Here is a 72,089-nt window from a genome sequence, read left to right on the forward strand (position 1 = left end):
GGAGTTTGGAGGTTGGGAGCAGGTTTCGAACTGCAGACACAAAGAAATCTGTGAGACCTGTAAAGTTATATTTATTATTATAATGTATTTGGTAAGAACTGGTATTGTTATTGGCACCAGCCAACTGATCCCTAATACTTCTGATGTTGCAATAGCTAACACTAACAGCATTGGTACTAACAGTGGTGCATGCTTTTCCACAGCCGTGCCTCTGTCCCCAGGGCTGGATGGGGAGTTGGGCCTTTCTGCTCTGTGGGTAAAGGGCTGGTCTCCATGCAGTCTGTTTAGTTGGGTTCACCTCCCAAGTATGTATTGAGTATTCCTGGCCAGGTGCTCTCCTAGGTTCTGGAAAGGCGAAAATGAATAGGTCTTTTTTCCTCTTGGAGAGTTGTCAGATAATCAGTATCTTTCCAAAGATGAAGAGTGAGCTATGAAAGACTTCTTCAGAGGAGTTTTGCTTTGTTTTAGTTTTTTTTGTTTGTTTAGGTTTTCCAAAGGACTTGACTGGCTGAGAGCAGTTTTAATGTTAAGAGAAAGGTTGCAGGTGTAAGACACCATAATTGACTCTAGATGTTTCAATGATCCTACAAGCTCAAACTAGCATCCTATTTCTTACTCGATACATTTTTCTGCATATTTTAGCCCATATTCCATGTTTCCATGTGTCTCTCCTTTTAGTTTATTTTTTCCTTTGTTCTCTTTTTTGCCCACTTGATGACATATTTATAGATTATTTTAACCCCCTTTCTCCCTCTTAGTTTAGATAATTCCTTGGTAATTGTAGCCTTGTTGAAATTGGAACTGAAATAGGGAAATGAATGTTGTAATTCATTACTAATGATTTCATACTTTTCTTTGCATAAGAAAGATATTAATGGCATGAACTAAGCTGACTGGCTTTGCTCTCTGGAAGGAAGAGGTTTTATTTCTTGGTTACAAATCCAGCTTTGGGCAAAGGTTTCTGTTTTGCACAAAGCATATTTTAAGCCTGATTCTGTTGTGCAGGAGGTGATCCAAGGAAAGCTCAGTGTTTGAAGTAAATTGGTCAGTACCAGATCCTGATGGAGATTTATTCGTTCTTCTTCTATTGGTTTAGTGTGGTCTGGTCTGTACACTAGCAAAATGTCATTGTTCAAACTTGCATATGGACAAAGAATCTTTTTGTTCTGACAGTGAATGATGAGAAGTCATCAAGAACTGAACATATATTCCAGCAATTTAGCTTCCATTTCAGAAGTCAAAGATTTTTTTAAGTTTATTTGTTTTGAGGGGGAGAGGGGCAGAGAGAGAGAGAGAGAGAGAGAATTCCAAGCAGGCTCTGTTCAGTGTGGATCCCAATGAAGGGCTAAGACTCATGAAACAGGAAATCTTGACCTGAGCCAAAATGAAGAGTTGGATGCTTAACTGACAGAACCACCCAGAAGCCTCAGAAGTTAGATTTTTAAAGAGCCATCTAGGAGAATTTTAATATTGATGTAAGAATTTTCAGCACATTTAACATTCATGCCAATTACTTTCCTTTGCCAGAGTAAGATACCTTTTTTTTTTTTTTTTTTGGTCCAGAATAGCATAGCACTTTGTTTAGTATTTAGGCCGCTTAGGTGAGTTTGCCTCCTTGACTTCAGAAGTGTCCTTCTGCCTCTAGAGTTCATCCTGATATTATTCAGGTTATTTCAGTTTCTGGAAGGATGTGAAAGTGAAGGATGTGAAAAGAAAAAGTGCAATGTAAATTTGGGGCTTTTTTTGGTGTTTTAGGCCATAGAGATTGTGACCCTTGCATTTGCTTGTGACAATGCACCTACTAACTTAGAATTGGACAGATCTATTTCTTTAGGAAATGGAGGAAATCTATGGATAGCAAGAGTTTGGACCGAATCATTAAACATACATTTTTTGCAAAACTACTTTGCATCATAATTTTTAGAGCCCTAACACTTCACTATGTCAATCTCCTTGCTTATTGAGGATAATTACTATGAAAGGTATTAATCAGTTCCAGAAAGGGGAATATTTGGAAACCTAGTAGGTCTCTCAGGGTTTTATGCAGCAGTTATTTGTGCTTTAGAAGCCTCTCTCTCTCTCTCTCTCTCTCTCACACACACACACACACACACACAAAATCAAGCATGTTACAAAGCAACCCAATATGAAATTTACGCCTGGCAGTCCACATGAACAAGAAGTAATTGGCAGAGATTCACTTCCAAGGAAGTAGAATATGTGTTTATAGAGATGTTTGGCTTTATGGGACAAAATTTTCAGAGATGTTTGTTGAATGATTGAATATTAGGCATAATGGCTTGGTGGGTATTGAAACAACTATAAGGAGACATTTAATGTAAAACAAAAAGTAATGTAGCATTTAACAGGACCCAAACATCAACACAAGAGCAATCTATATTAAGAGCCTGAAGTTATATATTACAGTTTTCCGAAATGAGCTCTTGAGCTGTGCCCTAGCTATATTTTAAAATTAAAACAGAAATAGTGCATCTCTTCGTCATTATTTCATTACTTAAGCCAAGAGGACTTAGATGCCTTCCTTGAATATGGACTTCTTTCCAACACTCCAACAAACAAATTGAAGGAGATTATGGGTTCGGTGTGCATGTTGGTCAGCCAGCTGCATCCTCTACAGGTTCTTTTAAATATTTTGTTTTTCTCTGGAGATTTTATTTCTGACTCTCAATTTGTAATGTGGACATTGGCTAGGTATTCCAAAATTGAGAGTAGGTAGCTGAAATATTCCAAAACACGCAAACAAAAAAAGAACCCTGAGCTGTTTTGTTTGTTGGTTGGAAATGGGATTGTTTTGTTTTCCACCAAGCACTCCCCATTTTCCTCATCCCCTGAGTAGCCATAAAGGGTGACTTTCTTTTTATAAATTAGATGTGCGTCTTAAAACTTAATAAAATACCCATGCAAACTAGGCTTTTTCTTCCTGGTTTTATGTATGTACGATTTCTTTAATCTTTATTTTTTTGGTTTCACTTGCCTCTTAATCACATATAAAACCAGAATGCCAATCAATTTTTAATGGTGTCATTTTGACAAAAGGACATAACCTTACTTTTCAGGTAGCTATTTTTTTCTTTAAACTTTATCCATTTATTTTGAGAGAGACAAAGGCAGCATGAGTAGGGGAGGGGCAGAGAGAGAGAGAGAGAGAGAGAGAGAAGCCCAAGCAGGTTCCATGTTGTCAGCACAGAGCTCAAACTCACAAACCATGAGTTCATGACATGAGCTTAAACAAAGAGTCGAATGCTTAGCCTACTGAGCCATCCAGGCACCCCTCATGTAGCTATTCTTAAAAGCTAAGTCTTTGAGTAACACGTTCATGGAAGAAACATGGTTCTGTTAAAAAGGTACTTAGAGACTAGACAATAGATAAAAATTCTAGAATTGAAACTTCCCTTAGATGTCTGACAAGGTGGTAAACTTTTCTAGGTCTCTGTTTTCTCATTCCGACAAATGAGAATGTTTTGCTAGATGTTTTCCCATTTTAAATCCTATTCTACGGTCTGGGACTTATAATACCCAGATAGTGATTAAAATAATTAAAATTCCTATTCTTAACCAAAGTACTATCACTTTAATAACTAAGATGTTAGAAGTATACCTCTATGAAAGGAATATTATTAATTCAGCTAAACTGAGGCTTTCAAGAATTTCACATTAACAGTTCAAATTGAAAAAAACCATTCACTTCGAACTAAAAGAAAACATTGCTAAAAGGGCTGTGGTGAGTAGTATTTGGAATTTGTGGACATCTGGAATGAATCTTCTTCCACCGTTTCATTGCTCTTCTTCCCACCCCAGGAATCCCAAAGCCAGTATGCTCTTGAACTTTTTATTTCTGGGCTGTAAATATATAGGTAATGGAGTTAGAGTATTCACTCTGAAACCCCCATGATCACAAGATTTTTGAAGTATTGTCTATAACAACAGCAAGAACCCATCTTATTAAAAATATTTCAAAGAGCACTATAGAATTTTTAAAAGAGATATCTTAAATCAGAAATTATTGTTAAAGGAACTCTTAAAAGCTGTTAGTAAAATATTTGGTCTATATTTGCTAGAAGAAAATTTCTTACATTATAATATTTGGAAAAAAGAAAATCTTGTTTAGTTAACACTTATATTCAAAAAGTGTTAATTTGGAACCTTCCATGTTCTAGGCACTTTGGCAGTAGCTTGAGTTTCATCTAGTTTAATCCTAACAGTGATACTGTAAAAAAAAAAACCCAAAAAGTATTATTTTTTTTTTCATATTATGAAAGTGAGCATCAGTAAGTTTACTTGCCCAAGGATTTAAATTGAGTCCTTTGGCTCTAACTATTAAAAACAACCATAATCTGAATCCTCTTTTCTCAAGAAATTAAATTATTCAAGTTCTCACCATTATTAATGGTATGCTAAGTATTATCAAAGGGAAATTTTACACTAAAAAATACAAATGATTTATAAGTAATGTATCAAAACAGCCAGATGATCTCTTGCAATTATAGAAATTGTATGTAAATGGATTCGCTTAGAGCGCTCTCTTTATGGGTTTGGCCAAGCCATAGTAATTTGTTTACCTTCACTTTTAGCAAGAGATAGTGTAAAGATAAACATCAATCCATATCTCAGCAATTAATGGATTAACTAAATCCATATCAATTTGGATTTATCTTTAACCCATTATGGAAAATACTTCAATTATTATACAGTTGATCCTTGAACAATGTGTAGACTTCTTCAAGCAGTCAAAAATCTGCAGATAACTTTTGACTCCCCTCAAAATTAACTACTAACTTACATGACTGGAAGCCTTATTGATAACATAAATGGTTGATTAACACATAGTTTGTATATGATATGTATTATATATTCTTATAATCAAATAAGCTACAGAAAATGTCATTAATAATGAGAAAATATATTTACAGTATTGTACTGTATTTATTTTTTTAATGTTTATTTTTGATAGAGAGAGGGATAGTGCAGGTAGGGAAGAGCAGAGGGAGAAGGAGACACAGAATCTGAAGCAGCTCCAGGCTCTGAGCTGTTAACACAGAGACCAACACGGGGCTTGAACCCATGAACTGTGAGATCATGACTTGAGCTGAAGTCGGAGGCTTAACTGACTGAACCACCCAGGTGCCTATAGTACTGTACTGTATTTGTTGAAAAAAGTCTGTGGTTAAGTGGACCAGCGCAGTTCACAGCCTTGTTGTTCAAGGGTCAACCATAGTTATATTCTAAGAGATCAGTCCATCTTGGATGTTGAAGGTTGTATGATATTAAATCTGTATCTTGGAACATGGTAAAATTGTTATAGAAGGCATGTTTGTCCACTTTTCAAACTTCAAAATAAGGAAACGTTTTTCTGATTTATGTGAAAAGTTAATAAAGCTTTACAATTTTAAAATCTCTTTTAACACCCAAAGAACTCAAAATCAGTGCCGAAGTTCCTCCTTTAACATCCAAAAATGTCCAAGAGAGTTGGCCCTAGATTGATTTGCTTCTCTTTAAGTCTGTCTGATTGATTAATGAAACATTTTCAAAGGGAGAAATGTCTTGCTGTGTGGTTTTTCAGGCCCTGCCTGGAGGAAGTAGAACTTGGAGGGAGCGGTTTTTCAGGAAGAAGAAGGTTTTCACCAGCATTTTGTCTACTATTCAGCACCTTCTTGATCACTGGAACCAAAGTGCTGGAAAGGTCTAGGTACTCTGATGTGAACATGCAGGGTCATATGCTCACTGTTCAGTCAGAGCAGAATAGTCCTTTTCCCTATATTCTCACACAGAGGCATGGACCATCAGTGTGATGGGAAAAAACAAGTTACAACTTAAAAAACAAAACAGAAAGAGATACTTTAATTAAATGTGATTTAATAGAAAGAAATTCATATTCATTAGCATACCATAATTGTAGCTTATTTCCCTGCCAGCAAAAAACCTGATCTCAAGCAAAGTTTACCCATTCAGGAAGACTGAATGTACTCATCCTTCACTGACTGCAACCTGGATCGACATGAAGCATATTCACCAAAAGACTTCAGCTAAGAGGGTGATCTTTCCATCTTTTCAAATATCTGTCTGATACTTTGTGGAGTGACTTCGTAAAAGTTTGATCCTCTACACACACATTTCTGTATCCCAAAGGACTGTGGGAAATAAGAATGAACCAAGATATCTCTTACTTTCATGGAAACCTAGACAGGAAAGATTTGAAGGAATACCACTCTTTCTGGGTCTTTTCAGGGAATCAAAGAAAACAAAACAAAAACAGAAACACATACCTCTCAGTTCAGTCAGCCTCCTGTTTAAATCTCTGAGAATGCCCTCACCGATCTCTCCTATTCCCCAGGAAACACCTGCCTCTCCAGTTGGCTCTTTGTTGGTTAATAACAGTGTGTCAAGGGGAAATAGCATTTCCTCTGTGTTAGATGTTTCTTTGTTAGAGCTGTATCACATTCAGGCATTTTTCTTTCCATTTTTCTTTTTTTTTTTTTTATGGAGGAAAAATGCAGGATGATGAGAAAGCACTGATTGACATCACCAGATTACCTTTGAATTATAAAGCCATTCCAGTCGGATCACTAAGGCTTGAATATGCCTTAGGCTCAGACACTTAATTGGAGTTTTCTTTTGCAGTTCCATTTCCTCTTGAAGGGTTACAGAATTAGAGCTAATAGATATAGAAAGGGTATTCCAGAACATTACATTTAATTTGGTGAGATTGTCCATTTTGTAATATTCATGTCTTTTAGCTCCTTCACGTGCACTTCTGTTGATGTTTCAGTCGCTGGGTTTTTTTTTGGGGGGGGGGGGGGGGGCACATAATTCTTTTATCAGATTTACTTTCTTTCCCCTGCAATGTCTTTTCCATTTTGGAGTTGTAAGTGATTGTGCTCAATTTTGTTTTTAAACTACATAATCATTGGTTTTGGGGTAATAATGCTTACAAGTATACTTTTTTAATATAGTAAAACTTTGATAGTGTTTCCCAAAAACTTCTTGGGGACTGTAAGAATGAAGATTTGTACCCAGTAGGTTCCCTTTCATCACTTTGTTTCCAGTGACATTTGAAGCTCCCCGTTTATAGTTAGTAATCAGATTGCTGATGGCTTTGTCTTTCAACTACTCTCCCCCTACTATAGATTCTGTGGTCATCTTTACTCCATACCCAGGAATGAAGAATTTTTGTGATGCAGTAACTTGAAGTTCCACGGGGTTGAAAAACAAAGGGAGAATTAATGTATCTAGGTTAACGTAACATAATGGATAGTTTCTTATTTCTTTTAAGCTTATTTACTTTGAGAGAGAGAGAGAAAGAGAGAGAGAGAGAGAGGAAAAAAATCCCAAGCACGTTCCATGTTGTCAGCATAGAGCCTGACGTGGTGCTCAAACTCACAAATCATGAGATCATGACCTGTGACAAAATCAAGAGTTGGATGCTTAACCAACTGAGACATCCAGGTGCCCCTCTTTTTTTTTTTTTTTTTGAGGCAAAAATAACTAATTTTCCTCAAAAGCAAATTGGAGCAAAATAACAAAAGAGTCAAAATATAGATTTCATGAGTTAGTCTGGAAAACACAAAGACAGGCCAATAAAAATGAAGACCTGATCCATGTCTTCATGGAACTTATGGTATAAGGGGGAAACATAATTTTTGTATAATTACAAAAAATAATTATCTACAAACACAATTAGTGCTACCAAAGAAATCACAAATTAAGAATGATTTTTATATATTAAAATGACTGAGAAAATCAAAACAAGAAGAATGTTCTGTGACATGTAAAAATTATATAGTATTTCAAATTTCAGTGTCCATAACTATGGTTTACTCAATGCAGTCATGCTCATTTGCTGATGTGCCATCTATGACTCCTTTTGCACTACAGTGGCAGAGTTGAGAAGTTGTCACAAAGACCAAATAGTTCACAAAACCTAAGATATTTACTATCTGGCCTTTTACAGAGAAAGTTTATAGACCCCTGTTCTAAGGGAATGAGTTTAAAAGTTGTTTTGTTCCCTTGGTAGAGGAAAACCTTGGTTGCAGTACTTATAAAAATAGAGTCCTTAGAGGTTGCAGATCTTACTTCTATAAAAATTGCAAATACTACCAGAACTGAATAAATGGAAATAGAAGAAAGTTAAGTGAGTTTTTCAGGAAATCTGTTTTGATCAGGGAAGAAACAAAGGCTATATATTTGTGTTATTTTAATAAATTTCCACTTTTTCTCCTAAACCTTTTATCTACCTATCTGAATGTATAAATATATATACATTTACATATATGTATTATGGAGTCTAATTTTGACTTTTATTTCTCACTTACAAGGTTCAACCTATAATAAATGAAATTGGTTAGCAACTGTTAGATATTGCCAGTCTCTCTGAATAGTTTTATTTAAATATGATTATGCTTATGTCATATGTTGGTTTTAATTTAATGAAAGGAAACTATGAGAAGTTAGCAAAATGAAATAAATATGGATTTTGGACTCATGGGTCTAAATAACCTTCAGCAAGTTACTTATCCTCTTTTAGCTTTTATTTATTTTTTTTTCGACTCTAAAATCAGTATGTTATTACCTCATATTGTTCTTAGGATTAGATAACATCTAAAATGTGTGTGCAGTGCCTAGTACCCGGACATGCCCCCTTAAATGTGTTAGTTATTTTTATTATCATTATCATCACCTTTACACTAAGCTTCTTGAAGTCGGGAACATGTCTCATCTGTCTTTAAATTCCCATTGTCTATCATATAGCAGGGACTCAAATTTGTTTGGTAAATGAATAAGCTGTATTTATCTCTCATATTTCAAAACTTCTGTAAAACAAAATTTTTCTTTATTTCAAAATACTAGTATCTGAATTCTAAAGAACAAAAGCAGTATTTAGTTTTTGGAGACATTTGCAGAGAAATAACATATTAAACAGGTCATTAGAATGTAATAAGTGAGGCATGACGGTCAGGCTCAGTCAGTGGATCATGAGCCTCTTGACTGTAGGGTCATGAGTTCAAGTCCCATGTTTGTTGTTTACTTAAAAAGTAAATAAAATCTTAAAGAAAAAAAAAGAATGGGGGTATCTGGGTTGCTGATTCAGGTAAGCATCCCACTCAATTTTGGCTCAAGTTTGTAGGATCAAGACCCATTTGGCCTCCTCACTGACTGCTTGGGATTCTCTCTCCCTCTCTCTGCCCCTTCCCCACTCATGCATATGGGCACACGCTTTTTCTCAAAATAAATAAACTTAAAAAAGAAAAAGAATGTCATAACTGAATTAAAATCCACACTGGAGCCTTGTAAATGCAGAATTGATGCTGAAAAAAAATCAGTAGGATGCAGAGGAAATTGTGAGAAGTTAGCCAATGCATATTCTTATGCAAAGAAATAAAAATGAGGAGATCGAGATATAATAAATAAGAAAGTCAAACTTCAGCTAATGATAATATTTGAAGGAGAGACCAAAACAACTGGGACTGAGACAGTTATCAAAGATATACTGGAAGAAAAATGTTTTGAGCTGATGAAATACCCATTGAGCTTGCTTATTTCTATTTTCTAGTTCTTCCTGTGACCCTCAGATCTTACTACATTGTACAATCACATAAAATTTTCTGAGACTTGGTTATCCAAAAAGAGTACAGCTTTCATCCTTTTGGAATAGTTGAGATGCTTTCAAATTTTATTTGTGTAAAAGTCAATCTAACTTTAAATACAGGCAACTAAATCTTTTCTAGGTTGATTTATAAACATGAGTTAAATTTGAATTAAAATTGAACTAAACATTAGATAAAGCATTGGTTAAAGATGGGTAACAGTGGTAAAAGCATGTGTCCCATTTAGAAATCTAAAATGTTAACCATGAAAGTTGGTAATTAAGGTTGGTAACACATATGAGTTTAATAAAATATATGTTTAACAGCATTCTTCCTAGCTTGGGACAAGATAGGCTATAAAGGTGAATGACACAAAATTCTTGCCATCAAAGGAACTGATAACATGGTTGGAAAGAAAAATGTTTTCAGGAACAATAAAGAAAAGAACGAAGAAAGGATCATTAGAAATATAAAACACAATTTGAATTACCAAGAAGATTCAAAATTTCAGAGGAGACTATTGGCCATTTTATAGTATCTGTTAGGATTATGATTGATTTAAAAAAAATTCTTCAGGGGGCACCTGGGTGGTTCAGTCAGTTAAGTGTCCATTCAGCTCAGGTCATGATCTCACCACTTGTAAGTTTGAGCCCCACGTAGGGTTCTGTGCTGACAGCTCAGAGCCTAGAGCCTGCTTCCAATTCTGTGTCTCCCTCTCTCTCTGCCCCTCTCCTGCTCATGCTCTCTCAAAAACTAAATGTTCAAAAAATTTTTTAAAAATATTCTTCAGGTTCTGGAGACCAGAGATGAGTTTGATAAAAAGAGCTGATTTAAACCTTGTCACAGTGGGGGGTGCCTGGGTGGCTCAGTCGGTTTACCTACTTTGGCTTAGGTCATGATCTCACGCCTTGTGGGTTCTAGCCCTGCATCAGGTTTGTGCTGACAGCTATGTCAGAGCCTGGAGCCTCTCTTCGGATTCTGTCTCCCCTTCTCTCTCTGACCCTCCCCTACTCACACTGTTTCTCTCTCTCAGAAATAAATTGAAAAAAAAAAACATTTAAAAAATTTAAGCCTTTTCACAGTGGCACTGCTTTTTTTGGGATCATTATTATCTACCTTGGGATGGAGTCATTTGATCGGTTTCTCCTGATTCTACCTCTTCTGGGCTCTCCCTTCCTCTTCATCATCATCATAATAATTGTAATTTCTTAGATTATTTTAAAGTAGCAGCTAATATTTGCATATTTGTTATTCTCTGCTGGGCACCATCTCAATTGTATAATTTAATAATCCACATGCATTACTCAACAATCCTCATAACAGCCTGATGAAGTAGATACTATCTGTATTACAATTTTTCAGATACACAAACTGAAGCAAAGAGAATTCAAATAACTTGTTTAAGGTTACAAGTTAAAAATGGCAGGGCTTGGATTCGAACCCAGGGAGCCTATCTCTAGACTTTGTGATCTTGTTATGCTGCACTGTCTATGACCAAGACCTACAGTTGGTGTTAATGGTAACCTTCCTAAGACCCCGCCAAGATACAGATTATTATCTTTATTTTCACAGGTTAAAACTGAATACTAATTGAATCTCTTAAAGTCATAGCATTAGTAAGTGACAAAGCTGGGACACAAACCCAAATAAATCCAGTGCTTATTTTCATCACCTAGTATTATCGTTTGTTGGATTTTAGATAAGAGACTCTCTAAGCAAGAATTTCAACCTAAACAAAAAATTCATATAGTATGAATATATAATATAGGTAAGTTATTCTAGAGAGATAACTTTCTTTTAGGACATCTATTTTTAAACAGATTTTCAAAAGCTGATATTATTTTGATAGCAATACATTTAACACTTGATAACAAAGACTATTATTTATAAATGCAGGATTGAAGAAGGTACATGTTTCTTAGCTTGCTCCCAAAGAGGACTATTAAGAAGAAAAAAAATTCATCATAATATGTTATACCACTCTCAACTTCAGCTATAGTAATTCTAGAGCAAATGAACTGTTATACTTGTTATTATATTCTGTTATCTGATATTAGAAAACTCCCTTGTATAAGTGACATATACAAATAAAAGGAATTAGCATTTAAATATTGAATCAAGTCTAACAAAGTTTGTACAAAATTGTATGAGTGGTTACCATGAAGAATAGGGTGTTGCATCAAGAAGATAATTGGACCAGTGTTCTTGAATCTTGTGTAGGTGAAACTGACAAGAAACTTTCTTCATGTAGATTTGAAACCAATGACCTAGGAAGATGTCTGCCTTGAGTTTTTCCAGAGACAAAGAAGGATATAAGCTGTCATCATTTTCACTTGGAGGCTACTGGTGCCATGGACTACCGATTCGTATGACAGCTAGCTAACATTAAGTTATCTGTGGTGAACTGGATTAAACCAACTAGTCTGCCATACAGACATACAGAATGATCCCTTAGTTTCACATTGTGGTCATCATTTTTCTAACTGCCTGATCTGTTTAATTAATTTCCCTATTTGGTTTATTCACCTTGGCTATTTTGTGTGATTATGAATACATTTTTCAATCTCAACCCTCTTTTACGTATAAAGAAAGCAACATACTACTTTGCTTATTTTGTGTCTTTGTATAGTAATTTGAATTAGCACTTTTTTGAACTGTCAGGTAAAAGTGTTACAAAAGGCTTTTTTTTTTTTTTTTTTTTTTTTTGTTAAAGAAACCACAGTTTGCCTGTTCAAGTTTGAGCCAATTCAAGTTCTTTGGGTAAAAGCCAACTCAAAATAGATCTCCAGTTCCTGACATGAAAACAGCATATAAAGGCAAGAAATTTAAGACCACCTAGTGATTCCCATCTAGGGAAAAGTTTCTTTGGTTTTTGGGATCTTTTTCCATCTAGAAAAATAGATTTAAAATGCTAATAAAGCCCAGCCCAGTCTTCCTTTGAAAACAAAAAAGGAAATGGGGGCACGGTACTCATTTAATGATGGATATATGAAAATGACAGCATCCTAGGGAGCAAGAGAAATGATGTAAATCTTTTAAAATGAGGATATTAAAGACTTTTCCTTGACATGCTGAAGGCAATGTGTACAGGGAATAATTATAATACCTACAAGAAGCTAAAAGGCTAAATTGGTTTGTTGGAATAAGTATTATTGGGATAGATCTTTTTTTTTTCTGATGGGACTCAAATAAATGATTGATTAAATATTGATCTTTGAAAAAATATACATATTTACTAGATAATTCTTTTTTGGAAAGATTATATGCACCTTCCCTTCTTGGAAAATTTTGTTTTATTCTTTTGTTTCCTTCCTAGCTTCAAAACTATGCCATTGGTTTACACCTACTCTTCTGCCATCTCACGTATTCTCAATACACAGAGTACAGTGACGCCCCTCATTAAACACAACACACAGATATTTAGATTGGAGGTTTAGTTGTTCTTAGTGCCCTTTTTATAGCATTATGGATATTTCTAGTCTTTTGTGTGGGGTCTCTGAGATCTGTGCTTGTCTGAGCTTTTGGGCAATGTCATGATCTAAAAGAAGAGAAAATCAAGATGAGAAAAATTTTGAACTATTTAAAAGTAAATGCTTTTCATTTCCTTAACTCTATCTGAAAAATTTTCTACTTAAATCTTGCCCTTGATTTCACTCTACCTAAAAATTCCCTTAAGACCAACTTGTAGTTGTAAAGTTAAAAAAATAATAAACAACATGATAATGACATAATTACTCAAAAAAAAAAAAAAGCAGAGGTTATTGCATACAAAATATTTGGTGTAGTCTCTATGCAAAATTGTAGTCTTGCTTTGTCCTACATTATGTGCCACACTTTTCCTTGAGTTGATATATTCAATTTTAGGGGGTGCCTAACATCAACACATGAATGAATAACATTGAAAAACAAGCTTGAAATCACACTCCAAAATTAGATGAAGAGCTCATGTAAACCCATTTATGCTGGAGGAACCAGGGAATGAGAAGAAAGTACATACCAGTACTCACTACTATGGTTGTGAGCATTCACTATTTGTAATTGGAGTGGCCAGATCAGGAGAAGAATGACAACTGCTCTCCCATCCCTCCTTTTACAGCAGATTTTGTAGGTTTAAATTGCATTATATCAAAGCTTCCTTAAATGTTAATTCTAGCTAACTAACACTCATCTTGACCTAGGAGTGAGCACATTAGAGGGAAAATGAGGCAGGGTGTAAACAGAAGAGCATCATTATTCTTTTAATTTCCATAGGTGTAATAATTACACACTTTGGGGGGGGGGAATTGGAAGGAATATTATTATATTCCTTTGTGAGTGCTTCTCAATTTTCTTACCTCCTAGTAGGTAATTCACCTTTGGAAAATTCTGGATACCATCACTTTTTATCCTTTGCTTTCTTTTGAGATACAATTATTGGCAGTTGAGAATACTTGCACATCAGATTTCAAGTTGAAGAAAGTCATTTAAGTAAGCTTAACCAATGTACTCATTTTCACTAAATATTTTTAATTAGCTATTTCAATAAAAAGGCCCATGTTTAAAATATTATCAATGAATGGTCATACATTAGCCAGAAAGATTTCTTCCTGGCATGAGTCCAGGCTTGTCTTTATGAGTGAAAAGAGAACATTTGTATTCTACCTGCCAGGTGAGAATCTGAGTCATACCTCCCAAACTGGTGTTTTTAGAGGCAGAGAGCCAAAGAGAAATTTAAAATGTAGCAGCTCTTCTTTCTTAATATAATGCATAAAATATTGACAGAGTGTGTAATATGGATGGTTTTTAATTTCAAGTTCTGGTTATAAAGTTCTAATAAACGATCAAGAAGAACACTAGCTAATTTAGAACATAATTCTTGGAGGAGTATGTTATGCCCCAGGGCTTTGGCTTTGATGAGACCTTTGACAATATTTAGCATTTCTTTATTGAAACTCTTGAATAGCACAATCTCGGTAGCTTTGTGTTAGGATATTTCATTTCATAAAACCATTCCTTCTCTTATTAGTATTCCCAAGCTTTTCTAGTGGTTATAGGATGTGACTGGATTAATAAAAGGTTTTCTGGAAGACTGCTAAATTCATTAACAGATTTTTTTGTCATAAAAATCAGCATTTAAAATATTGTATTTTGAAATAATTGAACATTATGAGTGAGTTAAATAAAGTATGTATTTTTAAACTAACCTTTCGGTTATGGTTTTGAATTTCAAAACTTCACTTTTTTGAAGTAATAATGCATTTGTTGTTTAAATTATTTCCTATCCTTATGCATGCTATAATCAAACTTTAACTGTTACAAATATTGGCACTGCTATTCACCATTATTATGGGAGTCTCAGATTCCATAAACTATATAATCACCTAATTCTTCCTGTCTTCATTGTGGTACTACTAATCTGACTCTAATTGCAACGTGTGTTTTTTCCAGCACTACCAAGCAATTAACTAAATTCTGATACTGTCCATTTAGAGACAGCATCAGGTTCCACGGGTTAAGAGCTCAGCTCCCTCAGATGCTCCCACCGTCCACCTTCAGACACAGTTGCCACTTCCTGGTTGTCACCTGGGCTCCCGACTAACTGGCTATAGGTCAGAAGTTTCAACAACTCCCTCCTTGGGTTTCATTAGTTTGCTAGGGCGTCTCACAGAACTCAAACAAATATCTTAGTTATTAGATTATGATTACTGGTTTATAATAAAAGGATGCAACTCAGGAATAGCCAAGTGGAAGAGATGCATAGAAAAAGGTGTGGGGGAAAGGACAGAGCTTCCATGCTCTCCCAACACAGCACTCTTCAATACCTCTATAAGTTTACAGATGTGGAAGCTTTCCCCAAGTTGTATCTTTGGATTTTTATGGAGGCTTCATTACATAAGCATGATTGATTAAATCATTGGTCATTGGTGTTTGGACCTTTCTTCTGGCAGGGGGAGGTTAGGGAGGGCTGAAAGTTCCAACCCTGTAGTTACAAAGTTGGTTTCAAGGGCAGGTAGTCATCATCTTTTGGTGCTTCCTAAAGGTCACCTTACTAATACAACCAAAGACACATTTATCATTCTTCTCACTCTCCTCTAAAACTTCCCAAGAGTTTTAGAAGCTGTGTGCCAGGAACTGGACAAAGACAAAATATATATTTATCATAAATTACACTAACACAAGTACTTTGGCCCACACTTATTTACTCTTAATTTGAAACCTTATTTCAACTCAAACATCACAGTCCAGTAAGGAAACAAGTTTTGTTTTCTACTACCTACATCAATGACAGATCATTCTTTTAGGTTCTGTAATTCTTGCCCTAGTTAAATTATAGGCTCCCCTATTACCTATAGCTTTTGACCAAGAATTGGCCTGCTCTTCAAGTCTTCTATTACATGACCCCATTCTACTCATCCAAACTTAACTCTTGTAATTCTTCCACAGGAAACACAGATCTTCAATAAAGCAAGCCATTCACTGCCCTTAGAGTACCATACATACATCTGTACATACATACTTCTGTTCTAAATTTTCCCCAGCCTTCATTGTCCTTGCTTTCCCTTTACATATTCTTATCACCTTATTGAATACAATTAAAAAACCACTTTTTTTTTCTTTATGTATCTCCACATGAATGAATTCTGCTTCTAGCTCTCCCTCTCCTCACTTTGGATTTCAGTAGCATTCACTGTTGACCCAATAACATTCACCAGGCAAAACATAAAATTTTAAATGTATCTTTTCTTTTCTTGGAGTAGAATAAGCTTAAGGGCAAAAACTCTGTCTTCCCTGTCTTATTCATATTCTGTACCTAATATTTGCTCCAAAAAAGGCACTCATGATTTGCTAAAACAAACAAACAAACAAACAAAAACAGTAGAGGGAAGGAAAGGGGGGAAGGGTGAGAGGGAAGGGATAGAAAGAAAGAAAGAAAAAGAGAGTGATTGATCTCTTGTGTCATCGGCAGAAAAGTAAAATTTTAAAGATAAGCGCTATACCTTTGTGTGAAAAGAAACCATAAACATACAACACAGAATTGTAAAAGCTCAAATATTCATTCATTAAATAATTATCTACTAAGTTACTCCATGAGGGAATTTTCCCCTCTGTAATCATAGAAAGTACATCCCTGCTTTCAGCCTTACCACCTCAACATTTTGGAAAATAACATAGTTCCTTTTCACTAGTTTTTAGAAATCTGTGTTAGTTATGTTGTCCATATCTATATCTGAATAAGAAGGTTTTTCCCTTATCTAATATTCTCATCATTAAATAATTTTGATTTAGACCTCAAATTAGAATGTCTGAATCATCTTCTAAAGTATACATCACATAGCCAGGTATATTATGATTGTGGATGAGTCATAGTTACCATAAGCATATGGATAAGGAGAGCCTCAAAATATCCTTAATCTTTCTGTGATGATAAATACCTACTCTTCCAGTGCCAGACAACAGCAAACAGACCTACACTGAAGCATATTTACAAAGGATGTATATTCTTATCTTAGTGGGCTAGTTGTATGTTTTCATTCTATATATATTATATATATTTTTTCTTCCTCCACAGTCAATGCACAAGGAAAATGAAGCATAGATTCATTTTTTTGTTTAATGTCATCTGTTACCAAGGGGGTGATGGATTGCCTAGTCAATTCTACCTATATAAAATGGTCAGCGATCGGGTAGATTGCTCTGAAATCTTTTCTACCAAACCTGTATACCATATCATATCAGTTAGAATACACTCAACAGAATGTAATAGAAAACTCAAATACAAGTAAGTGGTTTAAACATCATGGTGGCCAGGTTGATTAGCTTAGCAGCTCAGTGATGGTTCTCTCCATTTTTCTGCATTGCTGTCCTAGCCTCTCCACATTGCTAAAGCTCTAAGCATCACATCCTATTCATCAATGTCAGAGAAAAATAAAGAACAATTTCTTCCACTGGCATTAAAATATATATTAAAAGTGAAGAATCTTTTCCTCCAAACATTTTCTATTAATTTGTTTCTTCTCCAATTAAAATCTGGGACCCATGTGGGCAGAGACATTTCTACTTTGTCCACTGCTGTTTCTCCAGGACCTAGTGTCCATGTAGTGGGTAAATATTTGTGGAATGAATGGTTGAATGTATCGAGGTCTTACTGGCCCTGGATTGTATGCCCTTGCCCCAAATCAATCATAGACAAGAAAGATGAAACTCTATAAATGACTATGACCTTTCTCAGTTTATCTGAGTTAAAGGCGGGAAGGATAGTCCCCCAGAACAAATTGTGGGCCTAACAGCATGAAAAGGGGCCATAAGGTTATTAGGTTGACACGGTCTGCTCTAAATATCATAGCTAGCAATTTGCGGCAGGGTTGTGTGTGTGTGTATGTGTGTGTAAGAGTCAGTATTTGCAGTATGTTTTCAGCAAAGTAGGTTAATGAAGAAAGAAGGAAATACGAGATAAAAAGTATAGAATATTTTTCCAGCTTGGGAAAGGAATGAAATACTGGATGCAGTAAGGCCACTGAGTTGTGCAGCTTGAGATTGTCCAACTATTCTGTATCTCTATGTACTATCTACTTAAAGCTTTATACATGCCTAATGTAGTGTTAGCTATTTAATTAAACTTCATAGTAGAACTTTGTTTTGTTTATCCTGTTTTTCAGATAGTATCAGAAATGTTCAATCATGTCATTAGGAGGTATTATTCAGTTACTTGGAGAAATAAACTTTCACATATTTTACTTTTGTTTATTTTCATCAAATTTTATCTTTCTAGATTTAGGCCTGGACATCCTGCTGAAACTGTTTAAATCCTGAATCTGCTACCCACTGTTTTTGCTACAAGTTATTATTAGAGACTTTAATTTTGGACATTGGACAATTAACTATCAATCTTAGGTTTAATGGTTGAAATGATCAAACTTTTAGTAAAGTGCATTATTATTGATCTTGTAGATTTTTAGTTCTTGTATACCTCCATCATAAAAGCTTTTACTAAAGACTTTTCTGCAAAATGGTAATCAGACACTTCAGCAATGTCCAGGTAAATTGATTCATCACAAACAAACTGATAAAAAAACAAACAGAATTTCTCCCTTTTAAACTGTAGATCTGTCTAGAGAGTTTTGTTTTCAAATAAGAAATGTTTTTGATAATCAGTCCTGGAATCCTGCTGTTTGCTAAATACACCTAGATAGAAATTTTAAAATCCATAGTCTCTTTGAATATCAAATCTTAATCTGTTTTTCTGTTATGCATTTATTTCATTCCCTATGATTTCTCAAAGTTTTCGAATTTGATTTAAAAGTCGTATTTGGTATTCTTTTAGAACTTTTGGAAATATTTCAAACACATTTTGAAGGGCTCATTCTTTTCTTTGGACACTAAGATCTCTTCACCAATACTTTGGTTCTGACAATCTGAGAATTAGTTTCCCTAATAACTAAGATAAAAGCCAATAGAAATAAAATAGTTCTCCTCTCATTGCCATGTATTAACAGGGTTCTATCACTCCAATCTGAGAATTTCTTCCTTGAACATTCAGAATAAAATAAATTATATCCTCTAGTGATTAGACACATGGGATTTAAGGTGTGTCCACCTAGATTTAAACCCCAGTTCTGGGGCACCTGGGTGGCTCAGTCAGTTAAGCCTCCGACTTCAGCTCAGGCCATGATCTCATGGTCCCTGGGTTCAAGCCCCTCATCGGGCTGACAGCTAGCTCAGAGCCTGAACCCTGTTTCACATTCTGTGTCTCCCTCTCTCTCTGACCCTCCCCTGCTCACACTGTCTCTATCTCTCTCTCAGAAATAAATTAAAATAATTTAAAAAATTAAAAAAAAAAAACGATCTGCCACTTATTAGCACTGATATCTTTCAGTCTATATAGTGAGGATAATAATTGTCTTGATTTCATAGTACTGTTACAAATGTTAAATGAGATAATACCCAAAAGTCGCTTAGCATTATACTAGACACAATGCAATTGCTTAAAGATTGTAGCTGAACTGTCATATTAAAGAAGATCTGGCATTGGAGAGATGAGGAATAAAGTTTGGGGGAGGTTTCCAACATATGACAGAAACGCAGCGGTGCTAGGAGATGGAGTATTCTGCCAGTAATCTAAGTGTTGCTTGCATGGGACATTGCACATTGCTACTTCTGTATATGGCACTCACTATTAGACTCTACTGCAGTAGTTTAACACTTATGATAAGCAATTTTGAGGGTGTGTAATCCCTAAGAAGCCAGTAAACTTATATGAGCTTTGACCTTTGTTTCCTGTAAGTGCTTGGTAAGTGTCAGAGTTTTTTTTCTGTTTTGATTTTCCTCTCCCCACCTCACTACCCTGAAGTTACCTCAGATGCCCTTTGGTGTGTTTGATATATCAGGCACTACCCTTTGAGATATTCATTTTTCTCCTATTTATTCCCTCCCTTTATAAACATGAACTGTGGATCCCAGCCTGTATCTAAATGGGCTCTTTCCTTGTTGAGAGCACAGTGAGATCCATTGATCATCAGGGTCTTCAAGTCATCTGTAGCTCAGTGTATTAAGGTGCATGCTGTATGTTTTGTTCCCCTGTAGGACCTTGTCCAACTTGGTACTCAGCAGCTTAATGAACCTTGGAGATAGACAGTGAAGTATTTGTTTAGTTTGAGATTGTGGGTTTGTCAGATATTTTAGGGGGAATGGTAAAAATAAACATGTCATTATAATTTATGTACGAAGATGTTTATTGCAACATTATTTGTAATGGTGAAAAATTGAAAACAGACTAAATGTTTATCAGCCAGAGAATGGTTAACAAATTATGGCACATCTATAAGATGGAATACTAGCTAGACATTAAAATAAATGAGGCAGATTTGTATGTAGTTGTATAAAAATTTTTCAGTCAGGTTCAGTGGATAAAAGCAAATTGAAGAATACTGTATATAATGTGGTCCTGTTTCTGTTTGTGTATGTGTGTGTGTGTAAAACCAAGAATGCCTAGAAGTGTAGTAATTAAACTGTTAATAGTGGCTACCCTTGAGCAGTGGGGGCTGGGGACATATAAGGAAAATTTTGCTTTAAACACTTCTATTATATTTGAATGATTCATGGTGAACATGAAATCCTATGATAATTTAAAAATAAAACTAATCAACTAAAAGCTGATTTGTTTTTACTTTGTCTGCATTATCAGTTGCTTATTGATTAAGAATTAAAGAGAAGATATTTTACATCTACCCCTTCTCCCATCTATAACTCTGGAATCTGATGATAAAGATGAATGTAATGGCCCTGGAATCATAGATTTAATTTGATACTAACTTACACTTTATGATACAAGATTAAAATAGTAACTAAATAATTTAATAACTGATGTTATCAATTTATATTAAAGAGAATTTTTAAAGGAAAATAAGGGGATAATATTCTCTCATACTATTTTTATATTTAAGGTTTAATATTTTTAATGATTATTTATTTTTTGAGAGAGAGAGAGAGAGAGAGAGAGAGAGAGGCAGAGCACAAGCTGAGGAAGGACAGAGAGCTGTCAGCACAGAGCCTGGCACGGGGCTCAAACTCATGAACCACAAGTTCATGACCTGAGCTAAAGTCAGATGCTCAACCAACTGAGCCATGCAGGTGCCCCTATTTAAGGGTTACAAGGATATTTGAAGAGAAATAGGTCAGAATCCAAATGTAAAAAACAAAAGACTCTGTGTACAAAAAGTAAATTGAATATTGGGATACAATAGGGAAAAACCCAGTACCTGACATATCACTATAGGGCTTACAAATTTTTCTGCTATTATTTTAATAAACTTGATGATGGATTGCATAAGGACAAGGACACATGATATTTAACTCTGTGTGTGTGTGTGTGTGTGTGTGTGTGTGAATAAGATAAAGGAAAGAGGAAGGAAAGGAAGACTCAAAGAAGGGGAAGTCAAAAGGGAGAGAGAGACTGAGAACTAGCAAAAGAGATATTGAGAGAATTGTCCTTACCTCTTAGAATTGACCCTATATTCTGCTGTAAGGCTAGAGAAGGTGAGCTCTGAGAAAAACATAAACCATGAAAAATGATAACAATAATTATCAAAAATTAAAAACCTGAGACTTCCAGTTTCTGGTCCAGCATGTGAAAAGTTTGGCAGTTGCCACTCTGTCTTAACAAGTAAAAAGCGAAACAACCTGAAAATCAACAATCCATCCTAGATTCATAACAGAAGTGCGGTCACAACCCAAACTGCTGGTCCCTAAAATTGGCATCCACAATAGGCAAATACGAAGAATTACAACTTACCAGAGCAGAAACTTATGAGCTGAGACCTCTTCGGAACCAGTACCAGGTGGAGAGACCTGAACTGCAGTTGATAAACTGTTCGAGGTTCCATGAGAACAACTCTGAATGCTAAAACTCCAAGGTGACACAGTCATGGTAGAAGGGAGAGGCCTGCACACTCCTGGGTTCCACCTCCCAGATGTATCTACCAGGTTCTTAGAGTGATTGTTGGAGGAGAATCCCCTTGTGCTTCTGGCAGGGAGGAGGGAAAGGAACCATTTTGAAATACGATGGAGAAGTACGCTCTTCTTAGTAAGGTCTGCCCCCAGGAGAAACTAGTTAACGAGAACCTAACCTGATGGAGTTTTATCAGAGCCTAATTAACCTGGGGAAAAGGGAAATACTCAACTTCATCTGACCCTCATTTCCATGTGAAGGAAAGGTAATACCCAACTAGAGCCCCCTCCAGCCTTCCATGTGGGAGAAAGGAAGTATCCAGGTCCACTCAACCTAGTCATCCTTTCCCATCTAAGGAGAATGAGAAGATGGGGTGAACTAAGAAGCACCTGTGAACTCCACAGCCCAGAAACACTGGCTCACTAAAAGACCAAGACCTAGTCATAAGAGTAGAAAACACTTCTTCCCTTCCACCTATACCGTACCACCACACTCCTAAAGAACTGTTTACATCAGTTCTTTTACCCAACATATCATGCCCAGCTATTGAGAAAAAATTACAAGATATACTAAAAGGCAACAAACAGACTTGGAAGAGAAAGAGCAAACATCAGAACGAGACTCAGGTACATCAAAGATGTTGGAATTATCAAACCATGAATTTAAAATATTTATAATTAATAAGTCAAAAGTTCTAATGGCTAAAGTAGACAATATTTAAGAACAGAAAGATAATATAAGCGGAGAGATGTAACATCTCTTTCATTTCTGATTTTGAGTACCTCTTTATTTCTTGTTAAGTCTAGCAAAAGGCTTGTCAATTTTAATTATCTTTTCAAAGAATCTACTCTTAGTTTTATTGATCTCTATTGTCTTTTTAATCTCTAATTTATGTCTGCTGTAATCTTTATTTTCTTTCTTGTACTAATTTTTGTGGACTTTGTTATTCTTTTTCAAGTCCTTGAGGTATAAAGTTATGTTGTTTGAGATCTTTCTCATTTCTTGAGGTGGGCACTTATTGCTATGAACTTCCCTCTTAAAGCTGCTTTTGATGCATTCCACAAATTTTGGTACACTATATTTCCACTTTGTCATTTAATGTTCATTGAAGAAAAGATAATGGAAAAGTGTTCTTAATTATACAGCCTTAAAGAATTGGATAGATAGAAGGAAGCTTTCAGGTCTTCAAATCCAAACTTCCATCCCTTAAAAAATGCTTCTACAATCTTTTGAATCATCACATCTCTATTTAAGCATTTCCTACAGCATGGAATTCATTTCTTCATTTTTATTTTTTACTTTTTTTTTATTCCTTTATTTTTAGATGCACTATTCCAGAACATGGACTTGTCTTAGAGAAAAAATAGTGTCTACTCCAATCCCTGACATCAACTAGCAGAATGAATTGTAGCAAGTTTACCATAGGATGAGGATGAGGTAGTTTAGCTCAGAGGGTATTAGAGTCCCATATATCTTTAAAGTGCTGTTTGAACTTCTATTCTGTGATTTTCATTTGGGGTAGAAATGTATTGTAACAGAATTAGTATGAGCTTTGAAATGAGGGAAGCTGGATATGAATATAAATAACATTTTCTAGGTGGGTGACCTCGGGCAGATAATCTGATCTCTTAGTCTGACTTCCTATATCCTTAAATTGGAGTTCACAAAACCCATTTTGGAGAGTTGTTCTGAGTTTTGATTGAAATAATGCTTTTAAAGTACTTAGCATCATACTGAGCATGGGATAGGTATTCAACAAATGTTAATTAACTCTTCCTTTCTCTCCATTTGAAACAGAAAATGTATGGATTAAAATGAAGCAAAAGTGAATACTTATTAGGGAAAGAATATTTTTTAATAGGGTTAATGACTGGTATTAATTGGGTAAAATTTGTTCAATGTTGTTTGGATTATTCTACTTGGATCCAGAAAGACTAGATTATGTTGGAAATTTATTTCTCCTTTCTAATTCACTATTATTTCAACACAGAACATTAAAAAATAACAGTGATACAAAAACATGTAACACTGTTGAAATAACTTTCTATGCCCAAGATGGAGCCATTCCTGCCTGTGGACGTCACATCAGCAAACTGAAACTTAGATAACTTTTATGTCTTCAGAAATGCTCCTCTTGATCAGAACTGCAGTAAGCAGACAGCCAGTCCCCAAACACTAAGCCAACTCTGGACCTTCTCGCCCCAAACAAGGTTGACCATATGGCTCTAGCCATTCAGATATTTTCTTTTCTTCTCTTTCTTCTTCCTTATTGTTTACCCTGTAAAAGCTTCTTGCCTTCCACCCCATTTTGCAGTTCTCTGAATGGAGACTGTTTTATGATTAAATAAAATTTATTTGTATTACCTACACTGTCTTCTTTAATCAGTTTTAACAGTAGTTACTAGTAAAGAGTTAGATACTTGTGGGGCTCCTGAGTGGTTCAGTCAGTTAAGCATCTGACTCTTGATTTCAGCTGAGATCATGATCTCACTGTTCATGAGTTTGAGCCCCACATGGTGCTCCATGCTGACAGTGTAGAGCCTGCTTGGGATTCTCTCTCTCTCCCTCCATCTCTACCCTTCCCCTGCTTGTGCTCTCTCTCTTCATCTCATGTTCTTTCTCTCAAAATAAATAAATAAATAAAAACTTAAAAGACAGTTAGATACTTGTAAACACTTTGCCATGGTCTATTGAAACTATTCTTCTCTATAAGTCTGTCTTTCAAAACAGTCTTTGAGGAAGGAATCCCAATTCATCTTTCTGCCCCCACCACACAGTATGGTGACAGGATATGTAAGGATCATTAATTATTTATTATTCTAAGCTAGTATGTATTCAATAGAAATTACACCTTCAAATACCTTAGAAGAAATAACTAATTACTCCATATTGGGCCAATTGACAGCCTATATAATTTATTATTTCAGACTAAAAATCTGACATCCAAAAAGACTACTAAGCTTGTCAAAGTTCAAAAAATGCCTTCCTAACAAAATGAAGTTTGGTGACTCAGCTACCAACTGGACCACTCAGGTTTTCCTCTTCCTTCAAGGTCCTTGTAATTCAATAGAGAACACTAAAACCAACACAAAGAAAATATAGGAATTCAAATGTAGGCCACACAGAGAACTAATATACCTCTACCTGTAGTATTAATAAAGAGACATGGGGTGCCCGGGTGGCTCAGTGGGTTAGGCTTCTGACTTTGGCTCAGGCTATGATCTCATGGTTCCTGATTTCAAGCCCCACACTGGGGTCTGTGCTGACAGTGAGAAGCATTGGGATTCTCTGTCTCCCTCTCTGCCTCTCCCCTGCTTGCACTCTGTCTCTCAAAAATAAATAAATGTTTTATGTGAGACAGGAAACTATCAACATCCTAGAGGAGAAAGCAGGAAACAACCTCCTTGACCNCATTACCCAGTCACAAAACAGAACTATAAAAAAAATAATAATAATAAAAAAATAAATAAATAAACGTTTTAAAAAATAAAGCAGCAAAACAAGCAAAACAAAAATGCTTGGGTAACGCAAGAGAGGAATGGAAGAAAGAAAAGTACTTGAGATTAGTTAAAATTTTGCCAAATAAGGTATAAAAAATAGAGTCAAGTAAAAGAATAAAGAACCAACACTTAACACATAAAAAGATGTAGAAAAAAGTGAGAGAAAAAGACTCCTCTTGCTTTCTATGAAGCAGAAAAGTATTACGGAGCAAAATGTCAAAGCTAGATTCGTACCCCAAGTAACTCACTGGCCATTCTCCTCCAGAGTTATGCAGCACTGTAGTGAGGATGGCATTCACCCAGAGATTCCAGACCTCTGAGATATGCTTTTGTACCCGTGTCACATTTGTACATTGCTTGTCAAAATTCTTCTAGAGGGTAGTGATGAATAAGAATGTGGAGCTAAATATAAACAACGATGTTATACTACTTATTACATTAAAAAGTCATTTCAGCTCAACATTCAAAAACAAAGGAAACCCAAAAAAATGAACATCTGTAAAATTAGGAAATTTGGCTGCCTTGAAGAAAAATGTCGAAAATTATCTTTCTGTGAAATTTCATGGCATGAGGCCTTGTGTCCTTTGTGGACACATCATAAAATTAATTCCTTCATAACCAATCTTTCAATCCTCACTGAGAAAAAAAGACATTTCTAATCACTGAAAAAAAGGAAATAAACGTGGGAAGTAGTAAGTTTGGGGGTAATTACCACTCTTTCATATTAAAAGATTTCAAGATTATCCAGATGTTTGTACAGTTCCCCAGAGAAAATTGAAGACCATTTCCTGCCAGGATGGAATGAATTATATAGTGTATATGTAACATTTATTCTGTCACCAAAAAAAAATCCCACAAGTTTAATCCATAACAATGAAACTTTGTTAATTCTTGGAAGATAGGAAAAGCCACCTGGGGCCTTTTATAGTTAATTTATTTCACACAGAAGACTCCATTCACAGTTTACCTGATTCTCTGTAATGCCCTCTCGTGCCCCTCAGGGCAACTTTATCTTGATGGGACTTCAGTTTACCTAATCCAACCAGTCTGCATGGACTGAGTGGAGGGTTAGATTCAGACGTGAACTGGAGCCTGACATTTCAACACTTTGATAAAATCAGGAGGAAAATATAATGCCATACAAGGCATGAAACTCAAATATCTCTACAAGAACCCCTATTCTTTAAAGTTTAGAAAATAGCTATTTTCGAGCTTGTCTTCATATTGGTTTTAAAACCCTGCTTCCAACAATGTATACTGAATAGATTTAAAAGGCAACACGTGACCTTTTTGTCTCTCTTCACCTCATTAAACTTTTAGTAAGGTGATAAAAGGAGGGAAAGATTGTCCCACATTTTGAGGCAGAGTCAGTTCTCCAAGAGCCCTGTACAGAGTAAAAATTGGAATTTGAAGAGAAGGGTGTCATTAAAGAAGCATGAGCTACATATTCCTATAGAAAGGGTGAAATTCTCCCAGATTTATCACTCTTGAGACACTTTTTTGCAGTTATACCAAACATTTCATAGCTTACTTATTATGGTTTTCAAAATCTATCCTCATAATTTATGTAGTCTGATTTATGTAATAGTGCAATAAAATAGTCAGAAAAGGTAATGTTAAAACAAAGATGGCATTAACATCTGCGTAAATATGTGGAGTCAGTCTCAAGGAAAGTGAACTGGCTTGCTTTTTTCAGCTAGCACATGGTCTGAGGCCTGGCAGAGGTGGGTTTACTCTCTTGACTATTCAGAGAAATCTTCTATACATAGCTGCATTTCCTGAAATTCTCTAAGTGATGCCTTTTACATCGTAGTATTTGACCCAATATATGTTGAAAGAGCTATGCGACTGAGAGACCTGGCCCATGTAAGGGGAGAGAACTTCCATGAGAGAGAGAGAGCGAGTGAGCACAGGTGGCTCAGGTGGGGTGAGGTGCTGGGTAAGAGTGCAAGTGGGAATAAGAGCCAAAAACCAATTAACCACTGCACCAGTTGTTAAGTTCTTATTGTGAGTGTGGACTGGGTTTGTTTGTCTGTTTCTGTTTTGCTGCTTAAATAGTTATAATATTTAGTGCATTTCGTGTCTGTAAGAGTGCTACGAAATAAATATATTACTACCTTCACATTAAAGATGGGGCAAACAGGTAACTGGGTGGCTCTGGGTCTCTTGGGCAATCTCTCCAATGTGAAAACCTAGGCTCTTCATCCTGAGTCCTAGGGTTTCCCTCAAAGAGATTTCCTTAAGCAGAGTGAAAGAAAGGAAATGGGAGATGAGAGAAAGAAAATTATAGACATGCCTATAAGCCCATTATATCCACTCTCCATTAGCATAATTTCTGCCCCCATACTATTAGCATGTTTCCTGCCTGTATTCCACTTTGAATTCTAATGGGGATGCAGAAAGTGTAAGAAAGATAAGAATAGAAGTGTGCCCAATTTGCAAATGGGAATTGGAGAGAAAAGGAAGAAAGCTGGAAACAACAGAAGCCTTTTCCCATCTTCGTGATGAAGTGGAAGGATTAAAAGAAAGATTTCTGATCTCTTGGCTGCCATTGGCTCTTTTGACGGCAATGAATGCTTAACCTCAGTTTCTGTAACCATTAAAACAAATAGAAACAATATCCTTCACCTCCACAAATAATATAAATAAGGCATGACATTAGACAAATTACATTAATGACATTTCATAAATACTATTTCATAATTACACAAAATAATTATGCTCAGTGGCTTCAGATATGTAAATATCCATATATGAAGTTGAAAAAAATGGCATAAGTGGTCTGTAGAGCCAACTGAAGTCACGAAAGTATGAAAAGTTTTAATCTATATTTGTGCTCTTCTATAAATTTTGGGAGGAGGGTTGCTCCTGTTGGACAACAAAAAAGTAAACTAAACCATTCAAGGGTTTGCCTGATGTTGATCCACTTCACAAAATGGTAGCTTCTAAATACAGTGCATTGAAGTTATACATTTCCAGAATGAATAAAATTATAGCATGGTTCCACCAGCATTTAACCCCATAAATCTTAATTTCTCATGGAGTTTGCTTTCAAAACCTTCCAATCCCTCTTATTCTACCTCTGGATGCTCCCAGTCCCTCCTCTGATTCAGGAGGAATCATATCATTGTGCAGTGGAGGCAAATTGGGACCAAAATTCAGGGGAAGATTAAAGATATATAAAAATATTATATCTTTGGGGCGCCTGGGTGGCTTAGTCGGTTAAGCGTCCAACTTTCGCTTAGGTCATGATCTCGCGGTTCGTGGGTTCAAGTCCCGCATCAAGCTCTGTGCTGACTGCCAGCTCAGAGCCTGGAGCCTGTTTCAGTCTGTGACTCCCTCTCTCTCTGACCCTCCCCTGTTCGCGCTCTCTCTCTCTCTCTCTCCTAGAAATAAATAAAACATTTAAAAATATATTATATCTTTAACTTTAAGTTACTAAAAACAAATACACTATAGGACATAAATCAATATTGTCCATACACTAGTTGATGTGTAAAACTACTTATTCACTGTGTGATGTCATATAATCCCTGAGATATGACTCATGTTACTCACTGGAAGTTGATTCCACGTGACTGAACACTTTACAGGATGGAAATTCATACATAGTTTCCTTGGTAGCCATTCTCACAGATTTAATCATGGTGACTCATTTTGGCACTGTGTGGCTATAATAAGTAATTCTATGAGAATCCTAATGTAATTCAGGAATAATTAAAGTTCACTAAGCAGAAAAACATTCTGGCAACATCAGAATGCAGAAGTTAGTTATCCATCATGGGTTTAAAAAAAAAAAAGATATAAAAATGCAGAGAAAGCATGTGTGGAAGGCCGTGGAATGAGGACAAAGGGAACAGGTTTGTCTTAAATCTCTTTTCAGTGATTTCCACACTGAGAATAATAGGGATAACAGCTACCATTTATTGGCTTCTTAAATGTCTAGATGTTTTCTATAATCATCTTACTGAATTTTGGGAGCAGCCATGAGACAAAAGCATTATAGTGTTCATTTTGCAAAGACAGAGAAATAGTGCTCAGAGAAGTTAATCACTTTGTCAATGATCCCAGTCAGTGAGAAGCAAAGTCGACATTCCAAACCAGGTTTTCTGAATCCAAAATCTTCCCCTGTCCCAAGGAGCTATACTTCCACTGATTACCATGACTTCTTTGTGTACATCTCATCCTCATCCAGAAAACTCTATGCTTCTTGGGGTGCCTGTGTGGCTCAGTTAGCTAAGCATCTGACTTTGGCTCAGGTCATGATCTCAGGGTTTGTGGGTTCAAGCCCTGCATCGGTGTCTGCACTGACAGCTCAGAGCCTGGAGCCTGTTTCAAATTCTGTGTCTCTTTCTCTCTCTGCCCCTCCCCTACTTGTGCTCTATCTCTCTCTGTCTCAAAAATAAATAAAAAAATAAATAAAATAAAAAAATAAAACTTTATGCTTCTAATACTTTTGGGACATTTCTTCATGAGCGTTGAACAGTTGGTGGGAAAACTCTGATTGCTCTGATTCGGAGATGGTTACGAGCATACTGACCATTTACACTGAAAATCAGATCTGTCTTGATCGACCAGATCAAGAGCCTGACTAGGGTATGATTTCAGAAGAACCAAAAGACCCTTCTGTCAAAAGAAATATGCTCATAGACTTGCCCACCAAAGCTGAACCATTATCCTACTTCATGTCTTCACTTCTTACTGAAAATGCAATTTTTAAATTTTCTTTTATTTATTTATTTTTTGCAGGGTTTCAGGGGTAGTGGAGAAGAGGAGAGGAATGTAGGCTGGCAGTTGAGGATTGGGGCTGTGGGGATTTGGGGAGGTGGGATCTGTTCTTTACATCTGATTTTAAGCCTCTAAATCATTAGAGGGTAGGAAGCATGTTTTAGTCTGTCTCTCCAGCATCTACCCAGTGCCTGACACATTGCTTTGGTCCCATTACTATTCACTAGGTTGATAAAGAGTGATATTCAAGTCTTTTTTTTTTTTTTTTTATCAGAAAACATTTGGGAAAAGGCAAAAAAAAAAAAAGAATCTGAAAATCCTGAACGCTTCGGTTAGGGCTAAGAATCAGCTAGTAGGATTTTCAGAATTGGGGGAGAATGAAAGAGATTTGAGTACAAGATAGTATTAGCATTAGTATAATACAGCAAAAGAATAATACAGAGCAAATACTTTGGAGTCAAGCAGAATCCTGATTTCCCTCCAATAAACATAAGGCCTTGAGCAAATTATTTAATTTAGATCTCGGTTTCTCATCTCTACAGTGGGAACTGATCATTTCATCCATCCATCCATCCATCCATCCATCCATCCATGCATGCAATTATTTAGAGAGTAGTTGTAGACAATGAATGAGATCATGCATGTAAAGCCCTTAATACCCTACCTAAGACATATAGAAAGCACTGACAAATAATAACTATTTTTAAAGTCTTAATCCTCATCTCATCTCTGTGATGTAGGTTATCTTACCTCCACTAAACAAATTAACTAATGCTCAGGGAGAATGGTTAACTTTCCCAAGGTCACATAACCAATGTATAACCATGTTTGTTTGGTTAAGTTTGTTTCCCCAGACTCTTCACTAACATACTACTATACTGAGTCCTTGAAAAAGGCAAACTTTAAAGACCTCACAATAGGGAAAGACCTGGTTTTGTAGTCTACTGTGCTCTGAGTTATCACACCTGTTTAGTCATATAGGTTTATTTATGGTAGAAGTTACTGGCAATAAATTTCCAATGTAGAAATAAACTTGATTTTGCATGTTCCTATCACATGGCTGTAAATTCTCCCTTATTTCCCTACTACACGCCAGGCAGAAAGAGGCTTAGACATTTGCAGGAAGCTGTGTCATTACTAGTCCCATGTTACGTGAATTTCTCTTCTTGCTCACCAAGGTATCGGCTGCTCCTTTGCTTTATTTGAGGCAGTTTGGTTTAATTTTTCATCATGACAGGTTTTTGTCTCCAATTCTTTATTTAGAGCATGGTTCTCAAAAGTTTTTCATTCTGTAATCCCTTTGAGGGTTTCCACAACCCTCGAACATACCTTGAACCACTTTGCTATCAAAATAAAAGTGTAGAAGAATAATTCAGCTGCTGAGAGGAGAAGCTGGTAACTGTCTCTACTTTGCCTGACACGACACTGTAGGAGGCAGGAAGGCACTGGGGAGAAGGTGGGCAGTGAGCGAAATGCAGGGTGGGCAGTATACCGGACTTTCTGGTTCCAGTAAAAGAGAAGAAAGAGGGTGAAGCAAAGGATAGTTTGTTGCAAATCTAAAACTGCCCTTGCTTAACACATGTTCGAGAGGTTGCAGCTCTGGTTCTGTGACTCCCTTGGAATATCCCTGGGGAAAGGACAGCCTCTTTGTGAAGTATTGATTTGAAAGCAGCTTTTTCTCTTTTTGTCCCCATTCGCTGCTCTCCTACCCAAACCCCTCTCTTTCCCTATTTTCCTTTCTCCTCTTCTAACTCCAGCCTCTTTCCCTCCTCCTTCTTAGTCACCTCTTCTTATTTGGAGAAATCCAGTGATTTGATCTATTTTCCTTGGGTTTTTCAGGGGCTCTCACTCATGACCCCTCTGACTCCTAGAGCTAACTTTGCTTTCTGACCCAGAAAGCCTCAGTTCCCAATTGGGCTTTTGTCTTTCCTACCAAATATAGATGAGTGATACTGGGTATTCTCTCTCTCTGCCTCTCTCTCTGTTTGTCTCCTTTTGGTGTGCAAAATTTAGCTCACATCAAATCTGAGCTGGCTTTCTTTTTCACTGGCTCTTTATTCATACCTGCTTTTCTTGAATTGGTCAAGTTGCAGCTGTTTTTCTCTCTAACTTCCCCTTCAGTTTCAGTGAAAATAAACTACTTCCTGACTTCAGCTCCTGGCCATAGAGTGATGTTATCCTGACTGAGTAGCTTGACTATAGAGTTTAAGGAAGTGAACTTTCAGCATTGTTTGCCTATTGAGTAACGTTTGTTTTTTCCTTTGGTACAAAGACCTTATTCGGCTTTTGAGGGCATCAAGCTTACGTTTTGTCCCCATGTAAAGATCATGTGTGGTCACTGAAGGTTCACTGCCACCAAGACTATACATGTTTGTGGCTGGCCCTCTGCCACTCGTTCATTCCAGCGTCCTCTGTGATGTCTGGTTCTCATCTGGTCCTTCCTAAGGCCATTTGTTTTGTGATAAATCACTGCGATTCCTGTCATCGCTTACTCTACGATTCTCTATTCTAGCTGCAGCTACAACCTCATGCTCCGTGACAAGTCAACATTACATCAGCTCTACTGTCTTTTTTGTGTCTTTACACAATTTGAAACTGTTCTTCCTGCTTATTTCAAAACTCCATGGACTTGCCACACCCGAGGCTTCTATCAATATATTTATACTGACTTCTTAAATATTCTCATTTTCTGAGGGTGCCTGGATGGCTCAGTCAGTTGAGTGTCTGACATCAGCTCAGGTCATGATCTTGTGGTTCATGAATTCAAGCCCCGCGTCAGGCTCTGTGCTTTCAGCTCACAGCCTGGAACCTGCTTCAGTCTCTGAGTCTCCCTCTCTCTCTGCCCCTCCCCCGCTCGCTCTCCCTGTCTCTCAAAAATAAGCATTAAAATTTTTTAAAAAAATATTCTCATTTTCTGTACTATCTTTTTCCTTTCTCCTTGTACAGCGAAAGCTTACTATGTCTCTCGGTTGTCCACAGGGTCAGTCTATCTTCCTTTTCCCTCTTGAGAACAAGACTCAAGTTATTTCCTCTTCTCAACACTTACCTTTGATCTTTCTGGGACAAAGGGAATGTGTAATGTGAGAAACTTCTTATTCCTTGCTCCACAGGTAATCTTTTTTCATTCTTCTTCCATTCTCTCTCATGTCTCCTTTTCTCCCTTCTTCCTTCAAAATTATTCTGTGTAGTATTTTCTGTCCTTAGATGTGCACATTAATCTTAAAATATAATCTAACATCCAAATGTAGTTCATCTTATGTCACATTCAATTTTAAAATCTAAATTTTTAGGGGGCGCCTGGGTGGCTTAGTCGGTTAAGCACCCGACTTTCGCTTGGGTCATGATCTCTTGGTTTGTGGGTTCGAGCCCCGCGTCGGGCTCTGTGCTGACTGCCAGCTCAGAGCCTGGAGCCTGTTTCAGTCTGTGACTCCCTCTCTCTCTGACCCTCCCCTGCTCACGCTGTCTCTCTCTCCTAGAAATAAATTTAAAAAAATAAAAAAAATAAAATCTAAATTTTTAGCAATATGTATCAAGTGTCTAAATACAAAACTCTAAATCAGCCTTAAAAAGTAAGAACACGTTTTATCATCTTACAAATTATTTCCACTCATTTTCCACTCACTGAGTTAGCCTTAAAAATGATCAATATGCCAAGATTCTAGCTGACTTGCTTGGCATAAACCATTATCTGGCTGGATAGATGATATTTTCTCTCCAATATCAAACCAATCCATTATCAAGTGTACCTGGATGTTCTTTATCAGGTTGGTTTAGACATAGGGTATACAAATCTCTCATTTCCCTCTTTATTCCTGGGGTGATGCAGATTCTTGTTTCTGCCCTTAGAATATCATACCTAATGTGACGCTTGCTCTGTCACCACAAAGGCTTTTCCTGCCAAGGGTAGTTTACAGGGACTTACTGATGTCCCCACAGCATTTGAAGTAATAGCAGTGGAGGTTGAATACGCTAATAAATATTTTTGGATCAAAACTGTTTGTGATTCCCCAGGATAGCTGGCTTTAAAATACACAAAAGAGTAAGCTCTGAATTACTGCTGGGTTTATCAACATCCCTAACAGATTTTTTTCTCTTTTGTTCTGAGTTCACTTTAACGTGGCCTTAATCACTTCTAAAGCAATAATCACCTTTGGAGAAGAAGCATAGAAAAGTGGAAAAGAGCTGAGGTCTGAAGTCAAATTGAAGTGACAATTCCTTATCTGTGTCTGCAGGAATGACTTCATCTCTCTGTCATCATTTTCTCATAGGTAAAATGGGGGTGGCGATTCTTAACTTTCCATCAGGGTTGTGGGATTGAAGATACCATGTGAAAACACCTAAAACTGTCTGGGAAATAAAAAGTGTGAATCAAATGTTATATGATTGTATTGACTTGTACTATTTGTTTTATTCATGAACTGATACCCACATCAACTTTATAAGTTTAGGCACAGGTTGATGGAGTACCAAAGCTCCAGAAAATGCTCAGAAATCACTTTCTGACATACTGACCAATTGTCTCCATTTCCTCCCCTCAGTGTGTTCTTTCTTTACCTTCAAGTTTGGTTCATTGTTGAAGTGTAAACACATTAAGAAAATTAATCCTTTGTCTTTTCAATGGATATTTTTGATGTGAGTAGAGATACCAGAAACATTTTCAATGGAATTTGATTAGGACTAAAGTAAAGAGAAAAAGAAGTTTAAAACACTGGTATTCCTGGGCCTGAGGGTTTAGAAAAAAGTATATGGAGGGGGATTAAAACAGCAGTGCCTTGAAGGATGTATGCCTAAAGGAATGCTCCGAGGTGCCTCCTTCTAAATCTAGCCACTGAATTAGGGTGGCAACCACAGGTGCCTATAAGAATCACCCTAAAGCTTTTAAAAATACCAATGTCTAGGCCCCACACCTTGGGGACTTGGATTTAATCATTTGGGAAAGGCATCGTGGTGTTTAAGAACTCCTCAAATAATTCAAATGCTTATTTGAATTGAAAACCACAGACTTAGAACAAATAGGGGCACCAGAAATATTTTTGTCTAGTCCTTCCAACCCTATCCACGGGTTTTTATTGAATGAACCACTTGAAACCCAACCTCTTAAAAAAGGATTTGTTTGTTATTGGTTTAATTATTTTTAAGGCCAGCTTAAAAAAAAAAAGTGAGGCCGTAATATTTATTGACTCAATCTCAACATTTTGTTAAAGAGAATACAGTTTTAATAACTAAAAGATTCTAAGATCAGTTCAGCAATCATCCATGCAAGGTAGAGAATTTTGCATTGTTATTATTCTTAGAGTTCTTGATAATGACTAAGGATAATATTATCCTTAAAGTTCTTTAATAAGCAAGCATCTTGTTCTCTCTTCATTTCCCAAATGAAGAAAATCATGATAGAATCTTTAAAACATTCCTAAAATAACTAATTCAATTAACTAACTGTAGTTTGTTGCTTTATAATGCATAATGCAACTTTATGTATCACAGTTATTGGCTATATATCATCATCATTTTTATCACTGGCAGAGGCATAAACAAGGGTTTAGAGATTCTGACTTGCCCAGTTATGTGAAGATTTAAATGCAGAGTGAGAACTTGACTCGGGTTTTGATGTTAAAATTAGCATCCATTCTACAAGTTTATTATTTTGAAGTTCATTCTGTATTTCTAGATGTTTAGCAGCACCTTGGTAAGTTTTTTTTGACTTCACTGATTTTCTTGTAATAGCTAGGGATTTCAAGGATTATATGGCATAGAAATCCCAAAGCTCTAGTGTTAGGCTCTCTCTCTCTCTCTGTCTCTCTCTCTCTGTGTCTTTCATTTTAGAATACCAGAAATCAGAGTGTGCTAACAAAAGGTTGACCTAAGTCTTGATTCAGCCTGGGATGGTCTTTGCTTATGCTTTTGTCTTGTATTAATTACTAATTGTGCCTCCTTTGCTCTCCAAAAGGTCTCAATTAGGATAATAAATTACATGGTCACCCTACTTAATAAGCATGTATCAAGCTTCCTCTCTTTGTTTTACAGAAATAAGTTATTTATTTGGTTGGATTTTCTTTCAACCTGTAGTCAATAGCTTTCATATTTCCTTGATACCCCCTGCCATATTTTACTTAGAGATTCACTGAAATTTGAATATGTAGTGCATATAGAATAATGGTGATGATAATGATAATAGTAACTTGCAGTACTAATCATTGATTTGTCTAAGCACCAAGTTACATGTTTTACCTCCATTATCTCATTTAATACTTATAAAACCTTATGAAGTAGGTTCTAGTGTTGTCTTCATTTAACAGATGAGCAAACTGAAGTTTAGAGATGCTGAGTAACTTGCTCTAGGCTCAGGGCTGGTTGACAAGCAGGACTTTAGTCCATATGTGACTTAAAAGTCTGAACTCTAAATTCATACACTAAAAATTCATGGCCCTCTTACTTATTCTACAAGAGCCATCTTATTTAGCTACAAAGCAAAAGTTCTTATCCCTGATTATTTGCTAGATGTAATAGGGCATAAAGCAGTGTAAGAAAAGTAAAGCGTTATATTCAACATGCTGTTGGAAACTTTAAATCTCCAAATATAGTTGCGTCTATAGCAGCAGGAATACCTGTAAAGAATGTAAATATTTTTGCTTAAAATCTCAATCTTTTTTCTAGTGTAGACTAAATATGCAGAAGATTGATGTCTTACTCTTCTTCCATATGTTTTAAAGTAGCCTAAACCATTTAAAGTCAGTAACTTTGTCAGCAATTTTATAACTTATAATGTGAGTTAATTGAAGCTGGACCTACCTTTGATTTTCACATGCACTTACTATAAGAAAGGGACCAAAGGACTGAGTCTAAACAAATGTTGCTCAGCATGGTTAGCCAAATATTTGTCACAAGGTTTAATCATTGTAAGTACAAAAATGTACAGCAAAGAGATGGAGTATTCATCAAACCATTTGCTATTGAGCAGAAATGCTAGGACATGGTAGAAGTTTGAACAATGAGAATGGGGAGAGGTGGAATTTCTGAAATTCTATCTCAGTAGTACTTCCACATGAAAAAAAATCAAAATAGTATGACCAAATCAATATTGAAAATCCAAGTAGAGTTATTTAGGGCTCAGGATGAAGGATCCTAGTTGGATATTAGAAATTTAGGAATTACTAAATGTGAACCTTTAGAGAGGCCAGAGTAGTAGTGAATAGAAAAGACAAATCTAAATAAATGTGTTTTTGACTATTTTGAAAAGTTTGAGGTAATATTTTGGGAGTAGGGAGTTGAGAAAACTTTCTGAATGTGTAGGACTAAACAACAACTACCAAGATGAAGGACATTTGCTTGAATATGGCCATATTGGAGAGTGATAAAGGGCCATCAATGTGTCATGGCCAAAAGAAGGCAGCTTTTGGGTCTGTGCAGGGGTTAGCTTCCTGGTGGCAGTGGAGCGGTTGGAGATCACAGATAGGCAGTCTCAACAGTAAAAATATTTGAGGCCAGCACTGAAGACTAAGTATGAAAGCCGGAAATGGCAGTGACAAGATCCCTATGGTGAATGTGAAACATTCCTGTTGTAGACATTGAAGATTCTGAAAGTGTTGGAAGACAATCTGAAGGTATAACTTGAACAGACCTAGATCAAAAGATTTTATAGAGGGTGCTGCAGTGAGAAAATGTGGAAGAAAGGTGAGTATGAAAGTGACTAAGATTAGGAACAAAGCGGATGTATAGCCTTTATGTAAGTTAGCACAAATCTAACTCTTCTTTTTACAGAGGTGAAATAGAAAGCAGATTTTCTTCTATTCAGCCAAACTAAACACTAATAAAATTGGCCAGCATGAATGCAGAAATAAATCATCCCAAACATGATTAATGTGCACACGTAATGGAGTTTCTGAAAACAGGTACAAAGTATATTTTTTCCACCATCACATAAACTCTATAACATTTCCATAATTTGAGGTTTCAAGAATAAGAAAAAAGAAACATAGCTCTAAATGTTGACTTCTTCTAAGAGCAGTCATTATAAACATATTTGGCAAGAAAAGAATTTTTGGAAAGTGTCTTTGAAAGTGAAAAAAAGGAATTTTTGAAATTTCTTTATTTTTAAAAAAATATAATTAATTAGAGTAGTTTAAGGTTCACAGCAAAATTAAAAGGAAGGTACACAAATTTCCCCATTGTATCTTTTGCCACCGTATGTGCATAGCCTCCTCCATTTTCCACATCCCCCCACCAGAGTGGTATATTTGTTACAATTGATAAACCTATACTGACATATAGATTCATAGATGACATTAAAGATTCATAGATTACACTAAAGTTCACTCTTAATGTATGTTCTATGGGTTTAGAAAAATGTATAATGACATGTATCCATCATTATAGTATTATACAGAATGGTTTCACTATTTTAAAAATCCTCTATATTCCATCTGTTCATTCCTCTCCCTCACTTCCAAACAATGATCTTTTCACTGTCTCCATAGTTTTCGGTTTTCCAGAATGGAAATATGATTGAAATTCTATGGTATGTAGCGTTTTTGGACTGGCTTTCTTCAATTGGTAATATGCATTTATGTATGTTTCCTTTTTGTCTTTTCATGAATTGATAGATATTTCTTTTTAGCACTAAATCATATTCCATTGTCGGGGGTGCCTGGGTGGCTCTGCTGGTTAAGCATCCAACTGTTAATTTTGGCTCAGGTCACGATCTCAGGATTGTGGGATCAAGCTCCATTTTGGGCTCTGTGCTGAGGATGGAGACTGCTTAAGAATCTCTCTCTCCCTCTCTCTTTGCTCACTCACTCTCTCTCACTCTCAAAAAAAAATTCAATTGTCTGGATGTACCACAGTTTATTTATCCATTCATTTGCTGAAGGACATCTTGGTTGCTCCTAAGTTTTGGCAATTATGAATGAAACTGCTATAAACATATATGTGCGGGGTTTTGGGTGGACATTAGTTTACAGCTTCTCTGAGTAAATACCAAAGATAATGACTGCTGGATCATATGATAAGAATATGTTTAGTTTATAAGAAATGGCCAAACTGTCTTCTAAAGTGGGCTGTACCCACCTATAAATGAGAGTTCCTATTGCTCCACATTCTCACTGGCATTTGCTGTCCATATTCTGGATTTTGGGTAATCTAATAGCTACCTCATTGTTGCTTTAATTTGCCTGCCCCTGATGATATATTATGTGGGGCATCTTTCCATATGCTAGCTGTATATCCTCTTTGATTGAGGTGTCCATTAACGTCTTTGGCCCATTTTTAAATTGTGTTGTTTACTTTCTTATTGTGAGTTTTAAAAGTTTTTTCTTTTTTTAAATATATTTTGGATAACAGCTCATTGATATCAAATGTGTCTTGCAAATATTTTCTCTTAAACTGTGAATTTTCTCATTCTTTTGACACGGCAAGAACAGAGGTTTTCAATTTTACTGAAATCTAGTTTATCAATTATTTCTGTCATGGATTGTTTCTTTGGTGTTTTACCTAGAAAGTCACTACCATATCCAAGGTCATCAAGATTTTCTCACATGTTATCTTCTAGAATTTTTATAACTTTGCAGTTTACATTAATGTGATCTATGTGAATTAATTTTTCTGAAGGGTGTACAGTCTGTGTTCAGATTCACTCTTTGGCTATGGATATCCAGCTGTTTCAATGTCATTTTTTGAAAAGACTAACTTTACTTCATTGTATTGTCTTTTCTCCAGTGCCAAAAATCAGGTGGCTACATTTATGTGGGTCTATTTCTGGGCTCTCTGTTCTGTTATTTTTCTTTACCATTAGAATTTAGTGAGTTTATACAAGTTTAAAATGTATCTTTATTAAGAAAAAAATGGGGCACATTGGTGCCTCAGTCAGTTAAGCGTCCGACTTCAACTTAGATCGTGATCTCACCACTCGTGGGTTCAAGCCTCGCATAGGGTTCTGTGCTGATAGCTTGGAGCCTAGAGCATGCTTCAGAGTCTGTGTCTCCCTCTCTCTCTGCCTCTCCCCCACTCGCACTCTATCTCTCTCAAAAATGAATAAATGTCAAAAAATAAAACAGAAAAACTACAGTGTTTTCTTCTGTATATAAGAGGCCAAGTTAGTTATTACAATGTAATAAAAATCCTATAGGTGTGAATAAGTAACTTTCCTGGAAGGCTGCTAAGGTATTAGACCACCAGTGACCAAAGGAGATCCACAGAAGATTATTTCAGATTGTGGTATTTTTCTCAACACTTATGCTCTTTATTCTCTCACTTCCATTCCCAGCTTTGTTTTTTTCCTGAGGTGGGAATGGTCCCCAGGACATTTACCTAAATATCCTTACACCCTACTCAAAGTATGGACTCTATGACTTCCTGTCTCTTCTTTCTGCCTTCAACAGAAATTTCCAGCTCATTTCTCTTTCCCTGGGGGCTTTATGTTCTTTCCTGTGGAGATGCTAATGAGTGAATAGCTTCAATGTATGTGCAGATAATATTGGTGCTCTGCCAGGTCCCCTTCAATCCTTTGTTCCTATTTTGGGGGTGTTCTTGGCTTTGGGCATTTTGGCTTTCAATAGTCAGTATCTGTTACATCAGGAACTTCTTTACCCACAAGAATCTAGGGATTTAATTCATCTGAAGTAGGATTTAAAGAACAGCCAAAGAGTGTGATTATTAAAGCCCAAATTTGTCATTTTTGGTCAGAGACAGTATTGAGGGAAGCCTGATTTTTAAGGCTTCTCTGTTGAATCAGGACAGAGCGTATTTGGCCTATGCTCTGTTCCTCTTTTGCACTCCCCCCCACCTCCTTACTGATATCCCTTGAAAATGTATACATTTCTTCCACCTGAATCCTTGTCAACATCTCCTTCTGGCATATCTGACCAAAGATGGTGTATTACCTGCTTTAGAATTGTTTATATTTTAATGACAATTGTTCAGTAAACAAACAATTGTTTACTGAAGACATGATGCTTTAGCTCAAAGGACTTACTTTCTAATGATGGAATACTGTGTCCATGTATGGCAGGGGTGTGTTTATGTGCCTATAAATAATGCCCTTAAACTGGGTAGGTTATTACCTAATTGTCTAGGCATAATGCAAAGTGTAGTTATAGGTATGGACTAAACTGCATCTTTAACTCCAGGTTCCTGTTTTTCTCATCTATAAAATGGGAAAAATCTCTTAATAACTTCTTCATGGGGTTGTCATAAAAGCCCAATAAGATAATGAAACTATGTAGAGCTTAGCCTGTGCCTAACATAGTAATCATTCATTAGCATTTGCTAGTTTCTTGTGAAGCAAATTGTATACAGGCTAAAATTAAAAACTTTAAATTATACTCAAATGTATTTAAATGATAGCTTACCACTTTATTAAAATGTGACTTTGAGTAAATACTTTACCTTCTCTAATTATCTCAGCTACCATTGTCTGTAGAATGAAAGTTCTCAAATCAGGGAAATTCAGTTTGAAATAGACCGATGAGTAGAATTATAAGTAGCAGATTTGTAATAAAATGTAAATTAATTTTGTTTAAAGACCCAGGTCTAGAAATTAATGATTCACAAAATACAGTAATTGTTAGTGATAAATCACAGTGTATATTTTGTGGTACCACTTGTAAAATCAAGGGCTACTAGTTAGATATTAGAAGCATTTAGGTTACCTTTTATTGGGCTTCTATCTTAGAACAATTGGTTAGCTTTATTAATAAGGACATTAATGAGAGTAAGTTTATTCATTTGATCTCAGTGTGGGCCAGTGAGCTTTGCTCTTTCATGGTCACAGACCTTCTCTTAATCCTTGCCAGTCATTATGTGAATTTGTAATGCTCACAATGAGAACACTAATGAAATTGGTCAGTATGAACACACCAGTACAAATCCCAAAAGGCCATTTATATGTATGTATATGTATATGTGTACACACATAATACAGCACACCGGATTAGGGACAAGGGATCCAAGAGAAGTAGGCAAAACTGTGGGTGTTAGTTTAGCTATGAAATTCACTGTAAACTCACTGTAATGTCATGACAATGACAGGAAGATACTCAAAGTGCATGTATAGCGCTAAATGAGAAAATTCACTTTCTGACAGGAAAGACACCATAATTTTTATTTTATCTCCTTGGGCCTCAGTTCTACATTTATAAAATAAGAGTAATAATACCTTTTCTTCATATATTAAATTCAATCATTTATTTAAAGAGAAATGAGGAAAAAAATCTTTTGGGTTCTTTAAAAGAAAGGCACAATATTCAGCTAAGTGGGTCTATTATTCTTATGACTTTGTTCAGAAAACCCTCAAATATACATTAATTGTAAGAATAAGGAAAATATATTTTGCTGAGATAGCACATCACAGAGATAATCAAAGTTGATTTGAAAGTTGCCATACATGGCTAAAAAAGAGCCATATAAGTCTTTGGTGTCTAAGTAGGTTGAGACCTAGAAAAACTCAAAGGACCATGCTAGTGGCAAAATTCACAATGCCATTATTCTGTGGTTTCAAACACACATGAAGTGTCATCTCGCAAGTGGCATTAATTAGGCCCTTCTTCTGTAAATTATTTTTTTCTTCTACCTACCTCCCTCTAATTAAATTAGTTTTTTATCTTGATCATTGTCCTCCTCTGTAAGTTCTTTCATATAGAACTTATGACTGGTTAAGTTCTGAAGCTTTATGAAACCAAAAAGATGTACTTGCTAGTAACTAGTAAATATTTAGAAATATTCCACTGTCAGATTTGCCTCATATATTTCCTCAATGTGCAATTTTATGTGCCAGAGGGTACGGATACTATAAGAAATTTTAAATTTTATTTTCCTAAATGTAACTGATAAGAACAAGATCATAAACGGTTAGAGAACAGGTTTATTGGTCATTTGAACTTTTAAATATTACGGACACAAGAAACTGGAAAAAAATCAAACACTGGTTTATATTGCTCTTGGTGGGGCTAAGAAGCCCAAAATGGAGCAGATATGTCAGATGACATAAAGGGATTGACAGTTTACATGCTACAGAATTCCTCTTGCACTTTTCTTCCTCATGTAAGTAAATGACACTTGTTAATGACTAAATTTTGTGGGAGAATATTCAACTAATCTGGCCTCCTGATAGCTGCCATTTTCAGATGGTTGGCTTTATGTTGGCCATGGACACAGCCCTGAGAGAGACCACTTTGATACATAAGTCTAGTGGCTTTCTCCACAAGTTGGCTCATGAAGCATTGCCAGTGGTCTAGAATTAGGAACAATGAGAAACTTTAGCAGGATACAGAAATTTTTTTTAAAAAGTGTGTCTTGTTTCCACTACCTTTTTTTCTAGATTAAAGTGGGTTTTTTCTTTTAGAATTTTAATTTAGAGGTAGAAACATACTTTCTTAGGTTAGCGGGTTTCACTGGACAGAGCAGCAACCACAATTGCCAAGTAGCTGGAAGAAATGGTTTCTCAAATAGAAGGGAATGTTATTAATTCCCAAGATAGAAGCGTGGTAAATTCGATGGAATTAGTTGTAAATTTGACTTGGTAATGAACTACTAAGGAAAAAAAATGCCAGAAATTTCCCCTAAATCAATAGCTAACATTGGATACTTGAAATGCCATGACATTTTAACAAACTATTTTAAGTAGATGGTGGAAATAGTCAAATATATCATAGAACTTGACAAGAGAACTACAACTATTGAGTTTTAAAATTATGGACTCAGAACATAAATTCAGGAAAAAGTCCTTACAAATGTTGGGAAATAAAGGCCTTTTGTGTTTGGTTTGGAGATCTTTGATATTACATAGGAAAATCCAAGAATCCTGGTGTATAGTCCATATTTTCCCAATCCCAATCTTATTTCTCATCTGAAGTACCTGGTAACCAGGAAAGAGCAATATCATTTCCAGTATGAGAAAGAAAACAGAAGTAAGTTTAGAGAGGAATAGGATAAGAGCCACTAGAAAAAGAAATAAGCATGAGAGGTATTTGTAACATGAAACAAACAGGACTCCAGGGAGAGGAGAATTACCAATTGCGAGAGGTGGTGAAAGTATCCACCAATGCCTATTTGGGGATATCTAGTACTTGAACTTAAATAATAAAGATCAAGGTAATTTTTTAGTGAAACTAAAATGTTAAACTATAAACTTACCTGTAAAATACACTTAGAAATGTAATTGAGGTTTTGTGGTATGAAACTGAAATAACAGACTATATTATAATTGGAAAGCTAAGACATGTATACATATATAGGTATATATGTCTTATTATATGTATATCATGTGATATATGTGTACATATATCTATCACCTCTCATATTTTTAATAAACATCCAATTCTCCCACCTTCCATCTATTTTTCTTTTTTAACTCATATTGCCAATGAAATATAACATATCATCTGGTATTGAGGGTCTCTTTGGTACTATAATACATACCTCCTTTGTAGAGGTAAGAGAGAAATGTAGCCTCTGTCCTTATGGTAGACAAATATACAATAGTAATTCTGCCTATGGATCATCTTATTGGTGATGACAGCTAAAAGTTCCTGCTTTTGTTTGCTTTTTTGAAATATGTATATCATTGTCATTCAATTACATATCTTGGCTATTGTAAATAATTCTGCAATGGACATAGGGGTTCTTATACCTTTTCAGATTAGTGTTTTAGTTTCTTCAAATAAATGCTCAGAAGTGGTATTGTTTGATGGTAAAGTAGTTCTATTTTTAACTTTTTGGGGAACCTTCATAATTTTCCGTATTGGCTGGACCAATATGGTTTACATTCCCACCAACAGTTTTCTTCACAACCTCATCGACACTTGCTATTTTTTGTCTTTTTGATAGCATCCAATCTGACCAGTATAGGTGATACCTCATTGTGGTTTTGATTTACATTTCCCTGATGACTAGTGATCTTGAATGTCTTTTCATGTGTCTGTTGATCATTTCTATGTGCTCTTTGGAAAAATGTATATTCAAGTCCTCTGTCAGTTTTTAAATTGGGGTGTTTGGGTTTTCTTTTACATTAAGTTATATGAATCCCTTATGCATTTTAGATATTTACCCCTTTTGAGAGTTCTGATTTGCAAATATTTTCTCTAGTTAAGTAGGTTGCTTTTCATTTTATTTGGTTTCTTTTGTTGTGCAAACATCTTTATGTTTGGCATAATACTATTTCTTTATTTTTGCTTTTGTTTTCCTTGCCTGAGGAGATTAGTTAAAAAAATATTGCTAAGACCAATGTCAAAGAGCTTATTCCCTATTTTAAGGAGTTTTATGTTTTCAGATGTTATATTCAAGCATTTTATCCATTTTGAATTTATTTCTGTATATTATAGAAGATAGCAGTCTAGTTTCATTCTTTTACATATAGCTGTCCAGTTTCTGCAACGCCATTTATTGAAGAGACTGTGTTTTCCTCATTGTATATTCTTGCCTCCTTTGTCATAAATCAATTGATCATATATGCATGGGTTTATTTCTGGGCTACCTGTTCTATGCCATCGATCTGTTGTCTATTTTTATGCCAGTAATGTATTGTTTTGATTACCATACCTTTGTAGTATAGTTTGAAATCAGGGAACATGATACTCCTAGCTTTGTTCTTTCTGGAGCTTGCTTTGGCTATTGTGGGTCTTTGAACATTGTCTTGTTCTTGATCTTAGAAAAAGGCTTTTAGTTTGTTGTCATTTAGTATAATGTAGGCTCTGGGTTTGTTATACATGGCTTTTGTTATGCTGTGGTACACTTCTATACCTACCTTGTTGAGAGTTTTTAGCATAAATGGATTTTGAATTTTGTCAAATGCTTTTTCTACATCTTGAAATAATCATATGCATTTTATCCTTTGTTTTGTTAATGTGGTAGGTCACATTGATTGATTTGTGGATGTTGAACTATTCTTGCATCCCTCAAATAAATCCCCCTTGATGAGGGTGTACAATCCTTCTATATTGCTGATTTTAATTTGCCAATATTTTGTGGAAGATTTTGGATCTGTGTCCATCAGGGATAATGGCCTACAATTTTGTGTGTGTGTGTTATCTTTGTACTTTGGTATCAAAGTGATGCTGGCCTCATAAAATGACTTTGGAAGTGTTCTGTCCTCTTCAAGTTTTTGGAATAATTTGAGAAAAAATAGGAACAAATACTTGAAATGATGGGTAAAATTCATCTGTGAAAGCACGTAGTCCTGGACTTTGTATTTTTGGGATTTTTAAATTACTGATTCAATGTCATTGTTTCTATTTAGTCTGTTCAGATTTTCTCTTTTATCATGATTCAGCATTGGAAAGTTGTGCATTTTTAGAAATCTATCCATTTTTTCCTATGTTTTCCAATTTGTTGTTATATAATTATTCATAATAGTCTCTTATGACATTTTGCATTTCTTTGGTGTCAATTCTAACTTCTCTCTCATATCCTATTTTACTTATTTGGGTACTCTTTTCTTTTTGAGTCTGGCTATAGGTTTATTGATTTTATTTATCTTTTCAAAGAATAAGCATTTAGTTTTATTGGTCTTTTCTCAATTTTTTAGTCTGTATTTTATTTATTTCTGTTTTGATCTTTATTATTTCCATCAATCTACCAACTTTAGGCTTTGTTTGTTCCTTTTGTAGTTCCTTTAGGTGTAAAGTTAGATTGTTGATTTAAGATATTTCTTGCTTCTTGATGTAGACCTGTATTGCTATAAACTTCCCTTATAGACCTGCTTTTGCTTCAGCCCATAGATTTTGGAACATTGGGTTTTCATTTTCATTTTTCTCCATATATTTTTTATTTTCTTTTTGATTTCTTTGATTAAATTTTGGTTGTTTAGTAATATGTTGTTTAATCCTCATGTGTTTGTGTTTTTCTCTAGTTTTTATCCTGTAATTGATTTCTAGTTTCATATCATTGTCATCAGAAAAGGTACATGATGTGATTTCAATCTCCTTAAATTTATTGGATTAGTTTTGTGGTCTAATACATGATCTATTTTGGAGAATATTTCATGTTCACTTGAAAAGAATGTGTATTCTACTGGTTTTGGATGGAATATTCTGTATGTATTCATTAAGTCCATTTGGTGTAATATGTCATTCAAAGTCACTGTTTCTTTATTAGTTTTCTGTCTGAATTATCTATCCAATAACGTAAGTCAGGTATTAAGTCCCCTACTGTTACTTTATTACTATCAGTTTCTTCCTTTATGTCTGATAATATTTGAATTACATGTTTAGGTGCTACCATTTTGTGTGCATAATATTGACAATTTTGTATCCTCTTGGTGGATTGATCCCTTTATCATTATGTAAATCCCTCAATTTTCTCTTTGTTTTAAAGTCTATTCTGTCTGATATAGATATTGCTACTCTAGCTTTTTTTTAACCTTCCATTTGCATTAAATATCTTTTCTATCCATTCACTTTTCATCTATATGTGTTTTTAGGTCTGAAGTGAGTCTTCCATAGGTAGTATACAGATGGGTCTTTTTTTTAATCCATTCAGTCACCCTATGTCTTTTGATGGGAGCTTTGAGGCCATTTGCATTTAAAATGATTGTTGGTAGATACATACTATTTACATTCTGTTGATTGTTTTCTGGTTGCTTTTGTAATTCTTCTCTATTCTTCTTATCCTGCTCTTTTTCTTGTGATTGATGAATTTCTTCAGTGTTATGCTCAGATTCCTTTCTGTTTATATTTTGTGTACCTATTATAGGTTTTTGGTTTGTGGTTATCATGAGGTTCAAATATAACATTCTATATATCTATATTGTTGATGGCCATTAAGTTTGAACATATTCTAAAAGCACTAAGTTTTTTCTAACCCTATTCCAAGTTTGATGTATATGATTTCATCTTTACATTTTTTATTTTGTGTATCCTAATTTCTGAGATATAATTGATTTTACTACTTTTGTCTTTTAACCTTCATACTAGTTCTACAAGTGATTAATCTATCTCTTTTACTACAGGTTTGCTTTTATCAGTGAAAGTTTTTCCTTTCACAATTTTCTTACTTTTAGTTATAATCTATTCTTTTTTGTTTAAAGAAGTCCCTTTAACATTTCTTGTATAACATTTCTTGTAAGGCTGGTTTAGTGATGATAAACTCCTTTAACTTTTGTTCATCTGGGAAACTTTATCTCTTCTTCAGTTCTTTTTTTTTTTTAAGTTTATTTATTTATTTTGAGAAAGAGTTAAAGAGAAAACAAGAGGTGGAAGAGTAGAAAGAGGGAAAGACAGAATCCCAAGTGGACTCTGTGCTGTCAGCGTAGAGCCTCCTGTGGGGCTCAAACTCACAAACCATGAGATAATAATCTGAGCTGAACTCAAGAGTTGGATGCTTAACCAGCTGAGTCACCCTGGTGCCCCTCTCTTTTAATTCTGAATGATAAGCTTGCCAGATAGAATAGTATCAGTTGTAGTTTGTTCGTTTTTTTTTTTGTTTGTTTGTTTGTTTGTTTCTTTCAGAACCTTGAATATATCATGCCACTCCCTCTGGCCTATAAAATTTCTGCTGGAAAATCAGTTGAGAGCCTTACAGAGTTTCCCTAGTATGTAATCAGTGCTTTAATTTGGTTCTTTTAAGGTTCTCTTTTTATCTTTATGTTTTGACATTTTAATTGCTATGTGTCTTAGTGTGGACCTCTTTGGGTTCATCTTGTTTGGGACTCTGTGCTTTTTGGACCTAGATGTCTGTTCTCTTCCCCAGTTCAGGGAAATTTTCAGCTGTTATTTTTTCAAATAAGTTTCCTGTCGCTTTCTCATTCTTCTTCTAGCACCCCTATAATGCAAATGTTCATATGTTCAATGTTGGCCTTGAGGTCCCTTAACCTATCCTCATTTTTTAATTCTTTTTTTCTTTTTGCTCTTCAGGTTGGGTACTTCCATTACTCTATCTTCCAGATCACTGATACTTTATTCTGCATCATCTGATCTGCTGTTGATTCCCACCAGTGTATGTTTTCATTTCAGTTATTATATTCTTCAGTTCTGATTGGTTCTTTTTTTATATATATCCTATCTCTTTGTTGAAGTTGTTATTGAGTTCATTCACTCTTCCCTAAAGTTCAGTGAGTATCTTTATGACTATCACTTTGAACTCTTTCAGTTACTTCTTTTTCTAAAATTTTGTTATATTCTTTCATATGGATCACATTTCCCTTTCTCCTCATTTTGTTTGACTTTCAATGTTTATTTCTATGAATTATGCAAGGAAGCTACCTCTTCCAGTCTTGAAGGAGGGGCCTTGTATAGGAAGTCCCCTGTGTAGACTATGTGTGCCTGGAGGCTTTGGTTAGCTGGCTGGAGTTGGAGTAATGGCGGGCCAGGTGGGTTCATCCTGATGAGATGAATGGATCTGGGGTGAGTATGGGCTTGGTGATACTGAGGTGCTCTCTAGCAGGGCTACCCAAGTGGGATGGATGGTGCTTGCACAGGGATGCTCCAGGGCATTTTGGTGGGATGGCTAGAGCTGGATTGGGCATGGCCTGGTGTGTCCCAGGGGTGCTTTACACCTGGGACACCTTGGCAAAAAAGCTAAAGCTGTAATGGATGGAGACTGTGTGTGTCCTTGTGTGTGCCATGCCAAGAGAGTCATGGAGGGACAGCTAGAGTTGAGACAGTCACAGGTGGGGGGTTCATAGGGGAGCTGGCTGGAGCTGGTATGGGCTAGAGCCCCAGGGCTTGCTGATGAAGCAAACTGGCTAGACTGCCTAGTCTTTGCTCCTGTTTGCACTATCAAGGTAGAGGAGAAACGTAAACAATGGCATTCTGTAACACCTATGACCCTGTAGAAAGTTTTGCCAGGTTCCTCACTGTTAGGTGGATGCTCTAGAGTTGGTAAATGAGTTTTGTTCACTTATGGTCTCATTTCCCTTTAAACTGCTAGGTTATTTTGTTTGTTTGTTTGTTTTGCTATGTTCCAGGTCATGTGAATTAGTATGTGGACCACACAGTGCTATCCCTTCCCACTACAGTTTGTAGAGTCAGGGGTGGGCTTCCTATTGTTACTGAGTCTCCATCTCTCCTACTGCTCTCTGTGTGGTCATTCTATCCTTTGTTGTGCAAAAGCTATTCAATGGACTCTAAGTTCTTCTTCAGGAGGATTTACCCTATACGTAGATTTTGCATGTCTACAAAATGACAGGTGAGTTCATGGTCATTCTATGCTACCATTTTGGACCTGCCCTCAATACCCAAATTTCTTGAGCTAAGAAATGATCTCCCCGTGCTCTGAGTCAATGGTGGGCTAGGATTTTAAGGTTTTTTTTCAGAACCTTTACCAAATCTGCCATACCTTGTGATCATATAGTTTCCAGGGTACTAAGCATGGAGTATACACTTTAAATATATTAGTTCATTTAATCTTTAAAGTACACCTGAGATAGATTTGATAATTATCCTCATTTTGCAGGTAATAAAACTAAGGCACAGAGAGACTAAATACCTTAAAGTTGTTGAGAAAGTAAACAGCAGAGCTAGGTTTTGAATTCAGGCATTCTGACTCCAGACACTGTGCCCTTAACTACTTTAAGGAATAAAGCATATGAGGGGCAGGATGATCCTGGGAATTTTCTTCTCTCAACAATCTTTAAATAGTTTTCTAGAATAGAAGTGGGCTTCTAAAGTGACTTTGTGAAGTCCTAAGGACATCCCATGGATAAGTGTTGAGGTAGGATATTAGCCTAAGGAGTTAATTTGTTCCTGAGTCACTGGAATATACAAGAAGTGATTTAAGGTATGAGTGCATGACCATGGAGAACCTTGAGCAGAATTCTTTTCCCAAGTGTGCATAGCTTCTCTGAGTACAGACATCCATGGTTAAAAATTGGGATGAGATAATTTGAGGATAGTGGTACAATCTTACCTCATGGAAACTATATTCATCTTGTCATGTGTTTAATGTATAACTAACTTCTAGAAAGTTATATAAGGTATTGTATGGGACATATGAAAATACACTAACATTTTGAGGGACTAATTGAATATGTGTGAATGTGTATAAATATAAATAGTTACTGTATTATGATTTATTAAAAAGAAAAATACTTAGAGAAGTAGGATAATACCTAACTTTTACAAGTGAATTTCTAATTCCTAATCTTATTTACAGACAAGAAAGCTAAACCTTATAGAGATTAAGTAACTTTCTCAAGGTCACAAATACGATAAAGACATAACTGGATTTGAAATCAAGTTTGTCTGATACCAAAGCCCTTCATCTTTACATATCACTCAGTGTGTGTGTGTGTGTGTGTGTGTGTGTGTGTGTGTGTGTGTTTTTGAGAGGTGGAAAGAGTATGTTGAATGCTGAGTAGAATAGAATAAAATGGTTTCCTTTTGTAGTTATAGTAAGGGCTGAATGGTACCACTTCTACACAAACATTTTAAAGGTCTTTTAGTTAAGAAATGTTATTGAGAATATGTGTTATTGAGATTATGTGAAAGATTCTGCTACAAACATTACAGGATATAAAGAGCAAATGATCAGCTCTATCTACCTTGTACCACTTGAGATTGGAAATGTCCAACTCTATATCACCTATTGATTTCTTGTTCAAAGTTTCCTTTCTGCTTTTTCTTTGAATATCAGCTTATTTAATTACATCAAGGCTATTTTCTTCCTCCAAGTCCAAGTGATAGTAGGCCTACACCAAAGAGCTCTCAATGGGAATTAAATGTTAGAGGAAAAGGTAAGAAACCTTAAAAAAAAAAAAACTAGCAAAAAGACATGGTTACTGATGATATGGGAATGACATGAGTGATGCAAGCTTTAAGGGCAAAAAATAAAACCTCTTATTTCTCAGACTTGTGTCTGGGTGACTATGAAGATGCTGAATCATTCTTGAGGAGACAGATGTTAATATTATATACAATGCAAGAAGAAAATACTGTTATTAGGACTAATGGTCAAAATTACAGTTCTGGCCAAACTGCCTTCAGAAAGAAAGAAGAGATTATCAGGTCTTCAGTAACATCATTGCTATAAAATATTTTTCTAAGGAAGGCAGAACTTCTGTTGATATTCATTTTGATATAGCTATGAGATTTAGGGCTCATCCTGTTGCCCTAGAGTATAACCCGGCTAGCTACAGGTGAACATAAGTTTGGAATCCAAAATTTCTCCTTTATTACTTGAGGCATCCACCAGAAGAGTCACAAAGTTACATATTACTGAATGCCTTTCTTGGAAAAGGAAGTGCCAACTTTTCCTACTACTCTCCACATATATACCACAACCTTATTTAGTTCAAGCATGCTTAATCAGAGAATAAGTAAATTGGGAATACAGTACGCCCCCCACCCCTTTTCTGCAGTTTCCCTTCAGTTTCATTTGCCTGTAGTCAATGGTGTTTCAGAAGCAGATGATCCTCCTTCTGACATATTATCAGTAGCCTAACACTACATCACTACGCCTGCATCATTCACCTCACTACATCTCATCACATAGTCATTTTATCATCTCACATCATCACAAAAAGGTGATGCATTACAATAAGATATTTTGACAGAGAGACCACGTTCACTTACCTTTTATTACGGCATATTATTATAATTGTTGCATTTTATTATTGTTAATTTTCTAGTGTGCCTAATTTATAAATTAAACTTTATCATAGGTATGCATTTATAGGAAAAACATAATATATATAGGGCTTGGTACTATCCTCCATGTCAGAGGTTCACTGGGGGTCTTAGAACATATTCCCCAGGGATAAGGGAGGACTACTATCATAAGTCATAATCAGTATGATAGGGCAGTGATGAGTAAACATTGAGAGTTCAATAAATTTCAATAGCCAGTCAATAAAAATAAGAGGGACAGTAATTAAGATGGATCTCCACTTGGAAGAAGTAATCTGAGAGGGAGGGAAAGGTGATAAAGAGTTATGCTGCCCCCAGGAGTCAGCAAAGCCCTCATGTTCCTTTGGAATTCCTCATGAAACTTAGACTTCCATTTGTAAGAAATGCCGTGACATTAAGAAAACGCACACCTCAGGTATGGCAAATTGCGGTGATTGCCCAGATTAAGGGTGAAAGATTCAGAGTGGCTTAAAGAGAAAGAAGTTGTGGCAAATTTCCAGGGAAGCCTTAAAATTCTTGAGAATGTAGCATAATGAAGAAATGAAGAATGAATGTATGAAGAAATGAAGACTAATTATCAGAAGATTTGTGTCTTTTTCAGAGAGGTTTAGGCTCCACATCTAACTTCAGTTTCCTTCTCTGTAACAGGAGCAGTGTAGACTAGGGTAGTGCCAATGTTCTTGCCTGATTTCAGGTCCCATGACTCTGAGCTCAGGTCACTTCAGAATCTGCACAGAATTGACACATATCCTTGATCCCCAGTGAAATGCTAGGTTACTTGCTTGACCACAGCATCTCCCTGCCTGCTCTAAAACCATTTTGTAAGGAGCATAGTATTGTCTGGCAGCATCATTTCTTGTTAAAGATGTTCTTTCAGGGTGACTTTATATTTTGATATAATTTCAAGTTTATGAAAAGGATCTCCAATGATACTTTTCCCAGATTCACCAATTATTTGCATTTTGCTTCATTTGCGTAATTATTCTCTGCATGTGTATGTTTGTATGTATCATTTTTTACTTGTAGACAGAGAACCATTTGAGAGTATATTTTAAATATTGTCACCCTTGATCCTTAGTTTATTGCATATTTCCTAAAAACACAGGCATTTTCCAACATAGCCATAGTCCAATTAACAAAACCAGAACATTTAGCATGGTATATATTATAATCTAATATTTACTTTTAATTAATTGTGTCAATAATGTCCTTTATAGATATTTTCCCTTCTCCAGGATCCAATCCATAACTGCTTATTGCATTTAGTTGTAATGTCTTTTTAAACATGGAATGGCTACTCAGCCTTCCTTTACCTTTCTCAATCTTAAAATTGTTGAAGAGTACAGGTAACTTGCATTCTAGAATGTCTCTCAACTTCAGGTTGTGTAATGTTTCCTTATAAGTATATAGAGATTAGCATTTTAGGGGATAGTTGTAACACAGAAGTTGTATTGCATCCTTCTCAGTGTATCATTACAATTAGCACATAATATTGGCTTATCCCAATATTGATAATGCTCACTGATCATTTGACTAAGCTCTAGTTTTCTTTACTCTAGTGTTATGTTTTTCCCTTTATAACGAATAAAATTTTAACTCATAAGATTCTAATCACATATGCTTTAGCCTGTCAGATATTTCTACTTCATTGTTTCACTTTTTTGCGTGCTAATATGGATATGATTTCCTGCTGTCAAGTTTACTTATTCTTTTCATTCTTTCCAATCTGTGATAAGCTGATATATGGGTTTTTCATCTCAGATATCATATGTTTCATTTCCAGCAACTTCGTTTGGCTTTTATTTTATAATAGTTTATATTTATATGCTAAAGGTACCCATCTATTTATGTAATGTACCTTTTCCAATATATTTTTAAAAAGTTATTTTAAAGTCCCTGTCTTATCATTTTAACCTCTTGGTCATCCCTAAGTTTGCTTGTATTTCCTTTACATTTTTTTCTCCATGTGTTTTATAATTTTTGATGTGTGCAGACATTGTGTATACCAAAATAACAACAACAGTAGCAATAACAACAACCCAAACCAAACAAACAAGCAAACAAGACACAGTAGAGACTGAAGTAAACAATGTTTCTACTCAGGAAAGGGAATGCCCATTTTTCTGTCAGAAGTCCATCTAAACCATAGTTGAGCTGAGAATGGAATTTACTATTGTTTTAATTAGATTTAGTACACCATTAGATTAGTGATTCAAGGGTGAGTCAGTACTTACCTTTGGCAGAGCAAGAACTCTGTACCAATAATCTCCAGCTTTCTAAACCAATTGGAATCTCATTCTGCTTTATAAACTGGCTCCCAGCTTTTTATATGGTTAAGGAGTTCCCTTTGTTATCATGTTTTGCCTCTTGACTTTCTATGTTTCAAGAGATCTCTTTCCACTCTCCTGTCTTGCCCTTATCCTTTGGAGTACTGAGAAGTGTAGTCAGTGAATGCTTAGCATACCTGTAAGGGATTTAACATGGTATGTCTGACAGATAGGGCAGAAGAGCTGAAAGAGACTCTCAGGTTCTGGGCACCTGCTCCTGAGTGTTGTCTCTCTTAACTCTCCTGCTCTTCCTTCTGCTGTGGAAAGCCTCTGAGAAGTATGTAATGAGGGCTTGCACCGCTTTGGAAGGTCTCTCTCAGTTCTCCTTTCCCACTCTCAGCATTTAGCAAGTGCCTATGTTTTAGGTGTTCTGTCTCAGCTCTCTTATTCTGCTCATAATTTTTTGCATAAGCATTTAGTGAGGCCTATGGGAAAGATCTGATGAGTAGGTATAGATTCTCTTTGTGTATAGCACCCCTCAGAATTCTGAACATCATACCAACTGCCATTTAGTCTTTAAACTTTTTAGTCTGTTTCTCCTGAAACCCATTAATGATCGTTTCTTCCTATCCCCACTTTCCTACAAAAGATAAGAGAAGTTGTAGGCCATTTTTTTAGAAATAAGGAGCTTGTCACTTTCTAGATTTTAGTTAATTTTGGCTTATTTCATCCTCAGCTTTCTGATGAGTTTACTAAAAAGATTTATGACTTTGTAGGTTATTTAGGTGGTTTTTAATATTAGGGTGAAAGTAGAAGCAGAAATGAAGATTTGGTGTTCTTTTAGCACATTTCCATCATTATGTGATCACTTTCTGATAAAATAAGATGTTCCAGGATCATCTTATACATTCCCTGCTCCAGCTCTGTAATTAGCCTTTTCTCATGGATCCCTGGCTCTTTTTAGTGGAGATGTCACTATTAATTAGAAGCCAGATATAAGTATTAAATGTACTCATTGCTACATAGTGTCATTGCTTCTAGGTCCTCTTAAGTAGACAAAGCTGAAACACCTATCTATCTATCTATCTATCTATCTATCTATCTATCTATCTATCTGTCATCACCATTTATCTATCATATATTAAAAACTAAGTTCATACTGGTGCCTCTGATTCCAATCTAACAACATTGTATACATTGTAATCTTCCCTTTTTAATATTTGTAACTTTCTTCAACAACAATGTTAAACTTGAGCTTCATTATCCTTAACACATTTACTCATTTGCTCAAGATTAGAATACATAGAATTTAGTTTAAGAATTACTAACCCAAACCACTGGGGAAAAGCAAAACAAATCACGTAACTGAAATTCAATATTTATTTACCATTTTAAGCTGAAATTTACGTAAAGAAGCATTAACTACATAACTCAGTGAGTTTTGATAAATGTATGTCTAGTCTAATCCACACTCTTTTAAAGATTCTGAACAGTTCCATCATTCTAGAAAAGATCCCCTTTCTAATCAATTCTCTCTCTCAAGCAACTGCAGTTCTAATTTTTTTCATTACATATTAGTTTTACCTGTGCTACATATTTACAGAATGGAATAATACAGTATACATTCTTTTGTGTTTGGCTTGTGAGAATCATATATGCTGTGTGTATGAATAGTTCATATTTTTGAGAAGTATATTATATTTATATATTTAATAATTTGTTTATCCTTGTTCATGTTAATGTACATTTGGGATTTTTCAGCTTTTGCTATTATGAATGAAGATGCTATGAACACTCTTGCACAAGTCTTTGTGTGAATATATATTTTCATTTCTCTTGGATATACAAAAATAAAATTGCTGTGGCATGGTAGATATATGTATAACTTTATAAGAAATTGCTAAACCTTTTGCCCAAATGTTGTATCTCAAGTTTTTTTTTTTTCCACTTCATTGTAACATCTTTCGTTTGAAACTAGTATGGGGCTTTATAGCCTCCCCCACTTTACGGTTTTCCCCAGCCTGAGTGCCCTCCATAGAAAGAGTTCTAGTGTTGGATTGGTTTAAGGACTTACAGGGAGCTCTGACCTACCTGGAGAAGGCTAGTTAAGCTTCTAGCTGCGCTTCAATGAAATGGCAATAAACCTACATTCTCATTCGAAGAGTTTCTGGTCTTCCCCAAATTCCCCTCCCTCTCCTCAATCACGAAGCTATTAAATTCTTAACCTCTAGGGAAGGTATCATACTTCAGCTGCAGCTGGAGTTACAGGGCACTCTGATACTTTGTCATTTGGGAGTATACTTTATCCTCTACAAGCCATGAGATGTTGCAATGTTGAGGAGTGGGTTGGTGGGCATTCTGTTGGTTGACTTGACCCCTCTGCTCTTTTAGTCATCTTGTGGCAGAATAATTGGAGGCTACTTCATGGCTGAACCAGGCCTGAGTCTTTGTGATGTCTGGACTTCATGAGCTCTGTCTTTAGCTAAGAATTGTCAGAAACAAACTAAGGTGTTTGAAACTCTGCAGTGTTCTGAAATACAGTAAAGCATTTATGCTCCCAAAGTAGCACTCACATAACACTAGGAGGGTGCATTCTCTCCCCTCCCCTGTCTCTAGACACTGTTGTTGCATTTTCTTTATCCACACCAGTTAATCCTATTACCTTATCATTTTCTTTGAATGCAGTATGTGCTACAGTTTTCTTATCAGATTCAGACACTTCTCCCTAACAAACTCTTTTCCTTCAGATTTATTCCTATTCTTCTTTTTCTGGTTTATTGGTGTCATAGAGCATTATCATGTATTATTGTTTGACTGTGTCTCCTTAAATTCAGGAGACACTAAACCTAGTAATTACAGTGTTAGCCTAGTGAAGGACTTTTGTGATTAAAATGTTTTATCACCAGTGGTTGTTGTGCATGATTTTTTTTTAATGTGTCTGCTGTCATGAACACTTATACTGTAAACAGCTGTGATACTCAGTTAAAAAGAGCAATAAAAATACATTTCCTGGTGAGTCAGTTCATTTTAGGTAACAAACCAGGCCCTGGTTATCGTGTATGTAGCAGAGATGGCAGATTCAGAGAATACATGTCAGAAGAAAACTGTTGATGATGAGGGCAGTCAGGCACTTTTCTTTTGGGCAATGGGGAGTGTGCCAGGAGCCCTGGTTCTCTTCAAAGAGAGAAACTGTTTCCATTACCAATTTAGAGTCTATCTTTTACTTCCTGAAATATGACATTATTCTCTGGGAAATCTGGAGTCCTACATTAGTTCTTGCAGCCCCATCCAGCTGGAAATAATATTCAAATATTTTCTTTCCATATTCCAATGGATCATTTGCTCTTCCTTTGGGACATGTATGTACTAGTTTGGAGACCCCTGGGTTAAAGAGTGAGTTAGATATGTATCCCTCATATCTGACCACATTAGAGAAAACTCCACATAAAAACTTAGTTTTGAATGATGAGTAGAAACTGGAGAGTATGCATCAGAAGAGAGTGAATGGCATGAATACTGCCTTGGAAGCACAGGATATGTGGGAGGAATAACAAAATGTCCATTATTTTAGAGCATCGAAGGAGATTTGTGAGGAAATTAGAGCCAAAATATTAAAGGCGTTGTACGCCTTACCTAGAGTAAGAATTTAAACTTAAACNTAGAAAGATGGGTCTGAGAAAGATGTGATGCAGTCTATCTTGACTTGAACATGTTTAAAATTATATTCCATCATTTTATTAGGGAATCAGATTACAACCATCCTAAGGAGGCTCACTGGATAGAGGACCAAACTCAGAGCATGATTATGAAGGTACATGCCAACTTGGAGGGGGGTGGTCAGGACAAAGTGGACAGTAATCTAGAAAGAAAAGACACAGTAAAATTTGCTGCTAAAATGGTATCAGTCTTACAGGATAGAATCAGCATTATCAATGTAGATTCCTTACTAATGTGGACAAATGGTAAGAAATTCACAGAGGATTTTGATTAAGAGTATAAAGTACTAGGGGCAGAACAATAATTATCAAAAGGGAATCCTTGCTCTGTAATTTCCTTAGTTTGGCTGATGGCTATTTTAGGGGTGATTATCAAGCAATGAAACAAAAAAGTAGCCCTATAAGGGATGGAGGCACCATAATGAGAGGTAGGAATAGAAGTGCAGAAATCAGGAACCCTGAAGTCATCTTCCAGTTATGCTTACCCACTAGCCAGACAGTCCCTGGGCCCCATTTTTTAAGCTCTAGATTCCAGTGAGGACTTAGAGTTTAGAGGTGAAGACAAAAATAATTAGGAAGTAAGATCTATGAGTATAGGTTAAAATAACTGTTTATTAAACAAGAGAGGCCTGGGTTACTTAATAGTACCTTGAATTTTTTTTAAAGAATGGTTTAGTTATAATTGACGATAATCAACCATTATCCATTTACACAGCAGGGGTCAAAACAAGAGGAAATGGGCCCCAACTGCAATGTGTGGGATTTAGATTAAACATAAGACAAAGTTGGCTGAGTGGGATGAATTACTATGGAAGGATATGGAATTTCCTATGTGGGAGATCTTTATAAATAGTTTCTCAAGTGTCAAGACTAATTTAAAAATTAAATCCTGTCTGAATAGTGGGGCTGGGATTGGTGAATTGAAAGGTATAAGAAAACAACATAAACACTGAAGAGACCTTCTAATCTTAAAATGTAATGATTATCTTGTAAGTAATACAAGATATGAAGTAGTATATTAGAAAATCAGTGAGCACTAATACATGTGTTGTGATTTATTCTTAATACTTTATTATCTTTCTTCCTCCATTTATCTGGGCAGCAGTTTGGGCCTTTGCCAAGCAAGTTATAATTATCTATTGTTGAGACTTAAATCTCCTGATATGCAAAATGCACCAGAAAGACCAGATAGAGAGGTTGGGAAAGTTTTGCTTTAAGGAATAGCAATAACAACAGGTTTCACTGTTCCTAGAGCTTATCAATTTATCAGTTTTTATTCTAAAGTAAGTTTTATTCTATAAGTAACTTTTAGTTGCTCAAAAACTGAATAAGGCCCTACAGGAATATATAAGGGAAATAGGGCATGCCTTCAACTGTGTGTGTGTGTGTGTGTGTGCATGTGTGTGTGTGTGTGTGGGTGTGGGTGAGAGAGAGAGAGAGAGAGATACTAATACGGGGTGGTTAGATAAACACATATGAAAAATGAAAAATTCATGCACAGTATCAGGTAGAATTATTGAATTATGTGACAAGGTCTATTTGATTTGTGTTTTAAGACTGGGACAGTGGGGCTTATAGGCTGTAAATAATTAAAAAAGAGTGGGGTTATAAGAAAGACATTTCTGGTAACAATGTGAGCAAAGGGATGGAAGTGAGAGTGTATGGACTTGAGTCATACATTTGATATACTGAAGAATCTTGCATAATTATCGCCTTCCAGATAAATTCATAATTGTTCATATGTCACACAGAGCTTTATGATTTGCTATTACTGACATCTGTGACCTTAACTCATTCTATCTTTTTGTTCACCCTAACTCCCATTTCTTTGTCACCACCTTGAGTCTATCTGAACTTCAAATTCAAGTTCTACTGCCTTATGACTCTGTGATCTTGAGTCTTGGTTGCTTCATGTATAAAATGGGGATAATAATAAGACTTATTTCAAGGTGCCTGGGTGGCTCAGTTGGTTGAGCTTCCTACTTTTGATTTCAGCTCAGGTCATGATACCAGGGTTGTGGGATTGAGCCTTGCACCAGGCTCATGCTGAGTGTAGACCCTGCTTACATATCTCTGTCTCTGTCTCTCTCTGTCTTTCTCTCTCTCTCTCAAATAGAAAAAAGGACCTACCTCAAAAGGTTGTTGTGTGGATTAAATAAATGAATAGATGCAAAGTGCTTAGAATAGCACCTGGCATGTTATAAGCATCAATAAAATATTATCTATTATTGTTGTTGTTACTAACCCTGTAAGTCATGAAATCTAGGTGTTAGCTCATCCTAGAAGCTTGTCCTTTCCTGAGCAGCCTACATCAGCATCATCCACGTGCTTGCCATTCCCTGTTCTCACCTTGTTCACAGCACAGTGCTTTGTGCTCTAACCCTAGGTTGGGATGTCTACATCTTCCTGGACTGTGGGCTCTGGAGGCCACCATATCTTGTTTATTTTTGTGTCCCAGAGTCTAGGAACAGTCATTCAATATGCATTGAATAATTAGATGAATGAATAAATAAATAATTGATAGAAAGATAAAAATCTATGAATTCACACATTATACACTTCCCTCCACCTCCACTGTATTAACTGAATTGATCTTGTTTAGTTATTAATACTAAAAAGTAATATTAGTATTATAAAACACAAACAAAACAGTGGAATATGTAATGAGGGTGTATGGCAAAGTGTAATCATTTGGTATAATTGGTCTTACTCAAGAAAACTTTACAAAATGGGTTTGTATTCATATTGCAAAACTTAAAGCCTACCACTGTTATGTAATCTTAACAACTATATTGTACTTTGAAGATTTGTCCATAGTAATCAATGCTTGAGATATTTCTATAACCCAATTAGTTATAAAATGTACTTTCTATTTTTAAGTTTTTCATTGTAAATTTTTAGACTGTAGACATGGAGAGATCCAAGGGTAGGAATCAGGAGATGTGGCAATGAACTTCTCTAGGCTTTTGATACTCTCTTTGAGGGTTTGGACTAAACAGTCTCTGAAATATCTTTCCTTTAAATATCTTTCCTGTAGATGGTCTGAATTTAGTAAGTCTATGATGTGGCTGGGGTTATAATCTAGGTTTCTTGAATGTAGACTGCTGTTCTTTCCATTAAAATCATGTAGTTTTATTAGTCACAGGATTAGTCTTTTTAATTATTTTATTTGCACAGAAGCTCTAAAAGACAGCATTATGGCAATAGAGAATTATTAATGGTTTAATAAAAAAATAAAATGGTAAAACTGGATTTTTTAATCTTAAAATAACAAGTAAAACTCTATAAACTATTGATTAATACTAACTAATAGTACTTGTTACTTATCAGCAGGACAATTCAAAGGACCCTAGTGTGCAAAGTAATCACTTTTAAAGGCAATTTATTTTATTGTTATATATCCATCCTAATTTAGAGATAAAAGATAAAGAAGATATCTGTTTCAGCTACAGAATCCATAGGCCTGCCTTATTTGCTTTCAACTCAGGGCCAATTTCTCAATTGTTTGAGAAAGAGGAATTTTAAGGCTATAATTATATTATTGAAATAGCTAGAACACCACACACAGTATTGAAATGGTTCTTAAAAATCAAGTGGCGTAGGTGTATGATAGATCAGATCAATTACCAAAAAGTCAACAGGCAGGGATGAAATTAGCCATGGCACATTCAGGCTGCTACATACTCTCATCTATTAATTGGATTGTTTAGTGACTGAACTGACCCACCTTTTCACATTCAGAGTTAATTAACATAGCCAGCCTGACTATACTATGTTCTGGTTAACTGAGACATAGATATGGTTCCTGCTTTTTTGGTTCAGAGGGATAGCAAAAATAAGATGATGAAGACACTAGTCTGGTTAGATTATCAAATCTGTAATATTCATTTCAGTATTACCATCAGTACTCTAAGGAACCATTTTTCTATGCTCTTTCTTTCTGCATTTTAAGGTTAGCATTATTTATTTTAGAAGTCTATAAAACATACTTTACCCCTTTTCTTACAATAGCATTTTGCTTTCTGTTACTGAGGCAGTATAGAGCACTGCTCATATTCTGGGAGTATAACATAGGCCAAAAGCTTTGGAGTTAAATGCATCTAGATTGATGTTCCTTTTCTATACTATGGAAGATACAATCTCTACTTTCTAAACTTGTGGGGAATTAAAGGTTCACAATAAACATGAAGGCCATAGGACATGGTGAGTGATACATAGCAAATAATTAATTAATATTATCTCTTGTTTCTGAGTGGTGACACCAGAAATCAATAATCAATTTTTCTCCATCATCATCTGATGGAAAGTTTTGACTTAACATCTGCCAGGATCCACTGTTGCCTGTACTGGAAAATGATATCCCTAGATGAGAGACAGCCTGGGAAATGGGGATATACAGTATTGTTTGCAATAAACTTATTTTTCTTCTTTAATTATCTAATTATCAGGTGCTATCAACAAGAAAAAACAGCCAAAATGTTAGCGAGTGAAATAAAACACTGGTCCTCCATTATATATGTCTCATTACTTGAAATGTAGCTTATTTAAAAACTGATGTATACATTGAGTTAAATCATGTTGTTTTTAAAACATGTTTATTTATTTATTTTGAGAGAGAGAGCAGGGCAAAGGCAGAGAGAGAGAGAGAGAGAAAAGGAAAGAGAGAGAGAGAGAGAGAGAGAGAGAATCCCCATCAGGCTTTGAGCTGTGAGTGCAGAGCCTGACTCGGGGCTCAATATCACAAAACATCAGATCATGACCTGAGCCAAAATTGAGTTGGTCTTTCAATCACTCAACTGACTGAGCCACCTAGGCACCCCAAATTAAATCATGATCCAATCTTTGACAGACTCCCTCATTGTGCAATAGAGAGTGGTAAGTAGGAGGTAAAAACTACTTGAAATACCTCACCCAGCTTTGGCTGCTACAACTGAGAAGGAATAAAGACATCGTGTGTAGAAGGTTCAGAGAGAAGGTATAAAAGTGCCAAGGGGCTGAAGAGTGAAGCCTAGGAGGAAATGCTAAGGGGGTTAGGATTATAAACAAGATTGGGGGATAATGATACTAACATTATAAAAAGAGTTGACACTCAGCAATGCAGCATGTCCAGAGGCCAGGCCAGACTAAGATGAGGTGGGAAATGAACATCCTCTCTTCCCTTTGGGTCTTTGATTCTGCTCCTCACATGGGAGGGAGTCCCCTTCCCACACATCCATTTGCCCTTTTGTTTCCTTCTTACTTCTTCTCCCCTTTGCTGATTTTTCTCTCCAGTATGTCTTAGTGGAAATAATATCTAATTTGAAGATAGAACCTGTGAATGTGAGGTTTCAGCAAGGTAACTACTAAATATATGAACTTGAACCAGTTTTGAGTTTAATTTTAGGAAAAAAATGAATAAGTGTTTCCTAATTTGTAAGAGGAAGATAATAACATCTACCTCATAGGGTTGCTGAGAGAGGAAAATAAAATAACAGGCACAAAAATCACTTTGTAACATATAGAGTAAATATGGATGTGGGTTTTTTAGTATTATCAATGTATTTCCTCAGTCTTTACATCTTTCCTCTCCTCACCTTTCCAATTCCAAATAACAGCAGAGAAGAGAGATGGAAAATTACCTTCTTACCTTTCTTTATAAGGTAACTTCTTATCTTTAAGAAAAGGCTTAGTGATAGAGGGATGGATCTCAGGCTCTGTTAAGTTTTATTCCAGTCTTATGATTTCATAACAAATAACCCTTCACATATTTCCTCTGTGGGGTTGCTTGTTGCTTTTTTTTCCAAGGCCCAGAGCAATCACTGTCGTCTTCTAAATCTATATTTTGAGATCCTAGACATTTTTTTAAAGAGAAAACTAAAGAAAGGAATAATTTCAGAGGCATGATTGCATTGGCATGGATTGTGCAGTGAGCCTTTCTGGGTTTACCGTTACCAAACCTTGTTCAAAGCACCCTGCAGCCAATGTGGATTTAATCCTGCCCTGCTTTGCGTTAGGGAAGGAGACCAAAGAGAGTCCTAACTCCTCTGCATTGGCCATGGCTGCGTTGCCATGGTGATCCCAACAGAGGCCAGACCTCTGCTTCCTGCTGTTTGTACTGTGCTACCTGAGAGACACAAGGCAGAGTCCTAACAGAACTCTCAGGTCTGTCGTTGCTCTAAAATCATAGTGAGCACTGCCTTTGCTCAAACAGTGTGACATGCTGGTCTACCCTGGACCACATTCCTTCACAGCAATACCTGGGATATGCTGAGCAGAAGCTGCAAGTGTCTGCCGTTTCCTTATAGGTGAATCCAGAGTTTCACAGGAAGGAGAGCATCATATTTGTCTTGCCCTTCATCTGTTTCTGTCATTAAGGACCCTGTTAGTTTGTTAGCGCTGCCATAACAAAGTACCATAACTGGGTCGCTTAAAAAACAGAAATGTATTGTCTCATTGTTCTGAAGCCTAGAATTCTGAGATCAAGGTTTCCCTAAGGTTAGTTCCCTCTGAAAGAGGTGAGGATGAATCCATTCCAGGTGTCTTTCCTAGTTTCTGCTGTTTGCTGGCAATCTTTGGTGTTTCTTTGACTTCTGCTGCATCATCCCAATCTCTATTTTCTTTTTTTTTTTTTAATGTTTTATTTATTTCTGAGAGAGAGAGACAGCGTGAACAGGGGAGCATCAGAGAGAGAAGGAGACACAGAATCCGAAACAGGCTCCAGGCTCTGAGCTAGCTGTCAGCACAGAGCCTGACACGGGGCTCAAACCCACGCACAGTGAGATCATGACCTGAGCCGAAGTCCGACACTTAACCGCTGAGCCACCCAGGCGCCCCTCTCTATCTTTGTTTTCACTGGCATTCTCTCTGTGTGCATATCTATATCTGAATTTCCTCCAGCTATAAAGACACTGACCTTCTTGGATTAAGGGTTCATCTTACTCCAGTATGACCTCATCATAACTAGTTACTTCAGCAAAAACTTTTTTCCAAATAAAATTACATTCTGAGGTACCAAGGGTTAGGGCTGCAGCATATGAATTTTTAAAGACATAATTCAACCCATAGCAAGGAAAAGCACTTAAATATATCTTGATTAAAATTTACTGAGTGCTCAAAATGTATAAAACATGATCTGGGTACTATAGACATTCCTTAAAGATGTAAACTAGGAATGATCCATGCCTACTAAGAATATATTTTTTTGTTAGAATTCAACAGTGTAGCTGAGAAATGTTAAACAAATATATGGAAATAATCTGAGCAAAATTAATAGATTTCCAACTTTTTTAAGCAAGAGAAAAATCTTGGAGATTGGGAATAAAATATAAAAATTAGAAAAGTATGTTTTCTCTGATTCAAATGAGCATGTAGAGTCTCTTCCACCCATTTCTTTTCATAATAGCCATTGAGACTTCATGGAAGAAATAAAACTGAATTAAAACGCCAAAGAATAGCTCAATCTAGAAAGGCAGAGGTAAGGAGGGTGGGTGTTCCAGAATAAAACACATAGCACACAAGTAAAAGTTTGGGGATATGGAAGGAATCTTAAGAAATTAGAGATTTGAATTTTAGAGAATAGTGGAAGCAAGTATAGAAAAGTAGGTTGGCTTCTTAGAGTGGAGGATTCTATCATGGTTTGACAGACTTCAGATCTTTGAAAGAAATTTGGGGAAATTAGAAGCTTTGCTGGACTCCAATGACTGCTAGATAGCTTAGGTCATCTTATTTGCCTGCCTGTACCTTATCCTCAGTTTGAAGGTTTTCAATCTTTAAATCACCTTTTTTCTTAGAAAGGCATCATTGAAACAAACTAGAATTGGGAAAGGGTTTTATACATTTGTTTATTTACTGTTGTGCTAGATACAGCATAATTAAAAATATTTACTGTCAATTTCATGTGTATAAGATATATTTAAAGCTTTGACTAGGATCAGATGACAGAATTATGAAATGAAAAGAACTACATAGTAGATACTGTCCCAGGACCTTAGGTACAATATTATATCTCTTATTCACATAGTTCTAAGAAATATTTAGCTACTCTTAATTTACAGATGAGCAATTTGAAGTTCTGGTAAAGTATTTTTCCCAGTCTCACATTGAGTAAGTGTAAGAGTTGGAATCTGAACTGAGATCTGCTTTACTGTAAAGTCTATGCCTTTTGTTTCCCTTAAGATCTTATCCTGGAGAACAGAAGATACTGAAACCTCAAGGTATCAACACAAGGTCAGAGCCTGTAGTCAAATTTTGGATCAGAAATGACCAAAAAAAATGAAGGGTTTGTGATCTGAGGAAGCCTGAATCCAGATTGTTCAGTACTGATTTGACTTTCCTTAAAGACCATGGAAGAATTACATCTTACTGAAAGATGTAAATTCAACCTCCCATGTCCCTTGTTGAGCCAATGGAAGAATTTTCCTACTCTGAAATCCACACTGAGTAAGTGGTAGTCACTTCCATCTAGTCTCCAGCCCATGATATGGATGGTCTCATGTGCTTTCATCGCTGTTTGCCACTCTGCTCCTCCCCACCTTTATTGTCTCATTCATGATGAACTTCATTAAATATATCTCTTAATTTTGTGTACTTTATTTTCTGTATGTACACATACAGTCTACATATTATAAAGAAGAAAATAATTAAATAGAAATACAGGTCAACTGCTGCCTTTAAGAGAATGCTCAGTGGTGTCAGGAGGAAGTGAGAAAGTAGGTCATGCAGTGATGTAATGGACTTCAAATAAGAGCTGGCTTTTCCTTCTAAGGGGAGTTTAAAATGTCCTTCCATTGTCAAAACTTGCCAAACACCAACCTAACAAGGAGAATGGAGCCACTGTATAAAAACCAAACAAAAAAGTTAGGTATGAGAGAGAGCCACTGTATCACATGCTATTTACGTGAAAGAAGAAGACAGGACACTAACATTTTACAAAGCATATTGGAAAAGCCTGTCATAGAACTCAGTCAATTCATTCCCACTATTCACTAGTTTCAACAAATGTATCAACAAAGAATAGATACTCAGAGAAAATGTGGAGGTACAAAGAAAAATAACGATATTCATGGAACTCTAAAGAAAAAAAAGGAAAAACATTGAGAACTTGCTTCCAGAAAAGTCTGAGCTATTATGCAGTCTCATTCAGACAGACCCTATATGTTAGAGACATTAGCAGATGGCTAAACTTGTAAAGTTCTGAACCTGGGATTTGGCTATTCATTGGAAGTTGAGTTGTGCTTGCATTTAGTTTAGGTTTCATGGATGTATTTATGTAATTCTCAGTTACTTCTATGAATATTTATGTCACTGCTAGCTGTCCTGGTAAAGGAATGTCTATCAGAAATGCAGTGACCATCTTTTGCTTTGACCCACCCAGCACCATGACAAAGAGGAACATCTGTAGCAAGATATGAATATGTCCTCCAGTGGTGGGCCACATATAATCCGTAGTGTCAGAGAAACAGAGTTTGAAATGTGTGGTTCCAGGAGACAGTCATGGAAATTTTTTCCTGTAAGTTCCCGTAACTAAGCTATAGTTTATATTAAAAAAACAACTTGTTAGAGTGCTTTCCAGGTCTGATAACAACATAAAGCTGTACATAATATAAATAATAAGTTGTGAAGCTGAATGAAACTTTCTAAAACATCATTATGTAAAACAAATTTTGATCAATGATGTTAGAAAAAATATAGAATTATTTTTCCTCTTCCTTGATAAAAATTGTATAATAAAATTGTTGTGCTATAAAGTACTGATTAAAAAACATGTAAGCAAAAGTGTCTTATAAAAAATGACTTATATAACTGTGTTGGTCAATTAATAAAAATATTGTTATTTTTCCTGAGCTTTGTGGTTTGTTATTTGTCAGACTTTTAAAACATTTAAATGTTATATTCCCATTCCCCATTTTAAATAAGTGATCATTTGTGCTTAACTTCATATACATGATTTTTTATTCTTTTTCTTGAAGAGCCTCCTTATTACATCAGTCTCCACCCCTATGAAACCTGAATCCTTTCCTAAGTCTGAGCAATAAACGTAACAGTTGATAATAACCAAGATGTCTAAAAAGGAATAGACTTAAATGTGGTCCTTATAAATCTTGATGTCATTGAAAGCAACCTCAAAAAAAGGATTCTCTGAAGTTCCAATTCAAGCCTCACTTTTTCAGAAGTTTATCTTACATTCTAAGAACATGTACATTTGTGTCAAAGTATTTTCCAGGCTTCTGTGTATTACTTCCTGATGCAGTTTCTCCTAGCTCACATATAGAAATGTGGAAAATCACACAATACTAAAAAGCAGAAGTAACTGCTGATCTATGCCCATAATTTGTGAAGTATCTCCACAAATTATGAAGCCACTAGAATTACCACTGTGGCCAGTAGTTTGTATACACTGTTTGCTTTTTCTAATAGAGCTCATATAAGGGTCCACAGGAAGATAGAATTACTCCAGTCCTATTAATGTCAAGTTCTTGGCTCCAAGTCCCTGGGCCCTGCTCCAGACATTAAAATGGGCAGCTGTCATCTATTCAGGTATTTTCTTAGAAGTTTGCTGAAGCACCAACCCCTCTTCCTCTCACTAACATAGCTCTTTTTATACACATTTTGGAGCTAAAAAGCAAAATGATAAAAGAGCACACAACAAGGAGATATAAAAGAAAATGGGAGTGGCTCATTATGTCACAGAGACTAAAAGCTATAAATGGAGGAAGATCAGGAGAAGCCCGGGTAGGATAGCTAATTTGACCAACTGCAAATTAGATTATTCCATATACTCCAATCACTCTAGGTGATACAGAATTGTGGACAAGACAATATCCATACTGCATGATAGAAGACACAGGAATGAAGCTAGAAGTTGTACACATAATCTTGTTCTTCAGATGTTCATATGAACCCAGGAGTCTACTCATCCAAAAGTATGCAATAAACAGAGCTGGGGAAATTTGGATACTGGAGGACAAAATATTTTCTTTCCTGAAGTATTACAGTATATGGAAGTGGAATACCATCTTTAAGACTTCTTATTAAAAGATAGGATGCAGAAAGAGATTTATTGCAGGGAACAGAAGAAAGTTTAATATAAATTTAATAAAAACACCTTGTCTCAATGCTTTCATTTTACTGGGTTAACACCCAGTTTACAAGAAGATAAAATTTTTATGAAATAAGAGCCAGAGTCATTCTGAAAAGTAGTACTATGAAAATAAACATTGGGGGTGGAATTAATTTTAAAAAATAAAACCCAATAACTAATAATGTAATAATAGAATAAAAATATGCTGGTAAAGGGAAGAACTGGTGTTGCAGAAAACCAAATGGGTAATGTCAAGGGTAAATGTACTATATCCCCCCAGCATGCAGACACATGGGACAAAGAAATGATAGCAATAATAGAGAAGGTGGCAGTTAGAATAGATAGACAGCAAGGATCCAACATAAAAATTACATGTCAACTTAAGGGCACCTGGGTGGTTAAGTCGATGAAGCGTCTGACTTCAGCCCAGGTCATGTTCTAATTGCTTGTGAGTTCGAGCCCCGCATTAGGCTCTGTGCTGACAGCTCAGAGCCTAGAGCCTGCCTCAGATTCTGTCTCCATCTCTCTCTGCCCCTCCCCTGCTCACTCACCCCCAATATAAAATAAGAAACATTAAAAAAAAATTTAAATTACATGTCAGCTTAAGGAAAATGTCAAATGACTGGAATAGAACTGGAATAGATTAAATAAACAAAGGCAAGTTGAACTATAATGTTTGGACTGAAAAAAGAAACAAAAAAGATCCCCAAACCTGGTAAATGTGGACTGAAAAAGCTCATCATGTTCTGAAAAGAGTATGAAAAGAGATGCTGCGCCAAGCTATATCTTGGCCAAACATGAATAATCAGTTACATCAGTGTCCCTATAGAAAATAGATGGAGACTCAAATTAGAATAATCTGAGGATAGTTTATTTACAGGGAAACTAATTGCAAGGGAGTGGATGAGATGTTGGGGAACCATAAGAGATTAAGGTAAGAATCCAATCCAGTCTGAGCTAGTAGCAGCAACAGACTATCTTACTCGTAGACCCAAGGAGAAAAGGAGATGGAGAGATCATCAAATCACAAATGTAAGTATGTTATGTAGGGCAGGCCACCTTAAGATGATCATTGGCTTTCTGGGGTACTTAGGTTGCTCAGTTGGTTAAGTATCCTACTTTGGCTCAGGTCATGATCTCAAGGTTAGTGGGTTCAAGCCCTACATCAGGCTCTGTGCTGACAGCTCAGAGCCTGAAGCCTGCTTCAGATTCTGTGTCTCCCTCTCTCTCTGATCCTCATCTGCACTCTCTCTCTCTCTCTGTCAAGAATAAATAAACATAAAAAAAATGATCAGTGGCTTCTGTTAAGGAAGAAAACATTTTGAAGCAACCTCACAAGGGGAAATAATATACTAATTTCTCTCCTTTCTCTTCCAAACTCTTGGCCCCATAGGCCAAATCTAACAGAAAACCACAGGGCAGGCATCCCAATGGTATACATTATTCAGGCCAATCTCGCAGGAGAGAGAACAGAATGGAGAAGGAACATGATGGATTGATGGAAGATACTTGATGCAGCAATCAGAAAAAAAAAATCCTTCAACATTTGATAATGGAAGGAATAAAATGTCTAAATAAGAAATGTTAGGCTTAAATATTTACTTATACATTTATGATTATTGTTAATATACTTGAAAACAGATTCATAATTCTTAATAAAGAACACATATGTTATAAAATAATTTGAATTATGTTTCTTAATGTTTATTTATTTATTTTGAGAGAGAAAAGGGTCTGTGAGTTGGGGGGAGAGGCAGGGACAGAGAAAGAGAGAGAATCCCAAGCAGGCTCCACATAGTCAACATAGAGCCCATGGTGGGGCTCAAACTCATGAACCTTGAGATCATGATCTGAGCTGAAATCAAAAGAGTCAGCTGCTTAACTGACTGAGTCACTCAGGAACCCCAATAATAGTCTATTTCTTAACACCACAGATTAGAGTAAGATAGGATGGGTAAATTGATTAATTTCTGATCTCATAAGGTGTATAGAAAAGATGAGGCATTTTTTCATTTTTTGCCCTGGTATTTAGAAAAAGCTGTATGTGTGTGTGTGGAAATTTAGAAGTTATTTAGAATAGGAACAAAGTATATTTTTAAATGACTGAAGAAATTTAAAATTGCACATAGCAAAAGGTAATGTTTGAAAAAGGTAATATAAAGAGACTGAAGTAGTCAAAATAAAAAGATTAACAGTAATTATATGTTCTAATTTTAATAAAAGTTAAAGATACTCACTAGTTT

The sequence above is a fragment of the Crocuta crocuta genome, unplaced genomic scaffold (genome assembly GCF_008692635.1).
Source record: "Crocuta crocuta isolate KB4526 unplaced genomic scaffold, BGI_CrCroc_1.0 scaffold345, whole genome shotgun sequence".
NCBI lineage: Eukaryota > Metazoa > Chordata > Mammalia > Carnivora > Hyaenidae > Crocuta > Crocuta crocuta.